Genomic DNA, 60,948 nt, shown 5'->3' on the forward strand with positions numbered 1-60,948 from the left:
TCACAAGGCACAACCACCAGTTCCACCATGTGAAAAGTCTCATACATGTTTTTTAAGCTCGAGTTTACCTGAAAGTTTTTGCCATTGGGGTATTTCACAAGAGTGGCAGAACATTCAGTTTTAGTAGGTTAGAGATTACTTTCACATTCTGCATTTTACTTCATGTTCAAGACAAAGTCCTTTATGGCTTGTTTTTTCCCATGAATTGCATGAATGTTGCAATATTTTGTTCTATTTTAAAAAAAAAATACATTTTCTGTTCCTATTTTAGATTACAGAAAATGGGACAAAGGTTACCCAAGTGATAAAAAACACATCTATTAATGCACTAACATGATGCCAGAGCGCAGGGCCTAAATACTTGGTGTGCCCAGCAACATTGAGTTTATTTGATTTGTATGTCCTGTTGAAGGGTTGTCTTATTTATGGCTAACAGCTAAAGCTTAAGCAAACATAGTTTTGGCTGAAGAACAAGTGCCAACAGTATTGTAACAACCATTTTTATCCAGTTCATGCTACAGCAGGTGCAGCCGACATAGAAAGACTTTTTTACTGATCCTTAAGTATGTCACAAAGGACTTTATTCACAATGAGACCCCCAGTCATAAAACAACAAACATGGTTTCAAACACAGCAATTTTTGGAAACTCTTTGCAGTTTTTTCAGGCAAGTGGATTTGTTGACCACTTCGGTACTGGGCCAATTTGTGGTTCAGGACCAGACATATTTTTTTTTTTTTTTTGTATGTTCCGCTTTGAGGGTTATAACATTTTTATCATTTGGGTTATTTAACTAATTGTTTCTTTTCACTGACATGTAGAGCTTTATTTTTATGTTGTTTTGATCTTTCCATGTTTTTTTACAAAAATGTTATATCCAGGAAAATATAAACAGATGAGGAGGGAAAACGTGTCTGTTTTTCACTTTTCATTATTTTTTTCCATTTGATTAATGTTAGATCAATATGTAATATATTTCCTCATTTTTCTTGTCTAAACCTGGGGTGCATCTTATAGTCAGACATTTCTTATCGTTAGAGATGAGCGAACAGCACGCTCCCATAGAAATGAATGGAAGCACCTGTGACGCTGGCTGTGCGCTGGCAAAGTCAGCGTCACAGGTGCTTCCATTCATTTCTATGGGAGCGTGCTGTTTGGATCGGCTGATCCGAACAGTGTTCGCTCATCTCTACTTATCGTCCAAAAAATACAGTGGACTTTTACTAAAAGTAATTGAGTACCCCTGGTTTATAACCCTGACATATTTTTTCATACAGAGGACATGTTAAACATATTAGCATATTTTCTATATGTTTGTGAATGTTTTTCTATACTTTCATAAGCTAAATATAGAATAGTTAAAGCATACCAGTCTTTTCATTTGCGTACAAAGTAACATTATATGTGGCCATTTTATGACTTATATTCCGCAGTTTTGGGCAGTTTTCTCCTCTGTATGCTACATGTGTATTTTTCATTACTGTCTGAGCTGGTGGGTGGAGACTAGCTGGCATACACTGTGAGCAAAGGAGAATCTGTTCTATCACTCACTCACTCACTCACTCACTCACTCACTCAGAAACAGCCTTAGGACCATGCAGGGCATGTATACAGAACAGAACGTTTCTATTCAACTCCAGCAGCAGCCTAAACTTATCTCTTTTCTCTTATTTCCTGCACTTCCTACTTATCCCACCTCCCCCTTTCCATAGACTTCTATAGAAATGAGTCAACTGAGTCTTGTGATTTGCAGTTCTCCTTGAGACAGATAGAGCAGTGATTTTAATAGTGAAAGTCATTTGAGCAAAGGAAGGAGGAGCAGAGAAACAGTCTGATGAGAACAGAAAGGCGAAGTTGCAAGGTTTCTTATAATCTTCTGTACTATTCATTTTACTTTTGTTTAAAGTAAAGTTAAAGTTTTTTCCGATATAACTGAACCCTGTTCCTCAATAAACTTTGTTGAAACAGGAAACAATTTAAGTATGTTAGATATACCTACATGTTGTGAGAGGGTGAAGGGTGTGGTCTGGGAATACAGGTACATTCCAGCAAGGCACCTAAAGGGTGTATGGTAAGGATTCACACCAGGGAGGTCAGCTGACTAATCAGGCCCTAATATCAGTCTGTGTGTGAAGACTAGCAGGGTGGCACCACACTGACAGAGCTGAAATGTCCAGACCGGACCTCCAAAGCAGGTACTATGCCACCCGTTGTTATTGCCAAGTTGGGAGACTGGTAGCCAGTCTCCTGTATAGTCAGGGAAAAGTTTCCTTACATTTAAGTTAGTTTCTCAGCTGAGAAAGGTTTTTGTTTTGTTTATCCTGTGGCTTTGCAAAAGCAGTGTATGCACTACATGTGAATAAAGCCTGAACCTGTGTGCAAACCAGTGTCTATGTCCCTGTTTCCTGCACTGCTACAAGCATCTACCTGAGCGGTTCCCCACAATGTATAACATGCAAACGTAAAACATCACTTTTCCATAATTTGCCACCACCAATTGACCTAAATGTAAAATACATTTTATTTGAGGAAAGAGTAGACAGGTAGGATAGACTATAATGTCAGGAAAAAAAAAATTATGCCAACACAAAGGAGGTAAAAATTATTACATTAAAGTCAAGGGTTACACTGAGAAATACCTTTATTCCATACTTAAATGTATGCATCAGTGTAGAACATATACAGCACATAAGACCTGTTTAGTAGTAGGACTTTTTCCTAGAATGTTGGTAGGCTAGCCTACTAAAATCCCATAACATTTTTACTGGCACCAAGTAAAAAATGCCCAAACCAAGGAAAAATGCTCAATTTGTTGGGTGAAGGTGGGTCAGAGATAACTTGTAAGCACTCACCCAACACATTAACCAGGCAGTGGTGTGCCCACATGGAGTGCAAGCTGAAAAAGACAACAGGATCAGATATACCAGTAACCAAATGCATTAGGACTTTACTTATAAGTGAATCTATCTTGTCATATTTAATATATTGAGTATATTTTTTTCTTAGATTTTATGTGATTTATTGTATTTTATTTTTTCTTGTGTTTTATAAATCCCCCCCCACATTCATACACATATTAGAGAATAGAGAATAGGCTAAAGCTTACTACACTTTTTTTTTTTTTCTCCACAATATTCACTGGTACTCCAGCGCTTCATTTCAGTATATTTATCTCATTATACATGTATACCTCTGTCCTACATAATTGACCTTACAAAATTGTTCATTATAATTGATCATTATATATATATGACTTTGTACAGTGCCCCCCAAGGTAGTCAGATGTATTTTGTCCTTTAATTGATTTTAAATTTACTCGTGCCAATAAATTTCATTTATTAGGTCTCTGGATGCCGTGTTTCGTTGGTTCCATTAGTCATGTTTTTCACATACATGAGATGGACCCCAGTTGTCATATTTAGTGGTGCCCACTCACAATTCTGTTTTTTTTTTTAATAAATAACCAAATGACGTAAATAACAGAAGAGAGGGGGCTGAGCAGGTACCAGGGGCAAGAAAGTAAATGAAAGAGCAGGAGTTGGGCTGCAGAGTCCTCCTACCATAGAACATAATAAGGATGAAGTATAGCAAAGTAAGGCTAGGTTCACATCTGCGTTCTGGTTTCCATTTGGGGGGTCTGCTTGGGGACTTCCCGAACGGAAACCTAATCCACATAAAAAAGCAGTTACCTTAGGAAACCCGTGGACCCCATAGACTACAGTGCCTACAAGTAGTATTCCACCCCCTGCAGATTTAGCAGGTTTGATAAGATGCAAATAAGTTAGAGCCTTCAAACTTCAAACAAGAGCAGGATTTATTAACAGAGGCATAAATCTTACAAACCAAAAAGTTATGTTGCTCAGTTCAATTTTAATAAATTTTAAACATAAAAGTGTGGGTCAATTATTATTCAACCCCTAGGTGTAATATTTTGTGGAATAACCCTTGTTTGCAATTACAGCTAATAATCGTCTTTTATAAGACCTGATCAGGCCGGCACAGGTCTCTGGCGTTATCTTGGCCCACTCCTCCATGCAGATCTTCTCCAAGTTATCTAGGTTCTTTGGGTGTCTCATGTGGACTTTAATCTTGAGCTCCTTTCACAAGTTTTCAATTGGGTTAAGGTCAGGAGACTGACTAGGCCACTGCAACACCTTGATTTTTTCCCTCTTGAACCAGGCCTTGGTTTTCTTGGCTGTGTGCTTTGGGTCGTTGTCTTGTTGGAAGATGAAATGACGACCCATCTTAAGATCCTTGATGGAGGAGCGGAGGTTATTGGCCAAAATCTCCAGGTAGGCCGTGCTATCCATCTTCCCATGGATGCGGACCAGATGGCCAGGCCCCTTGGCTGAGAAGCAGCCCCACAGCATGATGCTGCCATCACCATGCTTGACTGTAGGGATGGTATTCTTGGGGTCGTATGCAGTGCCATCCAGTCTCCAAACGTCACGTGTGTGGTTGGCACCAAAGATCTCGATCTTGGTCTCATCAGACCAGAGAACCTTGAACCAGTCTGTCTCAGAGTCCTCCAAGTGATCATGAGCAAACTGTAGACGAGCCTTGACATGACGCTTTGAAAGTAAAGGTACCTTACAGGCTCGTCTGGAACGGAGACCATTGCGGTGGAGTACGTTACTTATGGTATTGACTGAAACCAATGTCCCCACTGCCATGAGATCTTCCCGGCGCTCCTTCCTTGTTGTCCTTGGGTTAGCCTTGACTCTTCGGACAAGCCTGGCCTCGGCACGGGAGGAAACTTTCAAAGGCTGTCCAGGCCGTGGAAGGCTAACAGTAGTTCCATAAGCCTTCCACTTCCGGATGATGCTCCCAATAGTGGAGACAGGTAGGCCCAACTCCTTGGAAAGGGTTTTGTACCCCTTGCCAGCCTTGTGACCCTCCACGATCTTGTCTCTGATGGCCTTGGAATGCTCCTTTGTCTTTCCCATGTTGACCATGTATGAGTGCTGTTCACAAGTTTGGGGAGGGTCTTAAATAGTCAGAAAAGGCTGGAAAAAGAGATAATTAATCCAAACATGTGAAGCTCATTGTTCTTTGTGCCTGAACTACTTCTTAATACTTTAGGGGAACCAAACAGAATTCTGGTGGTTTGAGGGGTTGAATAATAAATGACCCTCTGAATAAACTTTTCACAATTTAAAAAAAAATTAAACAAAGAAATAACATTCTTTTTTGCTGCAGTGCATTTCACACTTCCAGGCTGATGTACAGTCCAAATGTCACAATGCCAAGTTACTTCCGAATGTGTAAACCTGCTAAATCTGCAGGGGGTTGAATACTACTCGTAGGCACTGTATAATGGGGTCTGTGTGGTTGCCTCTCAGTTTCCACCCAAAAAGTGGCAAAAAATGCGGAGAGGGGAACGGAATTCTCGAATGTTGTACAAGTGCTGGTGTAAAGCAAACATGAAGCAGACGTGATTACTATGATTATGTTAGAAAGAAGCAGCCCTTTAAATTGTCTGTGCACTTAGATTTAGTCAAGTGAATGTCATACCAATGCACACTTGTATTATTCTATTGCTCGCACAATGTACCAATGCAAATGGCTAAATTTTCTATATCTTAGACTAATTCCGTCTTGGTCAACCAAGAGGCACGGGGTAATGATGTGTTCAGCACAATCTTCCAAGGTTTTGTGGTATGGCTGTCTGCCTATCTGAATTTTTTTTTAAATCACACTTAACCCTTCAGTGACCAACCACTTGTAAACTGATGGTGATCAAACCATTTTTTTCATCTTTCTTTCATCACTTACTGAGTAGTATAGCTTTTTTCTTTTTCCATCAATGAGGGCATGGATTTTTGCGTAAAAAAAATGAAGTGTTTAATGACATTATTTTGTGTTTGATATACCTCATTCATTAACCCCTTAGCGGCCAAGGAGGTAATACTATGTCCTGAGTCACATGCGGATGTATGGAGAGAGCTCAGGAGCGCCATCATTTTTCAATGATTGCTGTCCTCCAGAACATCACCAGAGGGCAGCGACTGGTTGCTATGACAGCAGGGAGCCTATTGAAGGCTCCTAGGCTTGTCATTGCATTAGATAGGCAGCGTCTAATAGAACTGATGGCATTTTGTTATTCACTGAGTGATCAGACCCCTAGGTGTTAGGGTGCCTTCATACAGAGTTTACGCTCTGTGTATTCTATCTACACTCCGTGTATTCTGTCTACACTCCGTGTATTCTGTCCATTTTACACGTGTAAATATACACGTGTAAAATGTAGTTAGCCATTGAGTTCAATGGCTTTTTGTATAACGCGTGTCTTTTTGAACTCAATGGCTAACTACATTTTACACATGTATTTTTACACGTGTAAAATGGACAGAATACACGGAGCGTAAACTCCGTGTGAAGGCACCCTAAAGATCTCTAGGGAATCTAATCATAAAAGTAAAAGAAGAAAAAAAAAAAAAAAAAGGTTTTCAAAGTATTTAAAAAAAAATAAAAAATGTTCAAATCACCCCCCTTTCCCTAGATCAGATATAAAAGTAAATAAAGAAAAGTAAACAAACACATTAGGTATCCCCGCGCTCCAAAATGCCCAAACTATTAAAATATTTATCCCATACTGTCAACCGCGTAGCAGCGAAAAAAATCTAAATAGCTGAATTGTGTTTTTTTTCAATCCTTTTCCTCCTATAAAAAATTGAAGAAAAAGTGATCAAATCATCAGATCTTTCCCCAAATGGTATCAATAAAAACGTAATCTTATCCCGCACAAAAAGACGCTGCTCCATACATGTAAATATGAAAAAGTTACAGGTGTCACAACATGGCGACACATTTTTTTTTCTATCTTGCATAGTTTTGGTATAAAAAAAAAAAAGGTATCAAAACATTACAACTACTATATAAATTTGGTATCGCCATGTTCGTACTGACATGCAGAATACAGGTAACGTCATTTTTACCAAACAGTGAATACTGTAAAAATTAAACCCATATGAAATTGTCACAAATGTGTTTTTTTTTCTGAATTTTTTTTTCCAGTTTCCCAGTACATTGCACAGCATATTTAATGGTGCCATTACAAAGTACAATTTGTACCACAAACAATGTGACTGTGAACTGAAAAATTAAAAAGTTAGGGTTCTTGAAATGTGGGGAGGAAAAAACGAAAATGCGAAACTGAAAAATGGCTGGGTCCTTAAAGGGTTAAAGGGGTTGTTCAGGCAAAAGTGGACAACCCATTTAACTTTTAAATCAGCCAGGGGCAGTGAAAAAAAATAAATAAATTTCATACTCACATTAACACGATGCTCCGGTGTCCTTCTGGGCATGTCCTTGTTCTTCTGATCTGGCGGCTTCTCCTGGGTTTCTTCTGGAGTTCTGCTGATTGGCCTCAACGGAACATGTTTTTCGAAACGCTTTTTGATCGCTTTTTATAACTCTTTTCTGTGGCTGACAGACAAAAAATGGCAATCTTGGCATCATTTTCTTTTCAGCACACAGGTAAAATAACATTAACATCAGGTCTTCAGAGACGAGGCAATACAAAAAATGTGTGTTATTTTTTGATTTTTGTATTCTCTTTGGCAAATCGTTGCCTCAGAATGGAGATACCCTTGACTTCAGAGAAGTTAAAAGGCCACTAAACTGGTGTGCGAGTTGAGCATACCATTGCTGGTTATTTTATATTATGTCACACAATAAATACAAACCTACAACTCCAAAAAAAGTTAATAATAATTGTAATAAAAAAAACAATGCTAATTCCTTTACACCCCTTACATCAGCACAACATAAGAGGTATTCTCTACCCTGTGTGCAGATAGACTTGTACATATTTTTATATATATTTATTATATTTCTTGGTTTATATACTCATTCTCTCTTTATTCATATATACACGTAAATTTTTATAAACGAATTGATTTCAAAACGTAAAATTATAATTTATTAGTGTCCCACTTCCTGGTTATATATTACATAGTTTACACGTTATTTTTAGAGATGAGAGAGTACTGTTCGGATCAGCCGATCCGAACAGCACGCTCGCATAGAAATGAATGGACGTAGCCGGCACGCGGGGGGTTAAGCGGCCGGCCGCTGTCAAAGCGGAAGCACCAGGTGCTTCCATTCATTTCTATGGAGCGTGCTGTTCGGATCGGCTAATCCGAACAGTACTCGCTCATCTCTAGTTATTTTCATTCATCTTAATATATGAATGTATATATACATTTTGCATTTTCTATATGGATATTGATGGTCACTATAGACACGTATATATGTTTATATATATATATATATATATATATATATATATATGTTTTTTTTTTTATTATATTTTTCTAATATATTTATTTAACTTATTTATAGAGCGCCATCATATTCCACAGTGCTTTACAGATATTGTCAGTCTCTGAACCATATAGGGCTTATGTCCCCTATCAGTATGTCTTTGGAATGTGGGAGGAAACCAGAGTACCCAGAGGAAACCCACACAAACACAGGGAGAACATACAAACTTCTTGTAGATGTTATCACCATGACATGGGTTTCCACCATAATATTCACTATTACTGCTGCCTTTAAATCCTCTAATCTCCACACTTAAGCTCAGTTGTAGGTTACTTTGCTCAGCTTTGCCAGAGAAGCATTTCCTGGGCCATGCAGGACCTGTTCAGCTAGAACCTTATCAATGTTAATCCACTGATCTCTAATTGCCAGTGGAGATTCCTTGAGATGGTGCAATGCCTTTTTACCTAAAGTACTTTTTAAGACCACTGGCTTCTTAAAAAAAAAAAAAAAAAAAAAAAAAAAAGAAAAACAAAAAATTTTTTGGATGTCTGTTTCAACATAGAAGGTCACCTCTCCTACTCATTACCCAGGAAAATAATATTTAAAGATTTACAGAAAAGACTCCCTTTGGCAGTCAGTTTAGAGATCTGTGCATGATGTCCCTACTTGCTACATCCCCATGTTATGCTGCTATAAGGGAAGTAAGGCTAAGGCCCCATGGGACGATCCACAGCACTAAAGCACTGCAGGAAAAACCACAGCGGGAACGCATCATGCTTCTTCCCGCATCGCTTTGAACAGAAAGTTCATGGAGTTTTCCTCCACGGACTTTCTGTTACTATTATATCTACAGGAAAGCCACCGGCGTTTCCATAGATATAATTGACATGTTGCGATTTCCAAAACCACAACGTTTTTGGAAATCGCTGCATGTCCATGCTGCGGTTTTAAACGCAAAGCGGGCATGGGATTCGCCACGATTTTTCCAATGGCGATTCCGCCGTAGGCAAATTGCAGTGTTTCTGGCCTGTGGGTCCCCAGCCATAAGCAGTATAAGGGTCCATTCACTGTGTGGGGACCACATTGGAGCATATTATACTGTGTGGGAGCCACTGTGGAGCATATTATAGTGTGCGTGGGCTGCAGTAAGGCATATTACACTATGTGGGGGCTACGTTGAAGCATATTACACAGTGTGGGGCCCCTTCAGTATTTACATCACACCCAATCTATTTTATAGCAGACATGCAATATTATCGTGGAATGTAATTAGGGTCCCTTCAAACAGTTAATCAGCAGGGGCCCTGTTAGAGGATCTTTTAGAATTTTTAGGATCCTGCAGCTCAGATGTTTACCAGAACACGCAGCTCTCAGTTTTGTTTCCATGCTGGGAACTGTGCTGCTCACTCACCATATTCTTGATAGCTGCAGTTGTGGGTACTATAGTTATATGAGCCATGTTAATAATTCCAGGAGCCATGCAGCTCACTTGTCATACATAGTGTAGAGGAGGGTTTAGGTAGTGCAGTGGCGCACATCTTATGGCAGTTGAGCAGCATGGCATTGTTAGTACCTGTAGCCGCAGTGTGTAGGTACAGCTGATCTGCAGGAGTCCTGATGGTCCATTAGAAACAATTCCACTGGTGGGCCTTAGAAACTGAGCTTTATTCCAAGTTAGTGTTCTTCAATCTTTTTAAATTCTGGATGGCTCTGGAAAAATATAATTGGGTAAACTCTATCAAATAATTTTTACCAACAGACAAAAAAAATGGAAGTTGTGATGTGGTTTTTTTTAGTGCTCTTTACAGCTGAAATATTTTAAACTTCACCGTGTGAAACACTCTCAAAGCTACAACATCCTATACTATCTACTCACCCAACCTTACACAGCAAATATTAAAATTTACTCTATACCATCACCCATCACCCACAGTAAATTCACCATCTCCATGTTCCCTTAGTGCCCCTCACACAGTATAATGTTCCCCAGTGGCCCAACACACAGTGTAATGCTTGCCAGTGACCCAAAAAAGCTCCTCAGTGGCTCCCCCACACAGTATAATGCTCCCCAGTGCCCCATAAAAACAGTATAACACCCCCACAGTGGTCCTTACACAATACATTGCCCCTTGTGGGCTAGAAACACAGTATAATGCTCCCAAGTGGCCCAGGCAGTAGTTGTTTATATAATTTTAAAACAGTAATATTGACCAAGCCCCATTCCCATGGAACATTCTGTTGTTGTCCTCCACTTGTCTCCAACTCAACGTAGCAAGCCTGTGTCCAGCTGCAGACATTACCTAAGGCAGTGCGAGCCCCCATTTAGTTGACCTGGACTCAGTGGGACAGTCCAAAAATTCAAGAGCTATTGTACTATTCTGATCGGTGGGTCCCAAATTTCAACTCTGTCTCTATCCTCAGGACGTAGCTAGAGTTGCTCTGTGCTCCACTATTTAAGCTTTGTCTAGTTCTGTTTGAGGCAGGAAGGCGTGGTGAGCACCAATCCAGAGAGAGCACTAGAGTTGAAGCACCATTTGTTTTTCTTTAGTTTTTTCTATGTATTATAATTGTCTGATGGCCCACTAAGGGGACAAACTTATGTCTGACTGGCCACAGTCTGATGGGACACTGAGAGGACATTCTAATCTCTGGTGGGCCAATGAAGGGCATTTGACTGTGTGGTGAACGACTGTATGGGGGCCAAAAAGGAGACATTATACTGTGTGAGGGTTGTAAGAGTGCATTATACTATGCAAGAAGCACTAAGGTGCATTATACTATGTAGGGTTTACTGAGGGGTCATAATATTGTGTGTGAGACCCTTAAGGGGCATTATACTTTGGGTCACTTAGGGGACATAATACTGTATAGTGGAGGCATCAACACTTTATGCTATATATTGAAGGACACTACTGTATTAGTGTGTTAGGATACAAGGAGACATTATAGGAATGGGGAAGTGAGCGGGTTTAGGAGCACAATTGTGAAAGTTGGGAGGTATGTTTATATAGCAGTGGCCCATTTAAACCTTTGCATTGGTCCCTCAATTGTTAAAATGGCCCTGATAAATACAAGTAATTAGACCTTTAATACAAATGTGAGCAATAATAAAGAGTTTACAAAGACATTTAGGATTTTCTACTGGAAATAAAATGTACTGCTAGAATGTATTAAGAGACAATTTTGCTAAATAGAAGGGAGGCAGCTGTCACAGTGAGAAAGATGTAATGTACAAGTGCCCAGCTTTGTTTGTCATACAAATTTTCCAGCGCACCGCATACAGTTTGCACAGCATGATGCTGTCTTGAACAGTATGGCTTCTTCAAAGTGTATTCACAGTGGATAAAATGCTACCATTATCATTGTAAATTATCCCTAAGTACTGTAATTGTGAGTAAGGAGCATCTATGACAGCTGCTTTTTTTTTTTTTTCTTTTGTAGATTAATCCGTACGGGTTGTATAGTTAGCGCAGCTAATAAGATATCTACAGTATATGGCTTACACTATAGAATAATCAATAAATCCAAATCCATATTACATTTGTCTCGATTACTGATGATGATGATGATGCATCTTAAGTGTTGTCAAAAATAAACTTGTATTTTATTATGTGTTTCCCTATGTCCTTCATCCAACTTTGTAATATACTTGCATTTTTAATCTTGCTGCAGTCTCCTGTTTTGACGACCAGTAACATGACCATTCCTGGATAACATTTGGTAGTTCCACTAACATTGTGGGGATTATATGTAAATACATTTCTGGCCCCACAACGTCTGCTTCATTGCCTGCTACTCACCCACCCAAATATAATTCCCTGGCCTTCCTTCCAATCCAGACACCACTGCAGAATACAATGGGAAGCCGAAATGGAAGACAGGGAGGGGTATCAAGTGAGAACAGGAGAGGGATTGCGTGAGAAAGGGAAGAGGATTGAGTGAGAAAGGGAGGGGGAGGAGGAGCAAGTGAGAAAGGGATGGGAAGAGAGAAAGGCCCCCCCTCCAGCTGCCCCAAGTTTAATGACCCCCTCCAGCTGACCCACAGTTTAATGTCCCTCTTCACTTGTCCCCCTCCATCTGCCCCCAAAGTTTAATGTCCCCCTCCAACTGCCATCACCATTTAATTTCCCTCTTCATCTGCTCCTCCAGTTTAATGTAGTTGGCGCGGTTTGGGAAATTGCAGCATGCCAATTATACCTATGGAAACGCTGGTTTCCCTATAGGTATATCTGAAGCAAATAGTGAAGTGGAAAAAACTGCAATGAGTTGCTATCACAGTTTTTCACAGAGTGCTTTTTTTCTGCAGCCTGCTACGTGGGGCCTTAGCCTAAAACAAATTTGCATAATGAAAGACACATTTAAACCTCATAGGGTATTACTAATAAGCTATGGGCTATAAAATATTTTACAGTAAACTGATATATTTTGTAATACCAATATAGTATTATAAAATATTTCTATGCAATAGGATAGACAAATAGCATAAGCTTTTTACCAGTCATTCCGTTACGGATTACACATGAGATGTTTGACTTTTTGGATACACCACATGAAGCCACTCAGTAGAACTGAACAGTTATCTTCAACAACATAATGTATCGCAACATCCTATCAAACTGTCAACTGTACTATGCTGATCGGATCATGCACATTGGCCAGATTATCTCTCCACCTAGACGAAATATATGAGTACATACATAAGATTTTTTTTTTCACTTTATTTTGCTGTATAGTTTTCTTTATATATGGCTGAAGAAACACAGGATGGGAGGTTTGTACAACTTTCACTACAGCAAAAAAAAAAAAAAAAAAAAAAAAAAGTCCAACGTAAGCTGGTTTTATGGTAGAATTTCTTTGATAATTGCTGCTGCAGCATAAATTGACATGCTCTGGCTTGAAAAACTGTTCAATATACCCGGCAAGCAGCGCAGCACCTCCCATGAGGTGACCTGAAGCGACCGCTTCAGACGGCGCTATGCCAGGGCCTCGGGAGGGCGGCATTTTTGCTGACCTAAGCCAGTCCAGGACAAGCTGTCCTGGACTGGCTTAGCGTCACCGTGTCGGCAGCCCGACACAGGAAGCGAGCGGTGTATTGGGGCGGCCCTGCTGGATGCAGCGCTGCTCCAGCGGCCGCCCCTCACACTCAGGCAGAGAGCAGGTCCTCTCCCTGCCTGCTCTCTGCCTGCAACGCAGCTTGCTCCGCTCGGCCACGCCCCCTTTCCGATCGACCACACCCCTTCCACTCGGCCCGCCCCCTTTCTTGCAACCCCGCCCCCCTCAGCTCCGCCCCTCCTCTGGGGGGGGGGGCGGTTTTCTGACGCCGCTTCAGGCGGCAGAAAGCCCAGGTTCACCCCTGCCGGCAAGGCTTATTGATTGCAGTGCATGGATTACATTTGTTTCAATATCATCAATTTTGCTGCAACTGTACATATACACATTGCTGCATGACGCAAAAACCCTGGATTCTATGGTCAGAAAATTTTAAAAGTATGATCTCAGTATTGACAGCAAAATCACAAACCTATTGGTTAGGTTTAAACCACATGCTGCAGCCAGACTATACATTCTACAATGCAGCTGCTATAGCCCCCTCCCACACCATAGCCCTCAACACTGTAAGTTTTCTGTTGTGTCTCACTGCTTCTGTTTTTCTCTGCTCAGTGACTTTTAGAGTTGGTTCACATTATGTGCTTGGGGAACCCCCGAATGGAAACCTAATCTGCATAAAAAAGTGGTTACCTTAGGAAACCTGCGGACCCCATACACTATAATGGGGTCCATGTGGTTTTTGTTTGGTTTTGCCACTTGCAGTGTTTTACTCTTCACATTTTTCATGCGGAGAGGGGAATGGAACCCCTGTATGGAGACGGGTGCAGATGTGAACCGAGCATTAGTTGTTGAACAAGGAGATGTAGAAGCAACTAGGCAGACTGTTCCTCATAGCTGTGACCTAGACCTTCCTTAGGAATGTGCACAGGGTGCTGCACCCTCCCTGCTGAAAGGGGTGCCACTATAACTTAGACACTTTGACTACTATGCAGAGTCCAATGAAAGCTTCAGCACATAGAAAGTGATTTACCAAGTAGTGACATTTATTATTGTAGGGAACTACTTCCTCTACATTATTTTCTCAGCATTTTTTTTTATTGTTGACATGTTAAAGAGTTAATATCCTCTCAAAGGTTTTCTTTTGTGATATGCTTTCTTTAGTACAGGTGAATGTAAGAAACGTTGTTAATGTGTGTTATCAGTGAAAAATATATTTTTTTTACTTTATTGGACTCTTTTCTTGTCGCCATTCATCTAAACTACTCAATTATCTGCCAAATCTGTTAGTGAAAGCAGTTTAGGTATCACACAGACTGAGATATCACAGACAGATCAGGATACAAAGAATTTAAGTCTATGGAGAAAGGAAGCATGGAGAGGCGCTGAGAGACAGAGCAGCAGACACATGGATATGCTGGTACAGATAATAGTATGTTTTAATCAGATTTCTAGCTGTTTTCCAGAAGCTGTTAGCAGTATTGAACTATGTCTGTGTGTTTCTGCTTCCTCCTCTTTCTTCTCCTTCCTCTCCTCTCTATAGAGGTCTATGAACAGCAGCCAGTCTTCAATGAAGATGAGTCTGAGGCTAGGTTTCCATTCAAGGAGTCGACTTGGCCCCCTCATCCTGAACGGAAACCTAATCCGCATAAAAAAGCAGTTACCTTAGGAAACCCGCAGAGCCCCTTGGACTGTAATGGGGTTCGCGTGGTTTTCATTCTGTTTACACCCTAAAAGGGTGAAAAATTAGAGAAAAGAGCTGCTTGCATGTGGAGATGGGAACCGAATCCCCGTACGGAGACTGGGCGCAGATGTGGACCGAGTCTAAGATTTCTGTTCGTGAATTCCGTCCCCCATTCATCTTGAAAATGCAAACAGGACTTTTTGCTTACCATTTTTCGGGCGGAAACCTGGCTGACCCCATTATAGTCTATGGAACCTGTGGGATACCTGTGGGTAACCATTTTTTAGCAAGTTGAGTTTCCATTTTTCAGGTCCCCAAGTGGACCCAAAGAACGGAAACCTGGGGACAGGTGTGAACCTAGTGTAAGCGGTGAATCAAACAGTTTAGCAGGGAACAGTGAAGGCAGGAAAGATGTCTGATAAGAGGAGAAAGAAGCATATCCCTGGTAAGTACAGGAAAGAAAAAGTTTCTTATAGTCATTTGTATCATTGATTTACTCTTTAAACTTTTTAATCATTCTGAAAAGTTATTTTGGAATTAGAGGTATACTTTAAAGTTTAAAGTATACCTCTAATTCCAAAATAACTTTTCAGAATGATTAAAAAATTTGCAATATAGATTTTCAAATAATGTTACTTTCTCTTATTAGGGTGCATGCACACTGAGTAACGCCGGGCGTGTATGAGAGCCGTACACGCCGGCGTTACAGCAGGGCTGCCGAACACTTCCCATTCACTTCAATGGGAGCGCTCGTAAACGCCGCTGTTACGAGCGCTCCCATTGAAGTGAATGGGAAGTGTTCGGCAGTCTGCTGTAACGCCGGCGTGTACGGCTCTCATACACGCCCGGCGTTACGTAGTGTGCATGCACCCTTAGGATGTATTCTCAGTGTTGAGCCTTAACACTAATAGGTTCTGTTATCCATGCTGATCCTGACACAAAAAGCCTATGGAGGGGGGAGGAGGAAGCTACTAGTAATTAATTTACTGCATTAGTCTATACATTGGTAGAAAAGTTTGTTACTAGATATAGTAAAATCAAAAGAGCTACCTCACTCACTAAATGTAGCAGAATATAGCAGATGTAGAATGTGTATATATTTCCCAAATGCTTCCACCCCTCCCTTTTCCTTAGAACGTTTTGTTAGAAATAACCTCAAAAGCAGGAAAAAGGAAACTAGCCCGTTAAATGAACAACAAAGCAATTGTATATTTCAAAGTTTAGTATATTCACCTGTACTATTGATTTTATATACATTCTTACGGATTCCATAAGGCCAGTGGTGTAACTACCATGGTAGCAGTGGTAGCGGCTGCCACAGGGCCCGGGACATTAGGGGGCCTGGTGATAGCCGCTACCGCTACGTTTTTTTTTTTTTTTTTTTTTAATAGGCCGTTACCGCTGAAGTTACTCCAGCCGGTAACGGGCCCTATTTACTTACCGATCCTGGCTAGGCCGGGATTGGTAAGTGACACCGCGTGCCTCACAAACACTATCATTATACTCGGGGGTCTTTGCAGACCCCCGAGTATAATGATCGGAGGCCCGGGAGAGGTAAGAAACATAAAAAACACTGTTACTTACCTCTCCACAATCCTGCCAGGCCTCCTTCACTCCTGTAGGGGTGACTAAGGGACATAATACTGTATGCAGGGGCAACTAAGGGACATAATACTGTGTGCAGGGGCCACTAAGGGACATAATAGAGCGCGCAGGAATGCGGAGGAGGGGGTCGGTCGAGGTCTTTGGCGTCGTTTGGGGGGGGGGGCATGTTAAAAGTTTGCCACGGGGCCCCGCCATTCCTAGTTACGCCACTGCATAAGGCTATAGTCTCATCTAGCAATATTTTCATCTTACATAGGTAATCTGGGAGCAGCACTTGTATTCCCCATCTTATATGTAGAATTATAATAATTATGAATGCTGATGTGCCATGTGCTAAAATACTGCTTTAGGTTTAAGCCCCCACAATGTTGAAAAGCTGCTTTTTTTCGTTGCAGATTTTGCTGCGTGTTTTTAAGCCAAAGCCAGGAAAGGTTATAATAGGAATTGGAAATACATGTATAAAGGAAGTTCTAAGGGCTAGTTCAAACAGAGTTCTGCATGTACACATTCTGTCACGGCATTTCGCTCCAGATTAGGCCCAAATGAATGGGCCGGAGCTGCGCTGATTCAGCTGCGGAATCTGCGGCAAGTTAGGGCAGCTCGCTTCTTTTTTCCGCTACTAGCTAACAGAAAAAAGAAGCGAGCGGCTCCCATTGAAGTCAGTGGAATTTGGCAGTGGATTTTGAATCGGATTCCGCTGCCAAAAGACCCCGTGTGAACTAGCCCTTATACTTCTCGCTTCTAACCAGTCCACTCCTGGCTTACAAACGTGGCAAATCTGCAACAAATAAAGCTACTTTTCAGCAATTTGGGGTCTCAGCCTTAAAGTGCAATTGGGTGTAACAATAATTAGGCATAAATATTACCGAAACGCTGTTTATACATAAAGCATAGACAAAGAGAGACAAGTGAGCTCAGGTTTGAAAAGACACACTGCCCCCTACTGATGATTTTTAGGATTTTCCTTAAGATCACTTTTGATTTCTATATACATTTACAATGATGACACTTTCGTATGAAAATTGAAGTACTGGCGTTTTTAATTTGAAAAAAAATATACTTTTTGGAAATATATTGATTGAGATATTAAATGCTAAAACAGGTTTCTGGAATTTGAATATTGATCTTTAGTACAGGTCATCGTATATCATTGGGGTCCATCACTTGACACCTTCCTCGATCAGCTGTTTCATGAGCCTTTAACTAAGTGACATATGTGTATCTTCTGCAATATCAACAATTTGTATAAACAAAATGTGTGTTATATTAGCATTGTTAGACAAATGTTAGCTATAGTCCCCACTGACTGTGTCTGATGACCTTCCAATATTTTTTTAAAGAAAAACTAGCTCAGCAGTCTGAAACTGTAACAGACTTCATGAGTGCAAATGTGAACAGAGCCTAATATGTAGGAAATCAATGACATAGAAGCAGTGTCGGACTGGGGTGTCTAGGGTCCACCAGTGGAATTGTTTCTAGGGGCCCACCATCAGGACGCCTGCAGACCAGCGTTACCGAGACAGGGCAACTAAAGTTAAAAACATGTCGGGAGCCATGCTGCTCACCCACCACATGATGTGCACCACTACAGCACCTAAATCCACTGCTACATACTGTATGGAATGTGAGCAGCGTGGCTCCTAGAAATGTTAGGGCCCGTTCACATGGGCACAGAGGGGACGGATTATGGCATGTAATCCACGTCATAATCTGCTCCCTCATAATGGTGGTCTATGTAGACCACCAGGCTTCTTTTTTTCCGTGGGCGGCATGCTGCCGTTCACTGAAAAAAGAAGCAGGCTGCTCTTTCTTCAGGTGGATTCCACGGCTCAGTGAGCCGCAGCGTTCTCCGGAGTTGGCCCACAGGCGGCTCACCGTGTCACTCTCGGTGCCAAAACCCGTTATACTGCCCCCCGTGTGAACTAACCCTTATCATTTCCTGTAGCCACACTGTCCTGGAAGAGCTGATCTGCAGAGGTCCTGGCTGTTACATCATCACTGATGTAATATTGATGGCCTATCCTAAGGACAGGCCATTAATATTAGAAAGATGGATAAATCCTTGAGGGTAAGTTTACACAGGGTTTTTGGATCGAAACCTGAGACAGAGGCCACCTCAGGTTTCAATCCAAAAACCAGGGAGTCGCGACTGAAAGCCGGTATCCAGCCATGCACTCTGCTCCGGATTAGACCCAAATGAATGGGCCTAGTCCGGAGGAGGGTGTGTCTTAAGGCCGAATCGCGAGGCACAAGCCAGCTCCCAGAAAAAGCTCCTGAGCGGCTCCCATTGATTTCAATGGGAACCGTCTTTTTGGTCAGGATTTTGAGGCAAATATGGCCTCAAAATCCTGACCAAAAAACTCTGTGTGAACTTACTCTTAGGGTAAGTTCACACTGGGTTTTTTGGATTGGAACCAAAATATGGGTAGCTGCGACTGGATGCTGGTGCTCCGCATTAGGGCCAAATGAATGGGCCTAGTCGGGAGGCAGTGTCTTCAGGCGGATGTCGCGAGGCGAATCTGCCTGAAAGAATGAGCATTTCACTTCTTTTTCCAGCTCCCGGAAAAAAAGAACTGACTGGCTCCCATTGATTTTAAGTGCCAGCTTGCGCTCCATTTTACATCATGTGAACGCACCCTAAGCTTGGTACTCCTCTACTTTGGAGGATATGTTTCATCCAGCCAACTATTGCTTGGGACTTAGGAAGGGGGGATTCTTGATTTTCCAAAAGGAGTGGCATCTAGTCCTTGAAGCAGAGTAGACCTATTCTGAGAAGCCATTGTAACTCTTGAGAGTAGAGTTTTGAGCAACAGGGGACATTTGCTTTTGGCCCCCTGAAGTGAGAGAAAAGTGCCAATTTGAAGTGGAGTTTTCCCAGAACCTCACAGCATGCAAAGCAGACAGTGGTAAAGGCAGCATATAGTTATACTGAAATGGAGATGAAAGGCACTGAGTGAATATCTATTTACAGGGATCCCTTTTACCAGTACCATCACCCACAGTGGAACTGACTACTACCCCATCTTATAAGCTGTATTGGTTGTCTGTTACCTCAGGAAAGTTACATCATTTCATTCAACTGCTCTGCTGCCTGAGACATTCCTGCACTTACCTTTATGGCCCTTCTGACCACCATTATCCGGCTCAGGAGAGGATAGGACCCCTCTCCAACTAGAAGGAAACTACCACCATCATTAGGTACTCTGCAGGCCCCCTCAACCCTGCCCCAACTTGGGAGGTGGGCTGGAGGAATTAGTTGGGAGCCCTTAGCCTACAGTTGACAACACAGCTGCTATTACTCCCATTCTCTGGTTCTCTCCTGTGAGCATGTGGTAGAAGTCTCATGGTTAACCTTTTACTTTTAGTTTACATTTGATTTTTATTGAAAAAGACAAAAAAGGTTTTACAATATATAAAACAAGCAGAACAAAAAGCCAGCAGAATACCATACAGTATAGATCAGCATACAAGGTCAATGCGCCATTCAATATTCTAGATACAGAAGCGCCAAAAATATATCCACACATGCGAAGACCAGAAAATCAAACGCACACAAGCTTTCAAGACATCGGTAACTACGGTATAGCGAGAAGAACAAACAGGGACAGGAACAAGGGGAGGGAAATAAAAGAGAACCACAGAAGGGGAAGAAACAAGAAAGAGAGGAAATAAGGGTAACACGGTAAAAACAAAAGAAAACAAGAAAGCAGAACACACTTGAAAACAATATACCTGAGTATAACGCTGATGTCACAAAAGGTACAACAAGTTTTCGGCATCCAGAGCCAAGAGCAAAGAAGGTGTACCATCTTTTTCTGCTTTCTGGATGAGGTCTATGAACCTCCGCGAGCCATCCGGGGCCTGTCTTCCAAACACAAATCCCACCTGGTCAGGTTTGATCAGCTGGGTGAGAAGGTGGAGTAATTGCTCAGCAAGAATTTTAGCATATAGTTTAACATCAATGTTAAGAAGTGAAATGGGTCTAAAATTAGCCGGGACAGTGGGAGATTTGCCAGGCTTTGGGAGGGTCACAATGGTAGCGGACAACATTTCTTCCGGGAAACACTGTTCCTCCGCCGCCTTTCTAAACAACACTGCTAAAAGGTGAGGGGACAAAACGTCTGTAAATTTTTTGAAATAGATCCCAGAGAAGCCAGACTTTAACGGTTTCAAGGAAGATATAGCTTCATTAACTTCTAGCAAGGTGATAGGAGAGGCCAAGGATACAGATTGCGCAGAAGAAAAGCGGGGAAGAGACACAGAGTCCAAAAACCTGTCTATGTTGTCTTTAGACGGCTGATACGTCTGGCTATCTTCCCTAAGATTACATAGGGACTTATAATATAAACGGAACTGCTCCGCAATGAGGCGGGGGTCAATAATTTTGTTACCTTGATCATCTATAAGGTAGGCAATACGGGATTTAGGATGAGATTGTTTGATTTTCTTCGCTAAAAATGCACTAGCCCTACTATTGTGGACATAAGCCTGACACTGAAAACGTTTAAAAGCCAGATCTTGTTGGCAGGCCAGAAGTCCCTGCAGGCGGAGTTGACATTACCTAATCTCTGCAGAAACAGAAGGGGTGGGATTAAATTTATTAATGGCGGAAAGAGAGGATAAGGAATGAATTACCGCATCTATGTCTCTAGACCGCTCCTTCTTTGCTCTCGCACAAGCCTGAATGAGGATCCCTCGCATGTAAGCTTTATGAGCGTTCCGAAGTACATGAGGGTCCGACACGGAGGGGGCATTAAGGGTGAAATATTCCACCAAGGCCTCACGGAGACGTTCGCTGTAAGAAGGATGATCCAGTATGTATTCATTTAACCGCCATTGGGTAGGCAAAGCAGTGGGGAATTTCTCACGCAGAGACAGGGACACCGGAACATGATCAGTCCAGGTAATCAACCCAATATCGGTTGGAGCGATTTGAACTTTTAGGTTTTTTTAAACATTATTTAATTTTTAAACTATTTTATTAGCCCTCTAGCGGGTCTTGAACCTTCAATCTTTTGACTGCAAGCCCCATAGACTACAATACAGCTCAATAGTTATACTGCAAAGCCTGGGAGCCTTCATACTCCTCCTCTTCCTGGCGCCCTTAGTGGCTGCCTCGATACAGGGCTCCAAGCTGGGAGCAACCTTATCTTTCCTTTCTCACTCTTTTTCTCTGTATCTTCAAAAATCCTGTAACCAAGAAAACTAGCACTATGAATTAGCAACTATAAATCGAATGGAAGACCATGTGGAGTATTTTGTTCCTTTTATTTCTATTGTAAAGCATGGACTCAAGACCTGGTTCAGCTGGTTTCCTGTGTCTACACATGTGCCTATTACCATCCCCCCAGGACACCATGCGGCATGGAGGAAAACCTACATGGAAGTGTGGACTTCTTCGTTCAAGGAGATGATTTTTGGTGTCTATTGCTGATGTGTGAGGATGCCTACAGCTGACTTTCTATTACTGTGTACACGTGGGACTCTGCTACAGCCTGGAAACCTACCATCACCCACCTACCCCAGGAGTTATGGAAGCATGGCAAGAGAGCAGCACCATGTATACCTGGATGGTTTCAGACTTCTTTGGGGCAGTAGAACACAGTGGTAAGGAGGAAGGAGGAGGGCTTGTGATGAAGGACATTTGGGGCATTTTTTTTTTGTGGTTAATGGACAATAGTGCTGATGCAAGATACCGAACTATCAGCTGTGAGCATGAGATCTCACTACGTACCAAAGAACTACCACATGTTACCATGGTAGCTGCATATGTCCCCCACCTCTGCAAAAATGTTTTTCTGCCTGTTATATCTACATGCTGTGACCCTCTCCTCGTGTCCTCCAACCACATTCGGCTGTATTAACATCACTCCGCACAGAGAACTAAATGATCCTGCAGTGTCTGTGTTTCTTTCGTTTTAGTTGCTATGATTCATAGGATTTCTCTATCTGCCATGAGCTTGTATGTGTTTCTCTCTTGTTATATACTACTGTACCATCTATGAAACTGTATCACTGAAATGTCCCCATTGTGGGACTATTAAAGGAATATCTTATCTTATTAGACTCCTGGCTGCCATAGGAAGAGGACGGCTCTCGCAATCTCGCAGTACGGAAGCCATCTTGCACCAGAAAAGGGTTTTAACTTTGGGGGTTGGGGCTTATTGTGATGTAATATCTACAGAGTGGACTAGGATAAAAAGCATTATTTCCAAGTCTCTGCTGTACATTACAGCCGAGACTTGATAGCACTGGTGGCCACTCTGTTGCAGAGCAGCCACCATCTTTAAAGACCCAGCCTGCACAGTAATACTACAGTGGATGTCAGGAATTTGAGTCTGGATCTCTCCAGACAAGGTCCAGTCAAACACTATCACTATATAGCCATCCTGTGAATAAACAGATTATTTTTATAAACAATTTATTTTTATTAAGTTTTTTTTTGCTAAACACCTAATGAAGCTCCACACCTATATCCAAAAATCAGAACAGGAAAGGGAGGGAATTAATAACGATGCTCTTGTAGAGTGGATTACTGGTAAGTAATAACCGGCTTTTCCCTTTGTCAAAAGCACCACCCCTCGAGAATATTTACAAGAAAATTTACTAAGGTGGGACCACTGTCTGTAACACCTAACAAAATTATTCAAGGATAACTGAAGCTAAAAGAATGTGTGTGAACGAACTCCAAGCAACTGCCTTACCAATCTGCTCTACTGAAACCTCTGCCTACTCTGCCAAGAACAGATCTAATGGAGTGAGCTCAAAAAATTTTGGAACTGGTTGACCTGAAGAGGGATAAGCAGTCATAATGTTCCTTCTGATCCATCTGACTACTGGTTTTCTCTTACTTAAACCATGAAAAAGGACCAGCAATTTCTCTACAGTAACCTCCAAGTATTGAAGATGACTACATCTAACATCCAGAGTAAGATATACCCTTTTCCTTTCTTTTCAACACAAGAGGACGGAAGAACAATAACTTGAGGATAATGAAATGCCAAGACCACTTTAGGCATAAAAGCTGGTATTAGGGACATCACTATCTTCTAGAATCTGCAAATATGGAGCATTCATACAGAAAGCCGTAATCTCCCCGGCTCTCACACACAACCCCCCCCCCCCCCCCCCACAGTTTATAGGATAGTAAGGCAGAAGAGGCCTTCTCCAAAGAGGCAGATGTCAAAGCATTGAGAACAAAGATCAATTCCCAAGGCGGCATGTAAGACTTCAAAGAAGGGAACATTTTAACCACTGCCCTAACCAATCTTCTGACCCATAAATCAGCAGCTGAGCAAGAATCAAATAAGACACTGGGCAGATATCTCGCCCTTTAATGTACTGGTTTAAAGTTGTTGTTTTATTGACAAGCCTATCTGTAAAAAATCCAAAATGAAAAGCCAGCAGGCTGGAGAACATCAACCAGCATTTTGGTGAAGGAGAAAAAAAAAAAAAAAAAAAAAAGATACCTTAAAGAGGACCTTTCAACGATTTGGGCACAGGCAGTTCTATATACTGCTGGAAAGCTGAGTGTGCTGAATTCAGCGCACTGTTGGCTTTCCCGATCTGTGCCCCGGGTAAAGAGCCATCGGTCCCGGTACCGTAGCTCTTTACAGTCAGAAGGGAGTTCCTGACAGTCATTCATGTACGTCCTTCTTCACAGCAACGCCTATAGCGCTGTGCTGTGTGAGCGGGGAGGAACACCCCCTCCCCTCCTGATAATACTAGTCTATGGACGAGTACTGTGAGCAGAGGGAGGGGGCATTCCTCCCTGCTCACACAGCACAGCGCTATAGGCGCTGCTGTAAAGGATGTACCTGACTGACTATCAGGAACGTCCTTCTGACTGTGACGAGCTACGGTTCCGATAGCTCTTTACCCGGGGCACAGATCGGGAAAGCTGATAGTACGCTGAATTCAGCACACTCTCAGCTTTCCAGCAGTATATAGAACTGCCTGTGCCCAAATCAGTGAAACGTCCTCTTTAAATAGCTGATGCCATCCGTTTCCCAGAAGGGTATATACCACTTATTCAGATAACCTCTTACTAAAAATCTCTCAAAAGCCATGCTGTCAAATGAAGATTCTTTACCAGCGGATGGAGAACTGATCCGTGCGAAGGCAGATCCTCACACTCTAGCAAAAGACAAGGGTCAGCAATTTAAAGTTTCCAGAGCCTGGATAACCATACCCTCATGTACCGGAAGGGAGTGATCACAATTACCAGGGCCCTGACTGATCTTTGTCAACAATTTTAGGGGAGAAAAGGCATAAAGACAATCAAGTTTGATAGAAGGCATCTATCCCAATGGTAGATCCTGAGGGCACAAAGAAAACAACCTCTCTCCTTTCCCATTCTGCAGATTTGCAAACAAACCCACCTGGGGAACACCATAGGCTATGATTTAATTGAAAATTTGGACCCATTCTCCCTGATTCAACATGTATTTCAACAACATTTCCCTTGAAGCAGGAAATATTGTCTGGCATCTATGGTCAGAAGATACTGATCCACCCTCTCCCACAGAACTCCTTTGTTCAAGTGCGTTGAGATCAATCATCCACCAATGTAGAGCTCAGTTGGTCTCCTGTTAGCCATCCCACTAGTGGGAGGATTTGTAATTGGAATTCCCTTTAATGGATCTAGGCCAATTTGTAAGCCAGAGTATAAAAGATGAGTAGCCCTAAGGGTAAGCTCACACAGGGTTTTTTGGTCAGGATTTTGAGGCCATATCCGCCTCAAAATTCTGACCAAAAAGATGGCTCCCATTGAAATCAATGGGAGCCGGTCAGTTCTTTTTTCCAGGAGCCGTTTGTTCCAGCTCCCGGAAAAAGTAGTGACACGCTCATTCTTTCAGGTGGATTCGCCTTGCGACATCCGCCAGAAAACACTCCCTCTGACTAGACCCATTCATTTGGGCCTAATCCAGAGCAGAATGCGCAACTGGATACCGATGCACTGGTCCGGTCCAAAAAACCTCATGTGAACTTACCCTAACAACTACATGGCTTTTCTCAGAGAAACCCTCCCCATCTAAATCAACTGCTGAACAATTTCCCATCACCTCTGCCATCTTGTGAGGAAAAGGAAACAGGACTGAGTCCAATATTAACCCCCATAAATGCACAGACAACTGGGGAAGAGAAAAATTTTTCCTGATTGATCTGCCATCTCAGGCAGCTTAAAAACCTCAGCTATAATAGGGTCCGCCAGGTTTCCAAGCAGGTCTTCTCTCCGCATTTTTCATGTGATCAACCACAGAAGCAAACTCAGCCTGAGGTTTTCTTTGTATTTGTGCCATTTTGAGGTTTGTTTTTTTTGCAATATAAAATATGTGACCATGACGACTCCTGTCCAAAAAGTGGCATACTATTATGGCAGATGTCAGTTATTTAAATATGGTGCCCACTGTTTCATACTGTGATCGAGAGCATTAACCATTTAATCTAGTTCAGTTTCTGTAACTACTTATGGGAGAAAAAAAAAAAAATTATATATTAGATAGAGAAAAAAAAAAAAAGCATAGTTTAGAATTTAGAATTCAAGTTTAGAATTTTTGTAAATGTATTAAAGAAGTGGAGATAGGGGGCACCCACCAGTCCACTGCAATATCCAAGTTTGGTGTCGCTGTGCCCATGCCAACTCAGTCTAAGGAATGTGTTAACATGAAAACAAGAAGGGGGGGGGGGGGGGAGAAATGGTTCAGTTTCTCTAATTCAACCCCATTCTGATTTTTTTTTTAATAGCTTCCTAGTAGATTGTAATATAAAAGTCCATACGAAGTAAGATTTGTTCAGCACAGTCTTCGTGTGTGGACTTGTAAAAGGAAAATTATGGCTTTTGAAATGTAAACAAAAAAAAAAAAAAAGACTGCGACAGGAAAGTGTTAATCGTGGTACCGTAATTAAAGGGATATCAGTTTTATTACTTCTGCAGTGTTTTATATATAAATACACTCACCGGCCACTTTATTAAGTACACCATGCTAGTAACGGGTTGGACCCCCTTTTGCCTTCAGAACTGCCTCAATTCTTCGTGGCATAGATTCAACAAGGTGCTGGAAGCATTCCTCAGAGATTTTGGTCCATATTGACATGATGGCATCACACAGTTGCCGCAGATTTGTCGGCTGCACATCCATGATGCGAATCTCCCGTTCCACCAGATCCCAAAGATGCTCTATTGGATTGAGATCTGGTGACTGTGGAGGCCATTGGAGTACAGTGAACTCATTGTCATGTTCAAGAAACCAGTCTGAGATGATTCCAGCTTTATGACATGGCGCATTATCCTGCTGAAAGTAGCCATCAGATGTTGGGTACATTGTGGTCATAAAGGGATGGACATGGTCAGCAACAATACTCAGGTAGGCTTTGGCGTTGCAACGATGCTCAATTGGTACCAAGGGGCCCAAAGAGTGCCAAGAAAATATTCCCCACACCATGACACCACCACCACCAGCCTGAACCGTTGATACAAGTCAGGATGGATCCATGCTTTCATGTTGTTGACGCCAAATTCTGACCCTACCATCCGAATGTCGCAGCAGAAATCAAGACTCATCAGACCAGGCAACGTTTTTCCAATCTTCAATTGTCCAATTTCGATGAGCTTGTGCAAATTGTAGCCTCAGTTTCCTGTTCTTAGCTGAAAGGAGTGGCACCCGGTGTGGTCTTCTGCTGCTGTAGCCCATCTGCCTCAAAGTTCGACGTACTGTGCATTCAGAGATGCTCTTCTGGCTACCTTGGTTGTAACGGGTGGCTATTTGAGTCACTGTTGCCTTTCTATCAGCTCGAACCAGTCTGGCCATTCTCCTCTGACCTCAACAAGGCATTTCCGCCCACAGAACTGCCGCTCACTGGATGTTTTTTCTTTTTCGGACCATTTTCTGTAAACCCTAGAGATGGTTGTGCGTGAAAATCCCAGTAGATCAGCAGTTTCTGAAATACTCAGACCAGCCCTTCTGGCACCAACAACCATGCCACGTTCAAAGGCACTCAAATCACCTTTCTTCCCCATACTGATGCTCGGTTTGAACTGCAGGAGATTGTCTTGACCATGTCTACATGCCTAAATGCACTGAGTTGCCGCCATGTGATTGGCTGATTAGAAATTAAGTGTTAACGAGCAGTTGGACAGGTGTACCTAATAAAGTGGCCGGTGAGTGTATATATATATATATATATCTATCTATCTATCTATCAGATTTAAACTGACCTAGTCTATACCCAGCTCTTTACATAACATCTGCCATTTTTCAATAATAAACAGCCAAAAGTGGTGTGATACCAACTGCATGTTCATGATTTATTTTCATATTATAACCAGTTCTTTACAATAAAGGAGAAAACTGAAACGTATAACAGATCACTTTCAACTTTTAGAAGATGGCTTCCAACAATTAAAAATTACACGTCGCTTATATTATTTTTTTGACAAAATTTAAATACATATCTTTTGTCAGCATCTTCAAAATTGTCAATCCAAAAAAAGTAAGTTATGATTTTAAAGATCCCTGCGTGGGCAGGAAGGTCAAACCATGAAAACCTCAGCAGTACAATTGGATAACACAGCACTGCACAGCTTACATCTGTTAAAGAGGTTAAACATTTGCTGGAGTTAAAATTCCCCATGAAGGTTTGAACTGTGACAAAAATAAAGGGACTACCCATGCCTTTATATATAAAAAAAAAAAAAAAAAAAAAAAAAAAAAAGGAAAAGAAAAAAAACCAAAAAAACAAAAACACATTAGTGTCAACAGTTATGAAAGAAAGTTATAAAATGGTGAGTTGGGAAGTTTCCCATTAATCACTGTCAGAGGAAAAATGACCACATACAAATGAATCTACTGAACAGCAGAGAATATTCCAATTTCCAGATTACCATTCAGATCACTAAACTTCTAATGAATAATGTAAAAAACAAAAACAAATGACAGACAAAAAAAAAAAAAAAAAAAAAAAAAGGGAAAATATATATCAGCAATGCAAACTTATTAAAAATGTGCATGGCTTTATTTCAAACAGGTGATGGGAGCAACCAACCATTAAACCCAAAAATGGCAAAAAGTATCACCTTTTGCTGGATAAAATAGAAAAGCGCATATGTAACTCTTAAAACAGAAATTAAAGACAGAGTTGGAGGTGAAAAAGTCAAGCAATAGCCTAAATCATGTTCTAAACCAAGTCTGTCTGTTTTGTTGTTGTTTTTTTTTTATAGCTTGTTTTGTTTTTTTTTTAATAAAATCTCCCCAAACAATCACCCTCACACCCTTAACCCCCCCAAACCCAACAATTTAGTCTTCTGTACTCTGCGCTTCTTCATCAGATGCCTCTTCTCCAGACTTCTCTTGCTGAGGGCTGGCAGGTTTCTTCTCTGGGGGTGGAGTCTCCGGCTCATCATCTTCCTCATCTTCCTCCGCTTTGGGTGATGGGGATTTTTCCTTTGATGCTTTTGCTGCTGCTGGGCGGCTCTTTCCTTTGGCCTTTGCTGGACTGGGTGTTACTACAAAACGCAGAAGAGAACAAATAAATGACATGCAGAAATTGTTCTAAAGCAACACTGTTTGGAACCTGGGTTATGGTGGTGTGATGAAACGCCTGTTTTCACTGTACATCAGGACCTGTCAATCTTATTGTTAATCGAGCTGCAACCCCAGGCAATAACAGGGTGCTTTGGAAAGTGCAGTGACACCTTGGGTGAACCAAACAGCTCATTTACATATGGATTAAGATTTAAATATTTCAGCAACAAGCAAGTGAACAGAAAAAGGTAAGCTCACTGTCACTATGCACCCCATATAACAGTGAGTAGTAGACAGAGTATGGTCAGATTATTGGAAATCCCCAACAGTCAGACCCCAAGCAATCCAAACATCCTCCTGTATGGCAAAAAAAACTTAACATTGTTAAAGGGGTTAGCTACTTTCAGACCAATATTGAGAGACAAATGTTATGGTTTATTGGAAAATTGTATAACTTTTTATTATACTCTCTGTATTCATTTGTCAGTTTTCTAGATCTTTGCTTGCGGTCATTCTACTTACCTCTAGCATATAAAATGCTGACCATGGTCATGTGATGAGCACACCGGTGTCACTTGATACAGCAAAATAATCATACACCTCTGTGCTCATCACATGACCATGGTCAGATTATTATCCACTAGATGTAACAGAATGAATGACAGCAAGCAGAGATCTAGAAAGCCGTGAGGAATTGATACAGAAAGTGTATTGCAAAACTGTATATCTATTATACAAACAATAACATTTCTCTCTATTGATCTGACAGTGGACAACCCCATTAATGTACAAAACATTACATCAATTTGAGAGCTGGCCTTTGTGATGTAGTGCAGGATCAGGTCTCTTATTACTCCTACTGGTTGCTAGTGGTGGTTAAGTTTGTCCAGGTCAACAGCAAGTCTTCTTACCTGTAGCTTTTAGCCTAGGTTTTGGTACTTTCTTCTCCCTCTTTTCAGGCTTAGATTTTTTCACAACTTTTTTCTTCTTCTTTGATCTACCATAATCACTGTCATCATCATCCTCCACCATGAAGTCTTCATCACTCCCAGAATCCTCTGAAAATGTAAAGCAATTGTTAAAGTGGACATTTTCAAAAAGAAATATTGCAAAAAAACAAAACAAAACAAAACAAACAAACTAGGCAATATGAAGGGTTTTATTTTATTATACAGTCTTACACAAGCATGTCTTGGCTGCTAGAAAGGTAAGCTAAAACACACAAGAGGATCTTTAAAGGACATTGTGCCTGGCTCCACTGGAGGAGGGTTACATCACTTTTTGCGCAGACAGATTTAATGTAATATCAAGCAACAAAATTACTTGTCATATGTGTTATCAATACCCTGAAACTACAGGATCACATACCTCAAGTGTTGCATTTAGTAATGCAGACTGTCAACTGTGCAACCTCTCTGCTGGACCTGGTGAGAGCTGTGGAGGTTGCACTCCAGGCTGTCATTCAATGGATTCTATTGCAGGCTACTCTTATGTAGCCTGCAATAGAATTGCTGTTTTTTTTTTTTTTTTTTTTTTTTTTGCATTAGTGATAAATGCATTAAATAAAAAAAAAAAAAAAATTAAAAAATTTTTTCAAATCACCCCCCTTTCCCTAGAACACATATAAAAGTACTTAATTGCGAAACAAATACACATTAGGTATCTGTCCGAAAGCACCCAGTCTACAACTATATAAAAATATTTTTCCTGTACGGTAAATGGGTTGGAGAAGAAGTGCCAAACAACCGGTTTTTTTCACCGTTTTGCCTCTGATAAAAATTTGAATAAAAAGTGATGGAAAGCAACAGCAATTCCCTAAAATTGTATAACTGAAAAGTACACCCGGCCCCACAAAAAAGGATGACCTATACTTTTACATAAATTCACCCTATGCATCCCCGTACACAGAAGAATGACAACGTTACGGGTGTCAGAATATGGCGACATTTAGAGAGAAAAAAAAAAATATATATATATATATATATATATATAGGATAATATATCATATATATTGGATTTTCTTTAATGGATTAAAATGTAATTCTCAGGTTCCACTCTCGGCAACAGGTACCTGTCTCTGATCTGCCCTGTCCCTTGTTCTTGGAACACTATGTTTATGCTACTGTATAGCTATAATAACAACATACATGAGAGAAGTGTCACATGGAGGAAAGTACCGTATTTTTCGGACTATAAGACGCACCTAGGTTTTAGAGGAGGAAAATAGGGGAAAAAATTTGAAGCAAAAACTGGTAAAATATTTAATATATGGGAGTTGTAGTTTTGCAACAGCTGCAAGGCCACATTGACAGGTGACCCTGCAGCTGTACGGGGATGCATAGAGTTTTTTTCTGCGGGGCCAGAAGTACTTTTTAGTTATACCATTTTGGGGAATATCTATTTCTTAGATCACCTCGTATTGAAAAAAACAAAAACGGTGGTTTATGATATTATATATATATATATATATATATATATATATATATATATATATATATATATATATATATATATTTCTAGGGACAGGAGGTGATTTAGAACTTATTTCATATTTTTATTATATATTTTTAAAGCTTTTTTATTTTACTATTTTATTGCCGTCTATGGGACATTCTGTATATTACTATTACGGCTGGTCATAGACCCAGCCGCAATACTAATACAGCAGTGACAGGCCTGGGAGCCTCATTAGGCTCCCGGCTGTCACCTGAACAGGTCGGCTCCCCTAGAGAGGCGGATGCCGGCGAGGGATAGACACCAGCACAGATGCCGGGGCCTGAGACATCGCTGCGCTCCTCTGCCCTGCATGAAGCCAGCGGCGGGGGGACGGAGGAGCGTAATAGCATTGCCGCTGCTGGCTTCATGCAGGAAGGAGGGGCTAAGTGCAGGGAGCGAGCCTGTGTATCCTGTGTCTACACCACATGACCTAGCTTCCTGCTCTCAGATAGAGGAGAGGAGCTGCTTTCATTTCTTCTGTTCTCCCAGTTATCAGGCTAGCTAATTCAATTGTGTTCATTACGGCAGAGACAGGCAGTCTCTGTATGTAACACAGAATGGAGTTGCTGCTGCCTGTACTTCATAGTCCAACATGGGTGGGCGGAGCTACACACAAATTTGGGGGCGGAGCTAAACGACAGGTTGCATGTGAAACCCCGCCCACCAAATGATGCAAGAAACCAGGAAGAAAAGATTTTAAAGCAGTAAAGACTGATGAGTATGTGAGGTGGGAATACCCCTTTAAGTATGGAGGAATGATTATGAAATATGTCACCAACTTACTCATGCCATGACTTGAAGACTTGGTCCAGTCTTTAACCCCTTCCCGCCGATGGCACTTTTTGACTTCCTGACCAAGCTCGATTTTTCAAAACGGACGTGTCACTTTATGTGGCAATAACTTTGGAACGCTTTAACTTACCAAAGTGATTTTGAGATTGTTTTTTCGTCACACCTTGTACTTCATGTTAGTGGTAAATTTTGGTTGATATGTTTTGTGTTTAGTTATGAAAAAATAGGAAATTTGGTGGAAATTTTGAAAAATATGCATTTTATAAAGTCTGAAATGATGTGCATTGCCTACAGATAGTCAGACCGCCAAAATTATATCCTAAATCTCATGTTCCAGATCTCTGCTTTGTGTCGGCATCAAACTTTAGTCACCCTTTTATTTTTTACGGACATTAGAAGGTTTACAATTGAAACAATATTAAAAATTTTCAAGAAATTTCCAAAACCCATTTTTTTAAAGGGACTAATCCAGTTATGTAGGGGTTTTGAAAGACCCTTGTATTAACACCCCCCCCCACCCCCATAAATCACCCCATTTTCAAAACTGCACCCTGCATGCAGGGTTTTTCTGTCCGCTTGAGAAGTCGGACATCTTCACTTGCGGACAGGGAAGGACGGGCACGGAGTGCAAAAGAACGCACCCGATGCCCATTGAAATGAATGACAGGTGTCACGGACACAGCTAGTGTCCGCTCCTAATGTCCGTGACAGATTTTGAGCAGACACTAGGAGCGGACACTACCTGTCGGGCACCGACGGTAGTGTGAACGCTCCCTAACATGTTACCTTTATTCTGCGGGTCGGTACGGTTACAGTGATACCTCATTTATATGATTTTTTAATGCGTTGCTATTTGTGCAAAATAAAATTCAATTTAGGGAAAAAAAATTATTATTTTTGCATCACTATCTTCTGAAAGGCATAACATTTTTATTTTTCAGTAGACAGAGCTGGTTGAGGGATTATTTTTTGCGGGATGACCTCTGCTTTTTATTGGTACCATTTTGGTTTTCATCTGACCATTTTGTAAGGGAAAGGTGGTGAATAATCATTATTTTGTTCAGCTTTCTACGTTCTTTGTTATGACGTTCGCCGTTCGGATTAAATGTTTTAATTTAATTTTTCAGGTTATTACGGACGCGGTGATACCAAATATGTAATGTTTTTTTCTATTTTTCTTTATTTTACATAAAACATTTTATATGGGGAAAAGGATTTTTGGGGCTTTATTTCTAATTTATTTTAAACAAACTTATATTTTTACTTTTTTTTTTTCACTTTTTTTTTTCTGTCCCCATGGGGGATTGAAGCAGTGATCTGCTGATCACTGCTTCACTATATGTATCTGCAATACACGTGTTACATGTGTATTACAGAGCACAGGAAGCTGTCAGTCTGTGTAGACGCACAGGATGACAGCTTCCATTCCTGGCAGGATCAACCAGGTAGGTGCAGGGGACGGCATAGGGCAGACCCGGGGTCACTGATCAGACCCCAGGCTGCCCATTACCAACACCCCCCGAAACCGGCGAGGGGGGGTGCCGATTGGCACCATTGTATTGCGATCCCCGGCGGTCATGTTTGACCGCTGGCATCTCAGGGGTTAACACCCACGATCGGACCCGGTTCCGACTGCGGGTGTTACAGGGCATTGTCAGCCGTATGTTACGGCTGACACTCGCAGGGCATGGTGCGCACACAGGTTCTGACATCTTCCTCCAGACTAGGCCCATTCATTGGGCCTAATCCGGAGCAGAGTGCCTGGATGGACACTGATGCAGTGCACCAGCTTTCAGTCACGGCTACCTGGTTTTTGGATCGCCTCTGCCTCAGGTTCCGATCCAAAAAACTCTGTGCGGACTTACTCTTAGATGTTCTGTGAAATTGAAGCCTTGTTAAAATTGTGTAAACTTTTTTTTTTCCTTATTAAGATACTGAATTCTTAGTTTATTTTTTAAAGCGAATGTATTCATTTATGCAGAAACCTGTTCATGATCAGTTTGCTGAAAGCTGAGTGGGCTGCTGCAAATAACTCTCCTATAGATAACAGGAAGCATCAGCATATTACATAGCTTAGGGTCCAGAGCCCAAACTGAAGGAATATTAGGCTGCTAAATTAATTAGATTAACGTCCACTCAATTTTTTTTTAAAAAAACATGATTAATGTAAAACCTGATTATATAGGATATTTCTTTGAGAAACATTCCCTTTAAGGCTGTAGACACCATCTTTCTCAGAATTTTATTTTATTTTTTAATTTAGTAGTCCTACAAAATTTTTGCTGAGTATTGTACAAGCAAAGACTACTAGGTTATCATACCTTGCAGAGCCAGGGCCCATGGTCATGCCTCCAACTACTGTGTCAATCCACAATTAGTCTGCAGAGATTCCCTCTAACTACTTTACATTTCTCATGATTGCCTGTGAAGGGTTAAACTAGGGGATTGGAGTTATTCAGCTATCTGAGTCTTGGAGAATTAACTGCCCCTTGCTTATGACATTGTCATGGAGTTAATGAACCACGTATTTTGGATATTTCACAAACCATGCATTTCACTAAGAAAGACCATTCTATAGGTCTTGTTATTCTACCATTGATGCCATATCTTCAAATGTCTACAGTACAATAAAAAAACAGCATGTCCACGTTTGGACTGCTAGGCTTCCATAGTTAGTTAGCAACTTGCCCTTTCCATTTTAAATCTGTCCCATCACAGCCACAACTGGTCCCCACTAAAATAAACCCAAAACTTTGTATAACTTACTTTCCAAAAACTGTGCTTCATCTTCATCCTCTGGCTCCTCCTCTTCACTCCCAGCATCACCCATTAACATCTCCCTTTGCTTAGAGACAGCCTTGGATGCAGCTTGTCTTTGCTGACGGACAGTTTTACGTTGTTCCTTTTCATCGTCACTGTCATCTAAAGAACAAGATGTTAGAGGTATGATGCAGGGAAAAAGCTTAGCGCATCTCACTTCACTGAAGAAGGCTAATATATAAGCAGCTAGCACATACTTATTTTTTGCTATTGTTTTTACCGATTCCACCCTACTCCATATATGTAGAGCAGAATCTCATGTTGCCAAGAGTTAAAACTCCAGATGAATGAGAACTCAGAGCCTTCACAGAACATCTGAGTAGACTGAAAATTTTCTGCTCTAACAAATGCCTACTGTCCATTTTCTATCGGAGTAAACTATCTTTCAGAGATTTTTTTAAACTAAAAAAAACTAAACACACATTGCAGAAATACTGCACTTTAAAGGGATTCTACCATTTAAAACACTTTTTTCTGGTTGACACATAGGAATAGCCTTGAGAGGCTCTTCTCCCACCTTTAGATGTCTTCTCCGCCCCGCCATTCCGTAGAAATCCCGATTTTCGTCTATATGCAAATGAGTTCTCTTGCAGCACTGGGTTCCTTCCCGCTCCACAGTACAGCGCGATAGGCGCTGCTGGGCAGAAGGGCGTCCCTGGCTAACTGTCAGAAACGCCCTTCTGACTGTAAAGCCCTACGGTACCGGGACCGATAGCGCTTTACACCGGGCACGGATCGGGAAAGCCGATCGTGCGCTGAATTCAGCGCACTGTCAGCTTTCCAGCAGTATATAGAACTGCATGTGCCCGAGCTGATGAAAGGTCCTCTTTAAAGATCACCTTTGACCAACTACACAAATTTCAGTTCTTAGATTCTGTTGCCTCCACTGTTCCTGGGCAAAGAACGCAGTGACGTTTTATTTGTAATAGCAGTGAAAATCATAAACCCAATTGAAATATGGTAGTCATACTGAACCACCGGACAAAGTTGGCATGACATTTTTAATGCAGCGCGAAAGCCAAAAAACAATGCAAAATATTAGGTTTTTGGGTTTGTTTGTTTTTTTTACATAGATTTCCCCACGCCCCCCCCCCCCCAAAAAAAAAAATAAAAATAAAAATGTTAGATACTAAGACATGTTCCCAAAAATAGTGCATAATGAAAGAACAACTCAACAGGCAAAGAATAAGTCCTCATATACTGTAGCTATGAAAACGGAAAAATAGCAGTTTAAAAGACATTTTAATGTATAGCTGGGATTGGATAGTCCAGTACAATATTCAATAAGGCTCAATTTTGCTTCAAAGAAAATCATAATTACTCAAAACTCATTTGCTACCTTGGGCTGATCGCTTCCTTCCTTTGGATGCACGTCTCTTTTCTGGTGTTGCTTTCTTGGCTTTTTTGCTCTTTTTAGGACTCTCATAGTCACTATCAGCTTTTCCATCCCCTGCTGCCAAGTCATCATCACTGCCAAAGTCCTCCTCTGAAGGAAAAACAAAACCCCCCAAAACAACCATTAGTAAAGAAAGTAACATGAAACACAATTCCAAGTCACTGTATAGTAGATTGGCTGTCAACTAGGTACCGTATATACTCAAGTATAAGCCGAATTTTTCAGCACCGTTTGTGCTGAAAACACAAACATTAGGTATCCTGTGTTTGACAGTGCCCGGTCTACTGAATATGGGGTATCTGCAGTGCCCCTGTTCCGTTGGAAAGGGGTTAATAGGAGCACTGCAGATACCCTATATTCAGCCAGGCTGAATTCCAAGTGGGAGGAAGAAAAAAAAAAAAAAAAAAAAGTCCTGAAGCTCAGGGAAGGGGCAGACAGACAACCAAAACACCCCCTCCCCCGCATCTACTGCACCCAAAATCTCCAACCATTTTAAATTTTTGAAATTTTCCAGTAGCTGCTGCATTTCCCCCCCATGGCTTATACTTGAGTCAATAAGTTTTCCCAGTTTTTTGTGGTAAAATTAGGGGCCTCGGCTTATACTCGAGTATATACGGTATGTTTTCTAGAAGGTGACATTTGTATGCAAAGGCTGTCGAAAAATATTTCTTGAATCAGAAGATATTATAAAACATATGAAAAGCATCTAAAGACCTAACAGTCTTTACAATTGTGTGCTGCAGTTCACTTTTAAGTAGAATTTATATACAAAAAAAAAAAAAGAAAAAAAAGAAATTCAGTCTAAAAAGTAGAACCCTTATCTTGCATAAAAAGTTCCAAAAGCTTATTTAGGCAAAGGCCCCACGTTGTTTTAAGTTGGGTCTCCACGATATGGAAACGCAGCTTTTTTTTTTTTTTTTTTCAGACTTTGTTGCAGTTTTTTCAGCCAAAGCCAAGAATGGCTACATAAGGAATGGGAAATATATAGTAAGTTCTTATACTTTTCCCTTCTGCCCAATCCATTCCTGGTTTAGCTAAAAAAAAAAAAAAAAAAAAAAAAAAAAAAAAAAAAAAAAAGCTGTGTTTCCATATCGTGGAGACCCAACTTAAAACAGACTTAAGATTACAATACAACAGTTCTTAAACAGCAGTGTATCATGAAATAAAAATGCTAGTTCATTACAACAACGTAGTACACAATCTTTATCAGTTTTATGATAAAAAGGAGCCATCTGCCTAATAAAATAAAAAAAAATCTTGCAAGTTTACCTGCAGAGTCGCCCTCCTCTTTTTTGGTTTTCTTGACATCTTTCTCATCTGAATCCTCACTGATAAAGAGAAAAATAGTTTTAAAATATAAGTTCCAAGAGTCTTTTTGCCATTTCAATGTGACTGTTTGCGGGCTTAGAAACGTGTGTGTGTGTGTGTATATATATATATATATATATATATATATATATATATATATATATATATATATATATATATATATATATATATATAAAATAAATTGTCCTATTAAGGTTGTAATTTTATTTTATTTGAAAGTCTGGCATTTGTAAAGGCCCCTACTGGTAGAAGGGACACCTAAATTAAGAGGCTCCAGCCTCTTAAAGAGGACCTTTCATCTCCTCTAATATTGGAGGAGTCATCTACTGCTGGGAAGTTGACAATGCACTGAATTCAGCAGACAGTCAGCTTTCTCAGTGTCTGCCCAGGTTGCAGAGATATCAGTAAACTTTTATAGTCCTTTACGGTAAGCAGTCCGTCGCTGCCCAGCATTGGGTAATGCTGTGAATGCAGTGATATTGGTATCGAAACTAACTGCACACCAACAGTAAGCATTGAATATATAAATGAGGCGCACCCTTGACAAGCTCAGGGGTTACAGAAAATGCCACTGAAAAAGTCGGTCTATATAGATCTCTCCCCTATACCAATTTATTAGTTTTTCACAGTGGAAAAACTGAAGACAGAAAAAAATAAACATAAAAAAATGCATCTCAAGTTTTCAGTGATGAACACATGAACAGACTTACCTTTCCTCCTGTGAGTTTTTGCCAGATCTTTTCTCCTTCACCTCTCTTGGAGATGCTCGAGATTTCTTGGAAGGAGGAGCAGACTCTCTTCCATAATCCTCATCTATTAAACAAAAAAACAAAACACTATAAGCTTGCATCAACTGGCAATCTTATTTAAAAGCTATATTTGATAAGATTATATACCATATTTTTCGGATTATAAGATGCACTTTTTTCCCTCCAAATATGGGTGGAAAATGGGGGTGCGTCTTATAGTCCGAATGCAGTGTGTCTGTGTCCCGTCCCTGTCCCGTCTGTGCGAAGCAAAAGGAGAGCAGCGCTGTGCTGAGAAAAACACACCTCCTTCAACTGTCTGGCCTGCCCCTCCTGTGTCACTTCATTGCAGGAGCGAGATATGAAAAGGCAGGGAAGGAGGGGTGGGCCACGCCTCCTTCTCCCACCAGGCCCGCCCCTCCTTTACTGCCTCTCAGATCTCGCTCCTGCAATGAAGTCACACAGGCAGGGAAGGAGGGGCGGGCCAGACGGGTGAAGGAGGCGTTTGAGTTTGCTTAGAAAACCACGCCTCCTTCACCCATCTGGCCCGTCCTTTTTCTCTTCTTGCATAGCTTCACTGCAGGAGCGAGATCTGAAATTAGAGTTGATCCCATTTCTTTCTATAGTATTTCTTCTGACATCCATCACATTAGTTCAGACCCTGAATGCCTCCTAACATCAGAATGAAAAATACAGCATGTTGTTGGTGCCTCTTTCCATCCATGGATGCCAAACTTGTGCACAAAGTGCATGAAACAATTTTAATTAAAACAGGGCATGAGAAGTAAATTTATTTTAGACAATCAATGAGAGGCTGTGTCCTTTTGCAACTTGTACAAGTGAATGGAGAGTCATGCTCTCCATTACATGGGGCTCCACATCAGGGGAAGGAATTGGGGGGGCACATTCAAGAAAGATGCAGATCCTAGAGTTGGGAACCTGCATCTAAACCCTGACTGTTTTCACCAGCTCATCATGCTGCAGCATAAGGAGGTGGTTTTCCTGGTAACAGATTGGTTACGTTTTAAGTTTGAAACTAGTATAAAATAGCCATGAGAATACACAGGGTGTCCGTATCACAAACGTTAACTAAGTATTTCCCATGAACAGAAATACTGAAAGAGGACCTTTCACCTCTTGGGGCACATGTGGTGTAATACACTGCGAGAAAGCCGACAATACACTGAATTTAGCACACTATCAGCTTTCCCGTTCTGTGCCGCCGATGAAGACCTATCAGAAGGGCATTTCTCACAGTGTTAGGAACGCCCTTCCTCACAGCAGCGTCTATAGCACTGTACTGTGAGAGGGAGTGTTTCCTTACCGCCCAGCCATGACACTCCTCATGCTCTGACAGTGAAGACCTACAGTACCGGCACCAATAGCTCTTCACCAGGGGCAGAGAACGGGAAAGCCGATAATACACTGAATTCAGGGCACTGTCTGCTTTCTAGTAGTGTATTACACCACATGTGCACCAGGAGGTGAAAGGTACTCCAAGTTTGTAGACAATTTAACTTTACGAATCTGAATTTTAAGCTCAGGATGCGGTCACATCCACATAGCGTATCAAAAAACGCCTTGTCTGCCCACAGCGAAATAAATACAAAAAAAAAAAAAAAACTGTTTTACAACTCCTGCAAGGTTGATGGGATTTTAGTGAATCCCATCCACATTGTGGAGAAAAAAAAACAGATGAAACTTCTGCGGACTTTCTGTAAATAGCATCGCTTCAAAAAAAGTGACAGCAACGCCATTACATTTTTCACGCAGAGGTTTTTTTTTTGTATGGTATTTGTCTATGTTCACACCCGCACTTGGGTTTCCGTTTGTTTTGGTTTTTTTGTATTAAAAAAAGAAAAAAAAAAAAAGTTTCTGCAGAATATTTGTAAGAAAAAAAAAAAAAAAATTAATATAATTTTACACTGCAAATTTTAATTTAACATTTAAATTAAATAACTGATTGCCAAACACTACACATTAAAAATTACATGACCAATATACGTACCATCAGAATCCTGGAACTGTGAATAGTCAACCACTTTTCTGTTCCTGCAAGATAAAATAGGATTTGCCGTTAAAGAAAAAAAAAAAAAAAGGAAAAAAAAAAGGGGGGGAGTGGTCTGTTCTCAGACCAATTCTTGAAGGAGTTTACAAAAAAAAAAAAAGAAAAAAAAAAATACATTTAGGTCTGTGTGGTTGGAGATTATATTCTGGCTCATAATGGTCACAACCTAATCCCTTGTGGAGGTTTGTGTAAACACAAGGCTATCCAATTTGGCTGCATGTCCTCGATGGGGCCGTAAAAAGGCTTTCAAAGATAGTTTTAGTCTGAAAATAAGAAGACTAGTAACTTCGTTAAGTGTAGATACGACAATTGTGTCTGTGCAATATTACAGGCATCTGAACTACAGCAAGACCTCTGCCACAAAGATGAGACTTGCTAAATTCTCATGTACTTTAGAGATACAGAAGTCAGAGCACTTATAGTTGACCTACTTAAAGCGATTCTACCATTAAAACCGGTTTTTGTGGATAAGACGTCGGAATAGCCTTTAGTAAGGCTATTCGTCTCTTACCTTTAGACGTGATCTCCACTGCGCCGTTCCTTAGAAATACCGATTTTTACTGTTATGCGAATGAGTTCTCTCGCAGTGATGGGGGCGTCCCCACAGCTGCCAGAGAATTGTCTCCAGCACCGCCTCCTTCGTCCGCAGCGTCATCTTCCATGTCTTCTTCCGGCGCAGGCTCGTAACTTCCAGGCGTCTGGCCTTGAGCAGAGCAGACTGCGCAGGCCACGGGAAAATGGCCGCTAACAATACTTTGCAATTCTCTGGCAGCAGTGGGGAACGCCCCCATCACTGCGAGAGAACTCATTTGCATTCCAGTGAAAACTGGTATTTCTAAGGAACGGCGCAGCAGAGACCACGTCTAAAGGTAAGAGACGAATAGCCTTTCTAAAGGCCATTTCGACATCTTATCCACAAAAAAAAAAAAAGGCTTTAATGGTAGAATCCCTTTAAATTAGTAACAGTCAATGCCAAAACTACTGTTTGGATCACAAAAACCAGCCTTACGTCAAAATGATGGGCCACAAGATTATATGTAAAAGGAAGAGAAAACCCTAGGAACTGACTATGATGGACCCCCATGATGGCTCAAATCCATGAGCACACCAACACTGTCAGCAACCTCTCCCAGACCCCTGAATAACATCACTTAGTTTGCACAGCAATGCCCCAAAGTAATCCTGTCCCATACAGAAGTGTGGAAAAGCAGAGCAATGCCCATATGGAAAGGGTTGTAGTTTTTATAATGGCTGTAACCTGCCTTTTTTTGGTATTCCCTTTTTCAGGACTATTTTGCACATCATTCCTATGAATAAAGATTTTGTACAATAGGCAGTGAATAAAACTGTAGCGCATGTCAAATGGCATAATCAAGACACTCATCCTTGTGGACAGTGGGAGACCCCCGCAAATTTTTTTTGTTGTTCAAACAAGTATTTAACATCAGGATTTGATGAGGATTTGTGTGCCGATTCCACAATTTTATCCTTATCAAATATATGCGAATGTGGCGTTTGTATATCAAAACAGAAAATAAAACCTTGAACAGTATGCTACTTAATTAAAGGAGTGTCCCGGAAAAAAAAAAAGAAAAAAAAAGTTTAAAACGCAGCTAGCAGTTTTTCTGAGTTACAACAGCTAAGAAGCTTCTCCTTATTGAGGCTGCTGGGGACAGCTGGTCTACAGGGGCCCGTGTATTATACCCCTGCCAATATGAAAATGACCACTCACTCTACTCAAGGATAGGTCACCTATATTGTTTGCTTGGAAAGCTACTTTAAAGATTTTGCTTTCAATGGGTCTAATCTTTTAACATTCACAACAAAAGTTATAGTAAGTGACAGATCAGCACAATGGATAACATCTCCATCAGACAGCAAAATGGTGGCTAACAAACCCATTAGGGTCCATTCACACAGTTTTTGGGCACCGATTTTGACGCTGAATCCATGTGGAAAAAAAAAAAAAAAAAAAAGTCTCCCATTGACTTCAATGGGAGGCTTTTTTTCCCCATGTGGATTCTGACGCAGATTCAGCGCCAAAAAACTCCATGTGAATGGATCTTAATCAGTACAGTGCCTCAGGGTCCTTTTGCTAACAATTTAAAGAGGACCTTTCACACGTGCACCAACTCCAGTTCTCTGCTTCTTTTAGTTGCCTTATGGCCAAACAATTTTATTTCTCTAGCTTCCACCCTTCCCAAGCAAGCAGTGTAGTTGGTCTTTGGTTAGACCGGACAATGATTTTTGCCTCAGATTGGAGCTCCATGTCACACCCCTTTGTCTGTTGTGGCTCAGAACCACCCATTTGACAATTAAGCATATCAGATTCCAAAACAACTTACTAGGATAAGCGCATCTGCGCCAAACAGAAGTAACAGAACAAGAATTGATGAAAGGCAATCTTTAATAGATCAGAATTTCCTTTTGTCTATGCCAATAGCTTGGAGGTCTGACAATGATCAAGGGAACAGGGCCAAGTGCCCCATGTCAATAAAGCAAAGATAAGCACACTTGGCCACTGCACCATACATTTACAATGAACTTCCAGGATGGTGTTCAAAAGCTTAGAATGACACCCCCTTGTCTGCTCCTGCCTGACATCACCGCTCTAGTACAGAGCATAAATAGCATGTCAGGCACCAAAACTAACAGCATTTATTGTTCAGAAAGAGTGGACTACAGAAAAGATTCTAACTCTAGGTGGACTTCTTGGAGGTGGTTAAAGCTCCTCTAAGTGGTAGCTGAGGACATGCAGCACTGCTATTTATAACTGGGGATCCCCCCCAAATGACAGTCAATAGAAGCAAAGTCTTTAGGCTAAGGCCCCACATTGCATAAAAGCTGCTTTATTGTTGTAGCTTTTTATAGTCAGATACAAAGGAAGCTTTTTTTTTTTTTTGGACTATAAGACGCACCTAGGTTTTAGAGGAGGAAAATAGGGAAAAAAAAATTTGAAGCAAAAACTGGTAAAATATTTAATATATGGGAGTTGTAGTTTTGCAACAGCTGCAAGGCCACATTGACAGGTGACCCTGCAGCTGTACGGGGATGTATAGAGTGTTTTTTTTTGCGGGGCCAGATGTACTTTTTAGTTATACCATTTTGGGGAATGTCTATTTCTTAGATCACCTCGTATTGAAAAAAAAAAACAGGAGGTGATTTAGAACTTTTATTTATTTCATATTTTTATTAAAGCTTTTTTTTTTTTTTTTTTTTACTATTGTATTCCCCCCCGGGGGCTTGAACCTGCGGTCACTTGATTGCAAGTCCCATAGACGGCAATACAAGTGTATTGCCGTCTATGGGACATTCTGTATATTACTATTACGGCTGGTCATAGACCCAGCCGCAATACTAATATAGCAGTGACAGGCCTGGGAGCCTCATTAGGCTCCCGGCTGTCACCCGAACAGGTCGGCTCCTGCGATATCGCTGCGCAGGAGCCGGCCTGCAACTTCAGAGGTACGGGGCCGGTGGGGACCGGCCCCGGGGGAGAAGGGGCCACCGATACTGACCCGGCATCCGCTGTACTAGAGAGGCGGATGCCGGCGAGGGATAGACGCTGGCACAGGTGCTGGGGCCTGAGACATCGCTACGCTCCTCTGCCCTGCATGAAGCCAGCGGCGGGGGGACGGAGGAGCGGAATAGCATCGCCCCTGCTGGCTTCATGCAGGGCAGAGGAGCGCAGCGATGTCTCAGGCCCCGGCGTCTATCCCTTGCCGGCTTCCGCCTCTCTATTACAGCGGATGCCAGGCGCCACATTCAGACTATAAGACGCACCCTTCTTTTCCCCAAAAATTTTGGGGAAAAAAAGTGCGTCTTATAGTCCGAAAAATACGGCAGATTGTGAGCCCCACATAGAGCTCACAATGTACATTTTTCCCTATCAGTATGTCTTTTTTTGGAATATGGGATGGAAATCCATGCAAACATGGGGAGAACATACAAACTCCTTGCAGATGTTTTTTTTGCCCATGGCGGGATTTGAACACCAGGACTCCAGCGCTGCAGTGCTAACCACTGAGCCACCGTGTGACCCCGATACAAAGGAAGCTTTTATTTTATATCTTTCCCTTCTGTCAGATACACTCCTGGTTCTAGCTCAAATAAGCACTGCAAAACCTTCAACAAAATATAAAGTAGCTTTTCCACAACATGGGGCCTTATAGTAGTGCCACACATTGACCTGTAGTATAGTAGTGCCACACATTGACCCAAGTCGTGTGCCTTAAAATTGCATCAAAGTTTTTTTTATACAACGTAATGTCGCAAAGCAATTGTTACTATATGCCTGTTTTTATACTTTAAGACTAAATTAACTTTATAGCAGCAATAACCTGAACAGTAAGCAAAATGGCAATTGTAGTCCGGTACAAGTTGCTGCTGCTGCATGCAACACAAATGATGTGTATGGGACCAATGTCACATGCGACAGTCAAGCATGTCTGGATGTTGTGCAACATGTAGCAGATAAAGAGGATCTTACACCACCTCCAAGTCTTTGCATCCCTCAATAGGTACCAGCAGAATTATGCCCTTTACTGTCAGGGGGGCTGTGCCAGACTCTTTAAACCCCGACTTCCAAACTGGGTGTACAGATCAAGATCATCATATTAGGTGCTGAAATTAACTACACTGATTACTTGGGAATGGTGGTGGGGGGGGATAGAGAAAAAAAAAATCCAAAGGCGCCAGAATCTGTGCCATTGCAGGATGTAAAGAGTTGGAGCTGGTGTTATATTCACACGTGCAGGTTCTGATCGCGTTTTGGATTTTTAGAAAAGATAAAGTGAGAAAATACGGAGTGTTATTTCTTTAGGGCTCCCAATACGGTATACAACACAATCGTGCACGTGTGAGGAGGGGTTTTGTTCACTACTAGAGTCTCAAATAAAAGACACCTACAAAAGCGAAGGTTTAAGACATCGCTAAGGATCTGAAGCTCCGCTCGAGGAGTCATCCGCTACTTTGTGCGGGGCCAGATCGTGGCTGGAGAGTCCGGATCCCGTACAGCCTTTGTTCAGGCACGGCAATGTGTAGCCGCCAGTGTGTACACACTTTTTGCCCTTCCCCCCAAAACAGCTGCTAGCCCAACCCTCTACAACCTAGTACCCAAGCCTCAATGTATAGGGTGAGCCATCACTCATCGTACAGTGTACAATACATCCATATCATACACGTGATTATATCTCTGCACACAAGTCTGTCCGTAGCTTACATTACATGCCCATACAGCGCCATGGCTGAGGAAACTCATTGAAACATGAACGTCAGCGGCATCAGCACAGTCTCCTCACTGCTCAACTTGCAGCAAGCGAAGGCCATGATGAAAAGGCTGCAAAATGCAGCGCTACCTGCGCCCACAATGGTGGAGCAGCGGCAGCACACCTGTGCAAGTACAAGGCAATAGCATAATGCAAAGCGGAGGGCTGGAGCGCTATGGCTGTCTGCAGCAACTTCCATGATCATTGCCTATACATGCGACGCAATGAGAGCTCAGCAATCCAGACACACATTACACACACGTGTGGCTGGGGGGCTAGGGCGGGAGACAAGACATGCACGGCCTGCTCTCCAGGCCTTGGACTCACCTGACCGGCCTGGACATGGTTCCTGCGGATACTAAACAGCGACAACAGCCGAAAGAGGTGGGAGATGAGGGGGGCGAGCGGCTTCCTTTGTATGAGACCCCCGGGAGGCCGCTTTATGGAGGGTGGGGGTTGCTGAAGGAGGGGGGTTGGGAGATAAGAGGCCCAGGCGTATGTATTCTCTTCCTACAGACGGGGGGGAGAAAAATCCCAGCTATCCCTTCTTCCCCGGGAAAACCTCACATTAATGGCCGTCCAAGCCAGGAGTGAAAAGAGGCGGGAAAACCGGGGGAGGCGGAGCAGACAGCCTACTCTAGCACAGGCAACGTAATCAGCGAACTCTACAATTGTCAGCACCGCTCGCTGGTCACACCCGCCCCCTGTACGTACAAGTGCTGAATCCCTAAGCCGAATTAAAATGCAATCTATCGCTGCCTCAATCGGCGAATCCCCCCCTCCCCAACCGCCGCCTCAAGCCCCTGAGCCAAGGGAACAGCCTAACATGCTGGGTGCACGCCTCGTAAAGCTATTGGAGCGTTCACCAAACACGCAACGCTGATTGGATTATTCAAAACATCACTCTTGGAGATAATTTGCTACGAGGAGGTTTGTGGAGGTGGTGCGGCGGCCTGGGCACAAGTGGTTGAGCGGTCACTTCTCACACAAAAAATGGAAGATGGATCCTAGCCCAGGCTGTGAGGACAGCAGATTCGCCACAATGTCGTGTCGCTTGTTAATACCTGTAATGTTACTCGTGTGATTATCCACACTGTATATAGCCCTGAGGGCTTACAGAACACGCTCCATTTACAGTCTCGTTCTTCAGATAGATAAAATAGAAGTCTGCAGATTCGTCATTAAAAAAATCTCATTTGCATACATGTGAGGTAAAGAGGAATCGTGGAGGGGGAGAGCATTTCTCTAACTTCCTGTTAGTAATCACATTGTATTCACAAGCCACAATAGATGGACTTTTACTGATGACATGCTCATAAATTGTTCTGTTATACATGTGATATTGAGGCATGATAGAACTCTAGGGTGGGTCCCAATGGGTTTTGTTTTTTTCACGTATAATAGGAGGCTTTTTGTTCCTTATAACAAGCACCTCAGTGGCTGACAAATTTCTAATTTTGAAGACTAAAGGACCATTCACACAGAGTAAACGCGCGCTAATTTTGGCAAAATGCACGTGTAAAAAATATACATGAAAAATAAGACTCCCATTGACTTCAATGACATTTTTTACACATGAAAAACACGTCAAAATACACGTGTAAAATGTCATTGAAGTCAATGGGAGTCTTATTTTTCATGTGTATTTTTTACATGTGCATTTTGCCAAAATGAGTGCACGTTTACTCCGTGTGAATGGACCCTTACTCTTCAAAATTAGAAATTTGTCAGCCGCTGAGGTGCTTGTTATAAGGAACAAAAAGCCTTCTACTATATGTAAAAAAACAAAACTTATTTTTACACATGTATTTTGCCAAAATGAGCTCGCGTTTACGCCGTGTGAATAGACCCTCAGGCAACGTTCACACTACCATTCGTAGTGTTCCTCACTGGAACTTTATCTGTTGTCCGTTTACACCAAATCTGTCACATCTAGTTTTTTTTTTTGTTTTTGCAGGTATTATAAAGCTGAATTGACACAGAGTTTTTTGGACCGTATTTTGATGCAGAATCCAGCTCCAAAAATACCTCCCATTGATTCCAATGGGAGCCGTTCACTTTTTTTCGCTAGCTTTTTTCTGCCGTTCGTGGAAAAAAGAAGAGAGTTGCCCTATCTTGAAGCGGATTCCACAGCTGAATGTGCAGTGGCACGAGACTCCTTCCCAACTAGGCCCATTCATTTGGGCCTAATCCGGAGCAGAATGCCGCATTGCATCGGCATCCAGTCGAGGCTAGCCGCAGGAGGTGTTTTTAAGACCGGATTCTGAGGTGGCTTCCCGCATTAAAATCCGGTCCAGAAAACTGTGTGTAAACTCAGCCTAACAGGGGGTGCAGTACTTTTTTGTCCATTCAAAATAACGGACTTAGTTTTAAAAAAAAAAAAAAAAAGACACATTAACATAAATTAGTGTTCGTTAATGTCTGCTATGATAGGTGTCTGTTGTTTTTTGTTTTTTTAAACAGACACTATCAGAACGGACATCCAAGTAGTGTGAACACCCCTTGATACCTTTTAAACACAAGAATCTGTTGAGTACTTCAAGGTGGTAATATACAGTCCTATGAAAAAGTTTGGGCACCCCTATTAATCTTAATCATTTTTAGTTCTAAATATTTTGGTGTTTGCAACAGCCATTTCAGTTTGATATATCTAATAACTGATGGACACAGTAATATTTCAGGATTGAAATGAGGTTTATTGTACTAACAGAAAATGTGCAATATGCATTAAACCAAAATTTGACCGGTGCAAAAGTATGGGCACCTCAACAGAAAAGTGACATTAATATTTAGTAGATCCTCCTTTTGCAAAGATAACAGCCTCTAGTCGCTTCCTGTAGCTTTTAATCAGTTCCTGGATGAAGGTATTTTGGACCATTCCTCTTTACAAAACAATTTAAGTTCAATTAAGTTTGATGGTCGCCGAGCATGGACAGCCCGCTTCAAATGATCTGAAAACAAAGATTGTTCAACATAGTTGTTCAGGGGAAGGATACAAAAAGTTATCTCAGAGATTTAACCTGTCAGTTTCCACTGTGAGGAACATAGTAAGGAAATGGAAGACCTCAGGGACAGTTCTTGTTAAGCCCAGAAGTGGCAGGCCAAGAAAAATATCAGAAAGGCAGAGAAGAAGAATGGTGAGATCAGTCAAGGACAATCCACAGACTACCTCCAAAGAGCTGCAGCATCATCTTGCTGCAGATGGTGTCACTGTGCATCGGTCAACAATACAGCGCACTTTGCACAAGGAGAATCTGTATGGGAGAGTGATGAGAAAGAAGCCGTTTCTGCATGCACTCCACAAACAGAGTCACCTGAGGTATGCAAAAGCACATTTGGACAAGCCAGCTTCATTTTGGAAGAAGGTCCTGTGGACTGATGAAACAGATTGAGTTGTTTGGTCATACAAAAAGGCGTTATGCATGGCGTCCAAAAAAAAACAGCATTCCAAGAAAAACACTTGCTACCCACTGTAAAATTTGGTGGAGGTTCCATCATACTTTGGGGCTGTGTGGCCAATGCCGGCACCGGGAATTTTGTTAAAGTGGAGGGTCGCAATGGATTCCACTCAGTATCAGCAGATTCTTGAGAATAATGTTCAAGAATCAGTGACAAAGTTGAAGTTACGCCGGGGATGGATATTTCAGCAAGACAAATCGACTCAGGCATTCATGCAGAGGAACAATTACAATGTTCTGGAATGGCCATCTCAGTCCCCAGACCTGAATATCATTGAACATCTGTGGGAACATCCGTGCTCGGCGACCATCAAACTTAACTGAACTTGAATTGTTTTGTAAAGAGGAATGGTCCAAAATACCTTCATCCAGGAACTGATTACTACAGGAAGCGACTAGAGGCTGTTATCTTTGCAAAAGGAGGATCTACTAAATATTAATGTCACTTTTCTGTTGAGGTGCCCATACTTATGCACCGGTCAAATTTTGGTTTAATGCATATTGCACATTTTCTGTTAGTACAATAAACCTCATTTCAATCCTGAAATATTACTGTGGCCATCAGTTATTAGATATATCAAACTGAAATGGCTGTTGCAAAAACCAAAATATTTAGAACTAAGAATGATTAAGATTAAAAGGGGTGCCCAAACTTTTTCATAGGACTGTAGCTCCTAAGTACACAATGGTACGGCATAAGTGCACATTTTGCAGAACACCATGGGGTAGAGTTACTAAACAATTATTCTTATTCGCATATCCGAGCTTCATCTGTGAAACTCAGTCCATGTGTGAGCCATATTTACCCGCCTGTACACTATGCTGGGAGAAAGACTCCTAGCGTAATAGTTATTTATGTTGCCAGGAGTCCCTGCCATCCCAGCAGAATACTTTTCAGCAGTGATTACAGTACAGGGCAGTATGTCACTGGGAGGCAGGGACACCCACCATCATAAATAGCTATAATACAGGAGCCTGTCTCCCAGCATAGCGTTCAGGCTGGTAAATACGACTCACATTGACCAAGTTTAACGGATGAAACCATTGTAATGCTGTTCAAGCGCCCAATCATATTTCAGAAACTAATGAAGAGACATTTGAGGTGAACATCCGTCTCAAAGTACTCCATTATCTGTTCCTTGCAGCAAGGTTGAACAGGACGATTATTTTTTCAGTTTCCTGCTTTAATCTCTGCCTCCCAATAAAAACAATGAGGCAGTATCATGGAATCCACTAAGTATACTGTACAATACTAACAGTAAAGCCCCATGGTCACAACTTTGTATGCTTCCAAGATGAGTCCAAGTTTGCAACGGAATTTTGTTATGCATTCACATCTATGGGGGCTTCCGATTCATGTTCCAATGACACAGAACAGGATAGGTCTTGCTCTATAATCATCCTTATCATTAGAATGGATTGGATTGAAAGACCCATAGACATGAATTCATAATAGAATGCACTCTAGAGTGTCATCCATGGGACCAAGGATGCACGGGAGGCACACAGATGAGATCCGTGTGCAGTCGGCCATGCCATTAATAATAATAAATTTTATTTATATAGCGCCAACATATTCCGCAGCATTGTACAATTTGTAGGGTTCAAATACAGACAGATACATAACAAAGAACGTCATTTCAAACAATGGGACTGAGGGCCCTACTCGCAAGAGCTTACAATCTATGAGATAGAGGGGGTGACACAAGAGGTAGCAGGGGCGGCATTGCTTATACAGTATTCAGACAATTTTGTAATAGAGGTTACTGTCATTACACAAACAAAACTTTATAAGCCGTCACTAGTGGTGTCCTGTAACATGTGGATGGAGCTTGGACAAATAAAGTTAGCCTGAAAAGACATCATATCATGTGGGGTAATGTGGGAGCGGGGACAGAGGAAGGTTAAATTTTGGGGATTCTAATTATAGTACGGAAGGGTTTACGTTAGAAATTGTGATAGGCCTGTCTGAAAAGATGCGTCTTTAGTTTGCGTTTGAAACTGTAGAAATTGGGAGTTAATCTGATTGTCTGGGGTAGAGCATTCCAGAGAAGTGGTGCAGCTCGGGAGAAGTCTTGTATACGAGCGTGGGAGGTTCTGATAATAGAGGATGTAAGTGTTAGGTCATTGAGTGAACGGAGAGCACGGGTTGGGCGGTAGACAGAGATGAGGGAGGAAATGTAGGAAGGTGCAGCATTATGGAGAGCCTTGTGCATGAGAGTGATAACTTTATATTTTATTCTATGATGAATAGGCAGCCAATGTAGCGACTGGCACAGACCAGAGGCATCACTGTAGCGTCTAGCCTGATAGATGAGCCTGGCCGCTGCATTCAGAATAGATTGTAGAGGGGAGAGTTTAGTAAGGGGAAGACCGATTAGTAAGGAGTTACAGTAGTCAAGGCGAGAATGAATCAGTGAGACAATAAGTGTCTTTAATGTATTTCTGGTGAGGAAAAAGCGTATTCTGGACATGTTTTTGAGGTGGAGGTGACATGAGCATGTGAGTGACTGGATATGGGGGTGAAGGAAAGGTCTGCTCAAACATGACCCCAAGGCAGCGGGTATACTGCCTAGGAGTTATAGTAAGGTCTGAGACTGCAATGGATATATCAGGGACAGATCTATTAGATCAGGGGTGCCCAATACGTCAATCGCGATCTACCAGTCAATCGCAATGGACGTATGGGTTGATCGCAGGATGCAGCCAGGCATCCCCGCTGTCTGCTTCACAGCGCAGGCTGAGAGTTATCTCTGGACACTGGCAGGCTGGGGCTGCGGCAGTCCCGCCTGCCAGTGTCCGTAGATGACTCTCAGCCTGCGCTGTGAACAAGCACTTGCAGGCAGCTCTTAGGGATGGAGGGAGCCGGGGTGCTGCTTCTTCACAGCGCAGGCTGAGAGTCATCTAAGGACACTGGCAGGTGGGGCTGCCGCAGCCCCAGCCTGCCAGTGTCCAGAGATAACTCTCAGCCTGCGCTGTGAAGAAGCAGACAGCTGGGATGCCTGGATGGCCACCTCTCTAGAAGTAGCTCACATGCTGAGAAAGTGTGAGCACCCCTGTATTAGATGGTGGAAAAAGCCATTCAATCGCATACAGTGGCTAGCATATGGCTGTGTGCAACTGGCCTAAATAGCATATCAAGCACTAAAACTAATAGTACTGATTACATGGTGGGGCAAGAGAAGAAATTCCAGCTGTGCCAGAATAAGTGGAACTGCAGCTTTTAATTTATATTCCAGTTCCAGCAGGTTGGATGGTGGACAGCCATTTTCAGGTCTCTTTTGAGATGCTCAATTGGGTTGAGGTCAGGGCTCTGGCTGTGCCAGTCAAGAATGGTCAGAGTTGTTCTGAAGCCACTCCTTTGTTATTTTAGCTGTGTGCTTAGGTTCATTGTCTTGTTGGAAGGTGAACCTTCGGCCCAGTCTGAGGTCCAGAGTACTCTGGAAGAGGTTTTCTTCCAGGATATTTCAGTACTTGGCTGCATTCATCTTTCCTTCAATTGCAACCAGTCATCCTGTCCCTGCAGCTGAAAAACTCCCCCATGGCAGGATGCTGCCGCCACCATGTTTTACTATTGGAATTGTATTGGGCAGGTGATGAGCAGTGCCTGGTGTATTCCACACAGGGGTGAACCATGGCTTTCAACCGCCTGAAGCTTGTCCTGGACTGGCTTAGGTCAGCAAAAATGCCGCCCTCCCCGTGGCCCTGGCATAGCGCCGCCTGAAGCGGTCGCTTCAGGTCACCTCATGGGAGGTGCGGCACTCCACACATACCACTTAGAATTAATGCCAAAAAGTTCAATCTTCGTCTCATCACACTAGAGCAGGGGTCCTCAAACTTTTTAAACAGTGGGCCGGAGGCAGAGCAAGTCGCACAGACATCGGGAGCAGTGCCCTCCAATAGGTAAAGTGAAGTGCGCTCCATGGCCTGGCCCGAGCTCCCCAGGAGCTTCATTATAAATGCACGCCTGCCGGCGTTGTCGGCGGGGCCAGACAGAAGTGCTTGGCAGGCCACAGTTTGAGGACCCCTGCACTAGAGAATCTTATTTCTCATATTCTGGGAGTCCTTAATGTATTTTTTGGCAAACTTTATGCAGGCTTTCATATGTCTTGCACTTAGGAGTGGCTTCCTTGGGCCACTCTTCCATAAAGCCCCGACTGTTGGAGAGCTGCAGTGATAGGTGACTTGGTGGAGATTTCTCCCCTCTCCTTACTGTATCTCTGGAGCTCAGGCACAGTGATCTTTTTTTTTTTTTTTTTTTTTAAATGTAGATTGTGAGCCCCACATAGAGCTCACAATGTACATTTTCCCCTATCAGTATGTCTTTTTTGGAATATGGGATGGAAATCCATGCAAACACGGGGAGAACATACAAACTCCTTGCAGATGTTTTTTTGCCCTTGGCGGGATTTGAACACTAGGACTCCAGCACTGCAAGGCTGCAGTGCAAACCACTGAGCCACCGTGTGGCCCCTAGGCACAGTGATCTTTGGGTTCTTCTTTACCGCTCTCACCAAGGCTCTTCTCCCACGATTGCTTAGTTTGGCTGGATGGCCAGGTTTAGAAAGAGTTCTGGTCGTCCCAAACTTCTTCTATTTAAGGATTATGGAGGCCACTGTGCTCTTAGGATCCTTGAGTGCTGCAGAAATTCTTTTGTAACCTTGGCCAGATCTGTGCCTTGCCACAACTCTGTCTCTGAGCTCCTTGGGCAGTTATTTGACCTCATGATTCTCATTTGCTCTGACACGCACTGTGAGCTGTGAGGTCTTACTGTATACAGACAGGTGTGTGCCTTTCTTAATCAAGTCCAATCCATTCAATTAAACATACAGTCCTATGAAAAAGTTTGGGCACCCCTATTAATCTTAATCATTTTTAGTTCTAAATATTTTGGTGTTTGCAACAGCCATTTCAGTTTGATATATCTAATAACTGATGGACACAGTAATATTTCAGGATTGAAATGAGGTTTATTGTACTAACAGAAAATGCGCAATATGCATTAAACCAAAATTTGACCGGTGCAAAAATATGGGCACCTCAACAGAAAAGTGACATTAATATTTAGTACATCCTCCTTTTGCAAAGATAACAGCCTCTAGTTGCTTCCTGTAGCTTTTAATCAGTTCCTGGATCCTGGATGAAGGTATTTTGGACCATTTCTTTCTACAAAACAATTCAAGTTCAGTTAAGTTTGATGGTCGCCGAGCATGGACAGCCGGCTCTCAAATGATCTGAAAACAAAGATTGTTCAACATAGTTGTTCAGGGGAAGGATACAAAACGTTGTCTCAGAGATTTAACCTGTCAGTTTCAACTGTGAGGAACATAGTAAGGAAATGGAAGACCACAGGGACAGTTCTTGCTAAGCCCAGAAGTGGCAGGCCAAGAAAAATATCAGAAAGGCAGAGAAGAAGAATGGTGAGAACAGTCAAGGACAATCCACAGACCACCTCCAAAGAGCTGCAGCATCATCTTGCTGCAGATGGTGTCACTGTGCATTGGTCAACAATACAGGGCACTTTGCACAAGGAGAAGCTGTATGGGAGAGTGATGAGAAAGAAGCCGTTTCTGCACGTACGCCACAAATAGAGTTGCCTGAGGTATGCAAAAGCACATTTGGAGAAGCCAACTTCATTTTGGAAACAAAGATTGAGTTGTTTGGTTATAAAAAAAAAGGCGTTATGCATGGCGTCCAAAAAGAAACAGCATTCCAAGAAAAACACTTGCTACCCACTGTAAAATTTGGTGGAGGTTCCATCATGCTTTGGGGCTGTGTGGCCAATGCCGGCACCAGGAATCTTGTTAAAGTTGAGGGTCACATGGATTCCACTCAGTATCAGCAGATTCGTGAGAATAATGTTCAAGAATCAGTGACGAAGTTGAAGTTACGCCGGGGATGGATATTTCAGCAAGACAATGATCCAAAACACCGCTCCAAATCCTCAGGCATTCATGCAGAGGAACAATTACAATGTTCTGGAATGGCCATCCCAGTCCCCAGACCTGAATATCATTGAACATCTGTGGGATGATTTGAAGCGGGCTGTCCATGCTCGGCGACCATCTAACTTAACTGAACTTGAATTGTTTGTCCAAAATACCTTCATCCAGGATCCAGGAACTGATTAAAAGCTACAGGAAGCGACTAGAGGCTGTTATCTTTGCAAAAGGAGGATCTACTAAATATTAATGTCACTTTTCTGTTGAGGTGCCCATACTTTTGCACCGGTCAAATTTTGGTTTAATGCATATTGCACATTTTCTGTTAGTACAATAAACCTCATTTCAATCCTGAAATATTACTGTGTCCATCAGTTATTAGATATATCAAACTGAAATGGCTGTTGCAAATACCAAAATATTTAGAACTAAAAATGATTAAGATTAATAGGGGTGCCCAAACTTTTTCATAGGACTGTAGCTGGACTCCAATGAAGGAATAGAACCATCTCAAGGAGGATCAGGAGGAAATGGACAGCATGTGAGTTGAATATGAGTGTCACAGCAAAGGGTCTGAATACTTATGACCGTGTGATATTTCAGTTTTTCTTTCTTAATAAATTTGCAAAAATATATACATTTCTGTTTTTTATCTGTTACAATGGAGTGCTGAGTGTACATTAATGAGAAATAAAATGAACATTTTTTATTTTAGCAAATAGCTGCAATGAAACAAAGAGTGAAAAATGTAAAGGGATCTGAATAATTTCCGTACCCACTGTATAGCCTAATGATAGGCCATCAATATTAGAATGGAGATAACCCCTTTAAAGAGAGTCTGTCCCTAGGGTGAAATACATGAGACATATAGATATGGCAAACTCTCCTTCTTATAACACCTTTTTCCTTATGAAAATTGCCAGAATATTAAATTATTTCACAAATGAGCAGCCCATAGCCCCAAGGACAGCTATGTTGTTCCTTCTATGCCCCACACTGCTCTAATACATTTTGGCATGATTATACCTCTTGGTGTGACAAGCCAATATGATGCATTTTGCCTGTTGACAGGCTTTGAGAGGATGAGCTTTACTGGACTAAAGGAAACAAGATGGACGTTTTGACAAATTACCTGAAATCTAGGCCATGATGATCTAGCTGTTAGAAGGGGTTCGGAGCAGGTTAGGTGAGCGCCTGAAAACATGGCAAACTGGCTGAGGGTAAGTTCACATGGCGTAAACTAGATAGCCGCGACGGTGATATAGTGCATCGGTATTCTGTCGTGGTATTGCGGCCATGGAAAGATAGGGTATATTGCTTTTTTTTCCGGCTAGCTGAAAAAATTGCTAACGGGAAAAAAACTGCTAGAGACTCCCATTGAAATGAATGCGGCAATTTTGCAGGAGGATTTTGAGTCGGATTCCGCAAGACAGAAGACAGAATCTGCCTGAAGATAGGTCTTGACGTTTCTTTTTTTCCTTCTCACCCAAAAAATCAACTACAGGAAAAAAAATCTGGTTGTTATTCCGAAGAATGATGTATAGGGCATGTATACATCTGTTTGGACTAGAACAGAATTAGATTGATATATCTATCCAAAGTAAAAATACGTACACATGCCTATTAATAAAATGTGGTTACTGGTACAAAAACAGTATGTGCACAAGTATTATATAACGTGTACCAGAAACATGTTAAGATATATATATATATATATATATATATATATATATATATATATATATACACACACACACACACATACATATATATACACACACACACACACATAAATTCTGTATATTTGTACATTTTCTAAATTGCTCAACCTCTTATGTGATATATGTTATGATATACACATATATATATATATATATATATATAATGCCCTTCAGTATGCTGGTAGAACAACCATGTGTTTAAGGTTAATGTGACTAATGGTTAACCCATCTGTGGGCCACCTTAGACGGTTTGAGGGCTGTTATAAGGATATTATTTTCGGATCAACAGATGCCTCCTTATCAAAAACAATTAATTTTAGATAGCATTAAGTTCATTCTTGAACTTAAAGCCTTTCAATTTGACTCTAAGATTTACTTACAATTATGTGGGACTGCCATGGGTACTCAATTCGCCCCTAGCCCCTATTCATTTACAACCAATATCCTTGGAGACAAAATATAATTTACTATAAGAGATACATTGACAATCTCCTATTTATATGGGGGATCTCATGATTCTTTCTTCATTTTCACAACATACCTAAATCAGAATAACTGGGGAGTCTCCTTAACGGGGAAGTCCATCAAACATGAAATAGAGTATCTTGATTTAGTTCTTAAAAAACAAAATGACCAAATTTGTACAAAAACATCCTTTAATCTGTTCATTGAAACAGTTTATTAGATTACCGGAGCCTTCCACATAAAAAATGGAAGGATAATATCCCTTTTGTTCAATAACTAAGAATCTGGAGGAAATGTACTAGTAACCGAGATTTTGAAGATCAAAGTATAATCATCTTAAAACGTTTCCAAGAAAAATCTTACTCTAAGAGATTGATTGATGCAGTGTATTGCAAAACAATTAGAACAAAAGTGATTGCCTGGACCTGAAAGTTCAGGCGGAAACAAAAAATTTTGCACACAATTTCATAACTACTTATAACACTTTTACTTATAATTAATATTGGTTCATTTTACAAAACGATCCATTTCTTAAAAATGATTTACTTAACAAACCAGGCATCACATATAGAAGAGCTAAGACTTTAAAAAATCTTTTAGCTCCAAGTAGACTGAGATCCCATATCCCAAGAGACCAAAATATTATCACCACAGGTATAGGCAGCTTTTGCTATGGACAACCAAAGTGTAAATGCTGCCATGAAATTGATGCAAAGACATGTGCCATAATAAGGCAGAGAGTTTTGTTATACGACATTCTCTAAATTGCTCAGCCTCTTACGTAGATATATGTTCTACAACCTCTGGCAAAAATTATGGAATCACCAGTCCCTGAGGATGTTCCTTCAGTTGTTTAATTTTGTAGTAAAATAGCAGATCACAGCCATGATAAAAAAACTAAAGGAATTTCATATGGCAACTTTCTGGCTTTAAGAAACACTAAAAGAAATCAAGAAAAATCATTGTGGTAGCCAGTAACAGTTAGATTTTTAGAACAAGCACAGGGAATAAATTATGGAATCACTCAATTCTGAGGAAAAAAAATAAGGAATCATGAAAAAAAAATAACACTCCAACATATCACTAGTACTTTGTGGCACCACCTCTGGCTTTTATAAGTGCTTGCAGTCTCTGAGGCATTGCCTTAATAAGCGATAAACCGTACTCTTCAAAAATGGGGTTTACATACAGAAAAGCTAAAAGAAAGCCATCACTAACACCTAAACAGAAAAAAACAAGGTTAGGGTGGGTGCACATCTGCGCCCCGATCTCCGCCTCGTAGCAAAACCGTTTTTTTTTCCTTTTTAACTGGAAACAAAGTCCTGCATGTCCAACTTTGTGTCCGGTTTAAAAAAAAACGGTTTCGCCATGGAGACCAGAAGACGCTCACGGGCGGACATTTTGTACTCTGCTGGTTTCCATCTTCTGTCTAGTTTCTTGAGCAGAAGACGGAAACCTGAAGGTTGAGACCGGGACACAGGTGTGAACCCGCCTTTACAATGGGCTAAGGAAAGGCAATCGTGGACTGTGGATGACTGGATGAAAGTCATATTCAGTGATGAATCTGGAATCTGCATTGGGCAAGGTGATGATGCTGGAACTTTTGTTTGGTGCCCTTCCAATGAGATTTATGCAGACGACTGTCTGAAGAAAACATGCAAATTTCCAGTCATTGATGATATTGGGCTGCATGTCAGGTAAAGGCACTGGGGAGATGGCTGTCATTAAATCTTTAATAAATGCACAGGTTTACATTGAAATTTTGGACACTTTTCTTATCCCATCTATCAAAAGGATGTTTGGGGATGATAAAATCATTTTTCAAAATGATAATGCATCTTGCCATAGAGCAAAAACTGTGAAAACATTCCTTGAAGAAAGACACGTAAGGGCAATGTCATGGCTTGCAAACAGTCTGGATCTCAATCCAAATGAAAATCTGTGGTGGAAGTTAAAGAAAATGGTCCATGACAAGGCTCCAACCTGCAAAGCTGATCTGGCAACAGCAATGAGAGAAGAGTACTGATTGATGAAGAGTACTGTTTATCACTCATTAAGTCAATGCCTCAGAGACTGCAAGCAGTTATAAAAGCCAGGGGTGGTGCAACAAAGTACTAGTGATATATTGGAGTGTTATTTTGTTTGTTTGTTTTTCATGATTCCATAATTTTTCCCCCCAGAATTGAGTGATTCCATAATTTATTCCCTGTGCTTGTTCTAAAAATCTAACTGTTACTGGCTACCACAATGATTTTTCTTGATTTCTTTTAGTGTTTCTTAAAGCCAGAAAGTTGCCTTTTAAAATGCCTTTAGTTTTTTTCATGGCTGTGATCTGCTTTTTTTTTTTTTTTTTTCTACAAAATTCAACAACTGAAGGAACATCCTCAGGGACTGGTGATTCCATAATTTTTGCCAGGGGTTGTAGAATGGCCTTGCAGCCTTCAGTATGTCGGTGGAACAACCATATGTTTAAGAGAAGGTATTAATAAACACAGGTCAGATGTGAGTAATGGTTATCAAAAACATAGCATTTCCCACCATACTTCAAGCCATCATGAATGTAAATCTGAAGGATTCACAATCACACCAATAGATTTCATACCATTGAATCAATATAATAGATTTGAAAGCCTTCACAAGCAGGAAATGTTTTGGATCTTTAAATTAAATATCCTGATCCCATCAGGCCTAAATGAGGCTTTAGAGACTGTCTTCTAATAGGGTACTATAGCTATTGTACCACGTTTCAATTCTCCTTTTTGCCTTATCCAGCAATCCAGGAGTATCAAAGTAAAATTAAAACATAACTTTTATTGTCATAGCATGCTATGACTAAGGAACAACATGTTCCAAAACGCGTCAGCTTTGGTCACAATCTTTGAAGTGATGTAACAACGCATTATTTTTTTTTTTTTTTTTTGCTTGCATGGGAAAAATAAAAGTTATATTTGTTTTTCCTTTGATACTCCTGGATTGCTGGATCTTCTTTTGCATTTTTTCTTGTAACGTTGCCCATAACCAAACGGTTAGGACCCATGTACTGGAGATTATCCTCATGTGCTCTATGTACTATGGATTTGTGAGGTGGTCTGTACACACTAATCTAATTACATCCATTATTTATGTATGTGTGTGTATATTGTGGGGAATCGCTCAGGTAGATGCTTGTAGCAGTGTAGGAAACAGGGACACAGACTCTGGATTGCACACAAGTTCAGGCTTTATTCACCAATAGTGCATTAGCTGCCTATGCAAAGGCACAAATAACCAAAACAAAACCCTTCTCGGCTGAGAACTAACTTTTTTTTTCATGTAGATTGTG

At 41.4% G+C, this 60,948-nt stretch overlaps 1 protein-coding gene across 1 annotated transcript; it reads right to left on the minus strand.

Moving 5' to 3' along the window:
* Positions 1 to 27,884: 27,884 nt before the first annotated feature.
* Positions 27,885 to 46,853, minus strand: NUCKS1 (nuclear casein kinase and cyclin dependent kinase substrate 1). The gene is made up of 8 exons (XM_075264097.1): positions 46,368 to 46,853; positions 40,714 to 40,757; positions 38,670 to 38,772; positions 37,900 to 37,958; positions 36,574 to 36,720; positions 35,181 to 35,336; positions 30,038 to 30,184; positions 27,885 to 29,107 (listed from the first exon to the last, which is right to left on the minus strand). The coding sequence occupies exons 1-8, from the start codon at positions 46,382 to 46,384 to the stop codon at positions 28,899 to 28,901; spliced, it is 882 nt and encodes a 293-aa protein (XP_075120198.1). The 5' UTR covers positions 46,385 to 46,853; the 3' UTR covers positions 27,885 to 28,898.
* Between the last annotated feature and the right edge of the window lie 14,095 nt (positions 46,854 to 60,948).

This window comes from Leptodactylus fuscus, chromosome 2 (genome assembly GCF_031893055.1).
Source record: "Leptodactylus fuscus isolate aLepFus1 chromosome 2, aLepFus1.hap2, whole genome shotgun sequence".
Lineage (NCBI taxonomy): Eukaryota > Metazoa > Chordata > Amphibia > Anura > Leptodactylidae > Leptodactylus > Leptodactylus fuscus.

Coding starts and splice junctions, on each gene's coding strand:
- NUCKS1 (XM_075264097.1), bottom strand. Junction 38,773..40,713: donor ACAGTTCCAGGATTCTGATG/GTACGTATATTG, acceptor TTTGTTTAATAG/ATGAGGATTATGGAAGAGAG. Junction 30,185..35,180: donor TGAAGCACAGTTTTTGGAAA/GTAAGTTATACA, acceptor TTACATTTTCAG/AGGATTCTGGGAGTGATGAA.